Genomic DNA, 60,948 nt, shown 5'->3' with positions numbered 1-60,948 from the left:
AGTGATAATAATCATGATGTCAGATAAGACAATAACAAAATAAACTTAGAAAAAGACAAATGGGGAAAATATGTACTAAAAGCTAAGTACCATAGAAACCAAATTAATATTAATCCTTAATTTGCATATACCAATTGGAATGGCATTTAAATCCATTATTTTGAATTTAATTAGAGGGAGAAATAAATAGTAAATATATTAGCTGCTAAACAGCAGTTCCATTTCTGTTGGACCTGTTCTATCTGAGTAACTTATGAACTTTCCCTAAGAATAATGTGGATTTCTTTTCTTTATCCAGTAAGTGGGATGGCAATGGGGTTAAAAGACTTGCCCAAGGTCACAAAGCTGGGCAATTATCAAGTATCTTAGACCAGATTTGAACTCAGGCCCTCCTGACTCTAGGGCTGCTGCTCTATCCACTACATCACCTACCTAGCTACCCCCAGGAGGATATAGTCTAGATTCTAGAGTGTAATAGGTTTTATCCCAGAACTTTAAAAACTTCAGAACTCTAAAAATTGAAGTTATCTATGAAGCAACTTCCAAAGTTGTTGCTACCCAAGAAATTTTCCCATTTGGACTAGAAGGTTAGCCAGGACCTAGAGAATTAAAAATAATTTCTGTTTGACATTAGATGTTGAGGATCAGAAATAATCTTTTCAAATTTCTCAAACCAGTTGGAAATACTGTCTACCACACCAGGTATCTTCTGTAAGAACTTTATCAATGCTCCAGTAGTAATTATTCTTTTTTTCAGGAAAAGCAAAAAGACAACCAAGAAACTGAAATCTAATCATGTACCTATCAAACTACTTGCATTGGGTATAATATTGCTCTATTCTTCCTCTTCATATCATCATAAAATATAGGTTAACTCTGCTCTGTGTGAATGTGTATGAAAGAAAGAGGGCAGTTAGGTGGTAGTGTGCATGGATAGAGCACTGGTCTTGGTGTCAAGGGAATGGAGTTTGAATCCAGCCTCAGACACTTACTAACTGTGTGATCTTGGGCAAGTCACTTAGTCCTGATTGCCTTCCATCCAGGGCCATCTCCAATCATCCTAATTCATCCAGTCATTCAGATGCTTATGGAGGAGAAAATGAGGTTGGTGACTTAACACAGCACCTCCTTACTCATATCCAGTTCATGTGCTTGTCATGGCATCACCTCCCCTACTGTCATGGTCTTCTTAGTGAATGAGGACAAACATCATGAAAGAAAGAGAAGAAAGAGACAAAGACAGAGACAGAGAGACAGACATAGACAGCAGAATGGACAAATCAATCACAAGGTTAATTTTCATTTCTAAATTCTTCTTTTCTCTTCTTCTTCTTCCTTCCTCTTAAAACTTCCCATTCTGTGGCTACCAGTAAATAATGCTTTCATTTATCTCCGTAGGAACTAAAATTGGTGTTTTCTTGGTTAACTCCTTCTAATTGTTAGTAAAGCTAAATCCCTTGTTTGTGTCAATTAATTCCTCCTCTTAACTTTAACGGATTAATAAAAATGCTGACCATTTTGGAGGCAATCATATTTTCCAAAAAACAAAACAATACATGAACATGTTAGACATGATGATATCCTTTTAAATGCCTCTCAACGGCACATTATCTATAATCTTATCGAATGATTGGAGAATGCTTGAAATTGATTGATGACTGACATCAAACTTTCTCATAACTCTTTAAATCTGTCACTGGAATGTTTAATTCTTTTTGGTCTTGAAAATAGATTACAGTTTTTATCTAGAAAATTTTCTAGTTTTATGTGATCAACTCATTTTATGTGAGTATTTGTAGTGGCTATATCTGAGATGCATCCATTGAGAAATTTTCTTCTTAACAACTTTCATTAAATCAGATATGAAAAGATTGTGCTATACATTTGAAATAAAATAATCTGAACAGTTAATCACCGAAGTACACTTACATATCTTTTCAGAATACTTTATTTAAGGAAGAAGAGCAAAACTCCAACTTTATTTGGCAGAAATACTTAGTTCTTTCAGTTATTAGACAGAATAGTGAGAACATATAAGTATGCATACAATAGAGGTAAATAACATTTTTTAGAAATGAAAATTCACCTTCCTCTTGACTTCACTTGCATTTATCTTCTTTCTGTTCTGAGAAGCCAAATACCCTGAGAGTAAGAACATAAAAAGGAGGAAACAGATGTCAATCCAGTTTGTATTTTGAATGGTGAATATAATTTTATTTTCAAATGTAACTCTAGAAACATTTGAAATAATCCAATTACCATTGATATTATCATGTTGGAAGGAGGAAACTTGTTTCAGGAACATTTGACTTAAAACCAGAGTTTTGGCTTATTACATGTACTGTAGTTCCTCTAAAGAAATACAATCACATATATACAGACTCACATGCACAAGCAAATACACATAGATCCACCCTCAAGCATTTTCCTAATATGACTACACTCATCGTCAAGTCAACTTGAGGTATTAGACAGAGCACTCAGAACCAGAAAACCAGAGTTAGAATCCCAGTTCTTACACTTTCCCATGGCCTTTGCTAAGTCACTTAGACTTTCACTACCTCAGTTTTCTCATCTATAAAAATGGGTACAATACTTTTCCTACTTTATGATGCTTTTCCAGAGTAGTAAACCTGCTAAAATCCTGCCCATTTTTCAAGGCCAAAGCCAGTACTATGAAAGCAATTTTCCAAGATTTCCTCCTCTGCCACTTTTCCATATCACAGGAAGCAATATGTACAAAAATTATTGGTAACAAAGCTATCAACATTTTCTAAATGTTACTTTTATCATTAAATATTTCCAATTTTACTTCCTGTTGACTTTTTAAAAATCTAGCATTAACCAAAGCACCAATTTGCCACCAGTAAAAGTTATGCAAATCAGATAAATGCAAAAATTTATTAAGCATATATGAATTGCTCAATAATTGTTTATTGACTTTTACCTCTCAATGTAACTAAACATGTATTAATAAACATTTTATCTTAATATTCAGAATGTAGAATTAAACTAGAATTGGTCTAAGCAAAATTACAAAACAGAAAAAATATATCTTTCTCAATGCTCGATTTCATAGTTATTACATTTTTCCCTATTCAACCCCAACCTTATATCCTTCTTTTCTTTCTTACCTATTTTCTTCCTACAAAATAAAATACTACTTTAAGGGAAAAAGTGATAATCTCAAATATCTCAAGATCCAAATAAATCAGAAGTGCCACTTTTCCCCTCCCAAATATGATGTTTGAACATGTAGCAAAGGAATGGCTATAACTAACATTTAAGGAAACTGCAAAAAAACAGGTATCATTGGGGATGGTTGATAATCTGTTAGTTCTTGATTAAATCACCCTAGATGGGTACAATCTCCTCAGTTTCCTTGGAAAGACAGCCTAAAGCACTTGGCAGGAAGAGCTATCTTTGTACTTTATACTTGTTGATCTTATTTCACTGACAAATAGTGAAAGAACTCCATTCAAAATCTTTCTTTAGCTGTTGTGGTGTAGTAGTGCTTGAGGAGAGTATTTTACCATAAGATAATCAGAGATTTAGAATTGGAAGGATCTTAGAGATCTATCAGAGTCCCAGAATTATAGTTTATAGATTTGAATTACTATCTAATCAATGATGAAAGTAAATGATTAACAGCCAATACACACACACACACACACACACACACACACACACACACACACACACACACACACACACAGCAAAGTAAGCAAAGCAAACTTTAGAGCTTATTCTGCCTTATTAACATTTTCTCTATCACTTTCATAAGTAAAGACAGGAGGTGTCAAATAAGACCCACAACACTACTGACTGTAGCCTAAACCAGATTAAAAGTAATTGAGAAATATTTAACAAAATGGATACATTAATTTAAAAAGAAATATAAAAATACATATGATTTTCTACATCATTAAACAGCCCTAAGGATTCTTATCCTTTAGTGCCCTCCTTTTCTACTCTAGACCCTGCTAGGGACTATAAACAAAACAACACATTGAGTCATGATTTGTAGTACTTCAAGTCCTCACAGCAGTCAGATAATCCTTTCATACTTTACTAATCAATTTACTCTCTCTCTCTCTCTCTCTCTCTCTCTCTCTCTCTCTCTCTCTCTCTCTCCAACAGCCCCTTTTCCAAATTTTTCATCCCCTTTCAAGCTTCCCTTGGCATCCCCTCTCCACTGAGGATCTTTCACTGAAAAAATAGAGGCCATTCACCAAGAGCTATTCCCCCCCCACACTTCATGTAGTTAGATCCACATCACCCATGTTAAGGAAGATTATAAACTCTCTACATCTGATTCTAAACTACAGTACCCAAGTTCAGTATTCATAACATGATGATCAATTGATCTTTGACAGAATATCCAAACTATTATAACTCACATTTTGTGAGCTTTAAAGGTTGTAAAATAATTTCCCTAAAGGTTGCAAAATAGTTTCCCTATACCCATGAAGCAGGAATTACAAGTGCTCTTACCCCCATTTTACAGAGGAAGAAGCTGAGTTTAGTGAGCTGCCTGTGGTAGCAAAATTCAATCAACTGATTTGGGCTAAATGCCATCTCTGAAAAACTACTAAATAGAACCAACAACATATAAATGCTATCTATTATTGATGGTAGTGATAATAGTAGTAGTAGTGGTAGTAGTAGAAGGAGAAGTACTAATGGTGGTGGTGGTGGTAATGGTGGGAGGTGACAGATGCGGGGGAGGTGGTAGATGGTGGTGGTAAAAATCCTTCCTGATTCTCTCATCTAGTGTGCTCTTCCACCTAAGAAAACTTGTTTATTTACTTTTTGGTCAGTCAGTCAGTCAATAAGAATTTATTAAACTCTTATGTGCCAGACACTTCTGATCTGTATGTAGTTCCTAGAAGAATGTAAACTTCTTAGGGGCAAGGATTATTTGTTTTATCTTACCCTAAATTATGGGGACTTTATTATATCTTCTGAATTAAAATGAATGGTGACCCTGAGTTTTCTACTACAGAACAGAATATCTGAAAGACCCTATCTAAATAGAAAGATTTTTAAGTAGATAATAAAGACAGATTATGCCTTCCTCATTTAGAAACAAGACAAATTAAGTTTGAAGAGTATTCTCACTAGACAATGGACAACCTGAGAATTTTTTAAAAGACTATAGCAACATCTGAAGTCTGTCTACCAAGGCCCAAAGGCTAAAATCTGCATTTATGGAGGTTCTACCCATATCATTAATGAAATGATGGATTCTAGAAATAAATAAATAAATATTTCTGTATAAGTTTTAAAGCTTCTACTTGACTTGTAAGCTCCTTGAGGGCAGCTCTATCCTATTTATCCTCATATTTACAAATCCTAGCCTAATGTCTTATTAGTGCTTAATTATTTTTATGTCAAATTGAATCTTTCTATAGCCCTGGCAAGACTCTAAAAAAGATATTTAACCAAATCCTATATTACTGAAAAGAGGAGGCCTGTAAGAGGCCAGTTTTTAAAAAAGAAGGTAAAAATCCAATTGATTTCTGTTTACAGCCTAAGCCCTTCCCCCCATTCTCCTTTTACTTTCTCTCCAGTCTGGTTCTTTCCTCCAGGCTAGCCTTTATCTTTCCAATCCCTTCCTTAATAGCCCTTAATCTCATCACTCAACCACACTACTCCTAGCAGTATAACAGTAAGATACTAAATACTTTCAATTAGATATGGGTGGTGAACCTGCCCACATCTGGAGATTTGCTTGAAAGTCTCAAAGAACATTTTCTTTTCCTCATTAAACAATTCTAGATTCACTAAAACTTCAAATGCATTTTTCTCATGCACTGAAAACCCATGTGTAATTCAGGGGAAATTGCATCTAAGATTCTAATTCATTTATACTTTACTCACTCAAATGGTATGGATGTCCAATAACTAATGAGTATTATGGGAAAAGACCAGAGAGAGAAAACTCTGGTTTTTTTTAGCCTCAAATAATTATATTATTAATAGAAAAGTTATACTTATGCTTTATATAACCATAAATGGAAAAATATGCATTCAAATGCATGAATGTCAATTCCTCCTGAAAGTTCTATTGCATGGTCTGTTTTTTTTCCTCCATGTGCTCTCTCTCTCTCTCTCTCTCTCTCTCTCTCTTCCTCTCTCTCTGTCTCTGTCTCTCTCTCTGTCTCTGCCTCTGTCTCTGTCTCTCTCTCCCCTCTCTCTCCCTTTCTCTCTATCTCTTTCTCTCTATCTCTCTCTCTCTCTCTCTCTCTCACACACACACACACACACACACACACACACACAAATGTTAGAAATAAAAAAAAAACTTATAAGGACTGGTTTTGGTAGCTTGAATAAAGCAGAAATAGAATATTTTAACCAATAGAGACCAGATCTGTGTTTTTTACTGGTAAAAGGAAATTTCCTGGTAGTCATTCAGTCAACAATCAAGGAGTTATCAAGTATTTACTGCTAATCAGACAGTAAGAAATACAAATAAAGTAAAATTAGGTATATATATATGTATACATACACATATATAATAGGAATCATAGGAGATAGAGATATGTGATACTTTGTATGCCTCTAGAATATTTATACATGCATACATGTATAACATATTGTATGTATATTTGCATGTAAATATGCATGTGTATAAAATGTCCATGTATTCATATGTGTGTATATTACCATATTGGTGTTGTTGGGTTATTTCAGTTGTATCCAACTCATCATGACTTCATTTTGAGTTTTTCTTGGGAAAGATACTAGAGTGGTTTGCCATTTCCTTCTCCAGCTCATTTTACAAATGAAATAACTGAGACAGAGATAAGAGACTTGCCCAGAGGACTTTTAATGCTAAAATTGAGGAGTAAGGAAGCAATCCCCTGAAATCCTCCCAAATTTTCTCCCAAACAACTAGAACTTTTCAGGAAGTAGCTTCCTGGACCAGGTCTCCCTCAATGATGTGGGAAGGGAGTGAGGTCTAAGAGCAGCAGTAGCAGCAGCAATAGCAGCCAGCCTCTGCCAACCAGGAGCCCTCTAGGCATGTGAGCAGTCTGTGCAGCTCTGCAAGGTCCCAAACCAGTGACCCCACCCCCAATACAAGCCACCTTGTGAGACCTTGACTGCATTGCTGACCAGTATGAACCCCCTCCCCATAAAACTGGCCAACAGTAAGACTCCAATGATAGGGTCTAACAGTAGAGAGAAAGATCCTGTGTCCTTAGCAACCCAGGAGCAGGATCCCATCCTTAAGGCAAGTTCTTTCATTTAGGGTGAGCCACCAAACAGACTTTGTTACCTGAACAACCTAGCAGAAAGACTCACCCCTAGAACATGTCAGCAGCAGCAGTCAAACCCTGTGGCAGAGGAGGTAAATGAACAGTACAAGTCAATTCTACTCTCTTGAGAAAGGAAGCAGCTAAACCTTGAAACTCAGTGAAAGTCAGCAGTAAGAGTCCCAGCACAAAAAGTTTAAGCCAGAGCCCAACTCTCACAAAAAAGACCAACTGTCTTGTGGGCGACTAGGTGGCACAGTAGATAGAGCACCAGCCCTGGAGTCTGGAGTACCTGAGTTCAAATGCTGCCTTAGACACATAATAATTACCTAGCTGTGTGGCCTTGAGCAAGCCACTTAACCCCATTGCCTTACAAAAATAAAACACCAACTGTCAAAGAAGGCAGAAAAAATGAACAGAAAAATACAAACAAAAAAAAATTGATATAGAAAGTTACTATGATGTACGATCAAGTACAATCAAGGCATAAATTTGGAAGAAAACATTAGTGTCAAATTAGCTACATGTGAAGCCTCAAAGAAAAATGTAATTTAGTCTTGGGCCCCTAAAGGATTTTAAATAGCAAATTAGAGATGTAGAAGAAAAACTGGGAAAAGAAAAAACAGTGATGCAAGAGAACTATGGAAAAAAAAAGTCAATAGTATGGAAAAATACATATGAAAAATTTCCAGGCAAATAAATTTCTAAAAAAAAAAAATAGAATTGACCAGATGGAAAAGGAAGTGCAAAAGTGTGCTGAAGAAAATAATTCCTTAAAAGTAAAAACTGAACAAGTAAAAATAATCACTCTGAGACAACAGAATATGATAAAAAAAATGGAAGAAAATGTGAAATCTTTCTTTGCAAAAAACAACTGCCTTAGAAAATAGATTCAGGAGAAATAATATAAGACTTGTTAGATGAACTGAAATCATGATTGAAAAAAATAAGAATGAACAATATCTTTCAAGAAATTGTCAAAGGAAATTTTGACCTTGATTTATCAGAAGAGGGCAAATTAGAAATTGAAAGAATCTACTGATCATCACCTAGAATGGAAAACTCCCAGAAACTTCATAATCAGATTCCAGAGATCAAGGAGAAAGCATTGCAAGAAGAAACAATTCAAATATTGTGGAGCTACAGTAAGGAATATATAGTAGTCTACATCTTCCACATTAAATAACCAGAGGGCTTGGAATATGATATACCAGAAGGCAAAGGAGTTAGGTTACATCCAAGAATCACCTACTCAGATTGCTTTTATGACACAAATTTGATATACCTAAACCAGGAAGAGTCAAAATATAAAGAAAAAATTATAGAACAATTCCCTAATAAATATTAATGCAAAATTTTAAATAAAATACTAGCAAAGAGATTACAAAAATACATCAAAATACACTATGACCAGGTGGGACTAGTTCAATATTAGGAAAATTATCAGTATAATTGACTGAATCAATAACAAAATCAGAAGAAATTGTATGGTTATCTCAATAGATAAAGAAAAAGTCTTAAAATAAAATAGATAATAAAATACAATATCCATTTCTATTTAGAAACACTAGAGAGAATAGTAACATATGGAGTTTATCTTAAAATGATGTGTCTTTTTTTAAAATGGACTTTTCCTGAATAAACATTAGTCAGTTAGCATTTATTAAATATTTCTTATGTTCCAGGCACTCTGAAAAGTGCTGGAGATAAAAGGAAATGCAAAAAACCTAAAATCAACCAAAAAAAGTTAGTCCTTGCTTCAAGGAACTCACAGTCTAATGAATAAGAGGAAGCTAAATGTCTTTGAGAAAGAAATATCTTCTTGCCACCCAAGAAATAATAAAAGAGATTCAGTGAGAGCTCATCCAGTCAAAATTAGAGGAAGAGAAGAATAGAATTGGTTGATGACTTTGTTCAAGGGTATTGAAGCAATTATTTGTTGACCTGATAAAAACAATAGAGAGGTCTACTGACATCCTGATTCATGTATCTAACTCATAGTAGAGGGGGAAAAAATAACATTTGAGACACAAAAATTCAAGGATCAAAAAAATCCATTAAGGGAACCAATAACAAAACCCAATAGTCTCAAATGTCCATCTACACATACACAAAGTTTAGGCAATGAGCATGATAATCAAGAATTGCTAATCCAATGAAAATTCATTGGTATCATTAAGTCATGAATGAAACATGTAGAATGTGGAAAAGAAATGAAATATAAAAGTTATATGGTGGTATGTTTGGGGGCAACAAGGATAATATTTTACAATTACAAGTTATACCCATGTGAGGAAATAAATATGATGAAAAAAAATGGATGAAGATAAATTAAAGGAGAAACAGATGTCACTTTCTTATCAAATTATTCTACAATCTAATCAGAAACAAGCAGCTATTAGATGAAGAGTTTAAAGAATAAATCCCAAGTCTTTCACAGACTTGTATGTATGTATCACTACACGGGGAACTTGGATTATCTAAATGTTTCCTAGAGTCTCTCTCTGCTTGTTTCTTTCTATCTCTATATGACTGTCATTATCCCTCTATATGTCTCTCTCTGTGTTTGTCTCTCTGTCTTTCTGTGGCTCTGTTTTTTCTCTTTTTAAAATAGTAACTTTTTAAATTGGCCAAAATAAATTCATTTTTCAAATGGAATCCATCAGAAGAAATAATTATGATAATGTTTGTTCTTCTTTCTTGAAGACCATAACATGAGGGAAGTAATGCCATGACAAGCACTTAAATTGGATTTGAGTGAGGGAGGGCTAAGCTAAATTATCTAAGACCTCACTTTCTCCCCTGGAGCCATCTGGGTACAATGGCCAGATATGAATCAGGATGACTGAAGATGGTGTAGGATGCAAGGCAATCCAGGTTAAGTGACTTGCCCAAGGTCACACAGCTAAGTTAGAGTCAAGTGTTTGAGGTGGGATTCAAACTCCTGTCCTCCTGACTCCAAGGTCAGTGCTCTATCCACTGCACCACCTAGCTGCTGCAGAAATTATACTATTGCTCTGATTCTCACTAACAGGGAGCAACTAGTTTTAGTGGTAGACAATATAGGAACTAAGAGAAGAAGTGATAATATCACATTGAATTTGTGCTAAAGGAGAGAAAAGATGACTTGGAGTCTAGATTTTGGAACACTAGATCTGAAAGAGATGAATAAATATGCTCCCCTAAATTTCTCTAGGGAGAATTCAGCCTAGAAAACATGAAAAACACTGAAGTATGAAATGCCTTCAGTATTCTGCTTCCTGGCTTCCTTCATGTCATCACTTTTCCACCTTTTCCCACCCTCTCTAGAAAGATACCCTTAAGTATGAAACCCTGATCCACTCATAGGAATGGAAACATATGTACAGTTTGGAAATCTAAGAATTGGGTCAGAAGTGCTAAGGATCATAAAAAGCTATTGAGGAAAATGAAGGACAACAAAAAAAAGGTGGGATTCTTTTGTAAAAAAAATATATTAGTGGGTAAAGAACAAAGAAATGATAAGATGGATGAGGTAATGATAACTGACAATAGAATGCAGGCAATGCTCAATTCTTTTCAAATTTTCAGAGGTAGCAAAATGAAAATAGCACTACAAATGTTCAAATTTTGAATCAGTACATACTACCTACCTCTGTGAACTAGTGATGAAACTAGTTACTTCCTCTACCTTGACCTATTTACTCAACTGTAAGATTTATGATGTTTTCTATCCTTCCTTAAAATGTGGCAATCAAAACTGAACACAGAACTTCAGATATGGTCTGATCAGGACAAAATATAGCAGGCCTGTCCCCTCTTCATTAAAGACATTATGCCACTTTTAATAAAATTGAAGACAATATTAGGACTTATTTCTCCTCTTATGTTAGGCAGTTAGGCGGTACAGTGGAGAAGTACCAAGGCTAGGGTCAGGAAGATTTACTCTCCTGAGTTCAAATCTGGTCTCAGATATTTATTAATTGATTTAAAAAAAAAAGGCTAATCTATGAGATCTTCTCCATCTCTAAACATATTTTACAACATAAAACTAGAAAAGGTAGATAACTAAGTCAGAATTTAAAATATCTTAAATAATGCATTGAATCTAAAAGGTTAAAATTTAATAGAGATCAATTGTTCAGTGAATATGTATTTATTAAATGCCTGTCAGTGTCAGGTACTGTTCTAGGTGCTTAATATATATGTGTGTGTGTGTGTGTGTGTGTGTGTGTGTGTGTGTGTGTGTGTGTGTATGTGTGTATGTATATATATATGCATATATGCATATATACACATATACATATATATACATATAAATCCCATTGGTAAATGAAAAGTCTTTTTGCAAGAACCCTTAATGTGTAGGTTATTGCTAAAATTCTAAATGATTATATAGGTAACAAGAGTAGATAGGATCTCATGAGAAAGTAATTAGACTCTCTAACAACGCCAAGTGTGTCTCAGTTATGAAGGAGTCTCAGTTACTAGTCTGACTTCATAAAGAGAGAGTGGAACTTTGCTTTGATGATCCTATGAGCCCTTTGTAATTTTTACTATCTCTAAAATAATTTATACTATCTTGTATACAAACTATATCATTAGCTTAAGAACTTATCTAAATACTAAGGACTTTTTAACCCACTTCTCTAGAGTCCAAGAAATTAGATAGATAGATAGATAGATAGATAGATAGATAGATAGATAGATGGAGAAAGAGAGAGATTCTAATATTCCTAAAGAAAATTGAGTGGTTCATGAACCAGAGTCATTTACCATATTTCCCCATGTATAAGACTGACCCATTTTTTTTTAGGTGTTTTGCAAGGCAAATGGGGTTAAGTGGCTTGCCCAAGGCCACACAGCTATGTAATTATTAAGTGTCTGAGACCGGATTTGAATCCAGGTACTCCTGACTCCAGGGCCAGTGCTTTATCCACTGTGCCACCTAGCTGCCCCTAGACTGACCCTTTTTCAAAAAAATTTGTGGTCTACAAACTGGGAGCATCTTGTGCAGTGGTTGAAGGATTTTTTTATTTGCATTTCCTGCTTTTTTGTTTTTGTCTTTGCACTTATTGTTTCACATTTGTGGCCAGTATATTAGGTTATATTTTTCCATGTTCTGCCCAGAAATGGTTCAGAAAAGTTGTTTGTGGTTTTTTTTTTGGTTTTTGCAAGGCAGTGGGGTTAAGTGATTTGTCCAAGGTCATACAGCTAGGTAATTATTCAGTGTCTGAGGTCAGCTTTGAATTCAGGTCCTACTGACTCCAGGACCAGTGCTCTATCCACTAGGCCATCTAGCTGCCCCCAGAAAAGATTTTCATACAGTGCTGAATTCTAGTTCAAAGTAATCCAGTTTGCAAAATTGAATGGAAATCATGCTGCTGAACATAAGTTTTGTCCTCCCCCAACTGAGAAAACAATCTGAGAGTAGCTACAGGAAGAAGAAACCCTATTGAAAATGCCCCAGCAGAGGAAGGCCATGAGAGGCAAGTCAGCAAGATGGCCTAAGTTAGAGAGAGAATTGAAGATACAGATTGAAGAACAAAAGGCCATTGGAATTCCTGTGTCCACAAAGATGGTTCAGCAGGAGGCAAGAAGAATTGCTGATGAATAAGAATTGACTGATTTCAAAGGAAGACACAACTGTTGCTTCAGTTTTGAGAAATGGAATGGACTGAGCATGTGTCTGCAACCCAGACTTGCCCCCCAAATGCCTGAAAGCTATGAGCAAAAGGTCTTTGAATTTCATGATGAATAAAACTAGAGTTCAATAACTTTATGCAATAAATTTTTTCAAATTTCCAGCCCCCAAATTAAGATGTATTTTATATATAAGGAAATACAGTATTAAAAACTCCCAGTATTAAAACTAATATGCATATTATGATTTTGGAATTTCAAGATGCATGTTGTATTTAAGTTTTAAAAAACATATGTATGCAAGTAAAATACATATGAGTAGCTCAGCTAGAAAAGATCTGATGATTTAGACAATAATATAAAAATGTCAGTATGTTGATTTGTTGTTCAATCATATTTGACTTTGATCTCCATTTGGAGTTTTCTTGGCAAAGATAATGGAATGACTTACCTGTTTCTTCTTCAGCTTATTCTACAGATGAGGAAACTGAGGAAAACAAGGTGACTGCTCAGGTAAGTATCTGAGGCCAGATTTGAGCTCAGGAAGATGAGTCTTCCCAACTCCAGGGCTTACATTTCTCCACTTTGACACCTAGCTGCCCAACAGAAAAGAGGAAATAAGTCCTAATGTTATTTTCAGTCTTATTAAAAGAGTCATAGTGCCTATAATGAAGAAGAAACAGGCCTTCCCTAATCAGTCCACATCTAAGGTTCTATGTTCAGTTTTGATTGCCACATTTTATTTTTTATTTAATTTTGAAAAATATTTTATTTATTTTGAGTTTTACAGTTTTTCACCTGATCTTACTTCCCTCCTCCCACCTCCCACAGGAGGCAGTTTGTCAGTATTTACATTGTTTCCATGGTATACATTGATCCAAATTGAGTGTGATGAGAGAGAAATCATATCCTTAAGAAGAAACATAAAGTATAAGAGATAGCAAGATCAGACAATAAGACATCAGTTTATTTTTCTAAATTAAAAAATTCCACAGTTCTTTCTCTGGATACAGATGGTGTTCTCCATTGCAGACAGCCCCAAATTGTCCCTGATTGTTGCACTGATGGAATGAGCGAGTCCACCAAGGTTGATCATCACTCCCATGTTGCTGTTAAGGTGTATAGTGATTTCTGGTTCTGCTCATCTCACTCAGCATCAGTTCATGCAAATCCCTCCAGGCTTCCCTGAATTCCCATCCCTCCTGGTTTCTAATAGAGTAATAGTGTTCCATGACATACGTATATCACAGTTTGCTAAGCCATTCCCCAACTGAAGGACATTTATTTGATTTCCAATTCTTTGTCACCACAAACAGGGCTGCTATGAATATATTTATTCAAGTGATGTTTTTACCCTTTTTCATCATCTCTTCAAGGTATAGACCCATGATTGCCACATTTTAGAGAAGGATACAAAAGTTCATAAATTTAGAAATGTAAAGGACTTACTTTAGAGGTCATTGAGTTCAATCATCTAGTTTTACTTAGATGAGGAATATGAGTAACAAAGAAGTTAACTAAGTCACTGAGAGTCACATAATGGAACTGATAATCTAAAGACTATCCAGTGGAGGATAAACAAGATAAATGAAGATCATGACATTCAAAATCAGCTGACATAATTAAGGATGTTTAACTTGGAGAAAAGAAGGAGGATATCATATCTGTCATCAGGTATCTGATTTAGTATTCCAGTAAAATGGGATTAGACTTTTATTTGATCCTGAAAGGAAGAACTTGGAACAGTGGGTAGAAGCTGAATAGAGGCAGATAATGACTAGATATAAAGAAAGACTTTCTAACAATTGGAGTTGTCCAAAAAGTGGAATGGGATACATGGGTAGGTAGAGAGTTTTCCCTTACTTGATGTCTGCAAACAAAGGCTGGGTGATCATTTGTTAGGGGTATAGTAGAAGGGATTTGGGTTCATACAAAAGTTGGACTAGACAGTCTCTGAAGTCCCTTCCAACTCTGATTCTGAGATTCTTTAATCAGCACTAACCATAAGGAAATTATAATTTTCTACTATTGAAACTCCGAGCCAACATTTTTGGCTTTACTCCATCTAGTGGTTAAAAGCAGACATTTTTCATTTCAAATGCTTTCCCTGCTTCCTCCACTATTGTTATTGCTTCTTTCTTTAACCTCTTTTTCTTACATCTTATACCTAGTCCCCTATACCATTAACCCCTATACTTTCAGTTTTTAAGACAGTTATTTAATCTAAATATAGATGTGGAATATTTTTCTCTGACTCACCTCAGAGAAATAAATGGATATTCTTCAGAACTTGACTATAACATAGTGTTGAAGTAGAAAGTTATTCACTCACAATTCCATTTTGTTGTCATAAAGACAAGTTCAAAATCAGCCTCAGAAACTTGTTACCTATGTGAGTCTGGACAAGTCACTTAATCTGTGTGCCTCAATTGACTTATTTTTTAAAATAGGTGTAATGTTAGAATCCATTTCTGAGGGTGGTTGAGAGGATAAAATAAGGTGTTATTTATAAAATGTTTTACACTATATAATTTCTATCTGTTACTATTATTATTTTCAAAATATTACTAAGAACTGAACTCTGCCCTCCCCCTCCCCAATTAGATCACATTTTGTTTTTATGTTCAAAGAAACTGGAGATGTTTAACCTCCTGTCTCCCTTCATGTCACACACACACACACACACACACACACACACACACACACACATATATATATATATATACACATACATATATTTTTCCAAATCCTGCTTAATTCATTTACCCTATATAGCTATTTGGAAAATAGTCTCCAGCATTAGGTTATGAGTCCTGAAAGAGCAAGAACTGTCTTTTACTATTCTTTCTATCCCCATTATTTAGTACAGTGCCTGACAATAAATGATCGTTGGTAGTGGTGGTACTGGTCCTTAGTTCTTGAAGAGAATCATGACATCAGAGAGGTGATGCTGTAACATACTAGTGAATTGAATTTAAGTGAGGGGGTGCTGTGCAAAGTCACCAGTCTCACTTTCTCTCCCAGAGCCATCTGGGTCCAGTGGCCAGACATGGATCAGAAAGACTAGAGATGGCCTAGATTCAGTGAGAGGCTACCTTTCTAAACTAAGATCTTCAACAGGTCTCAGAGGCAGTGCCCATTTAGTAAGACAGATAAGAAAAAAAAATGAAGCAAAGAATTATCTCTTTTACTTATCAAAAAGGGAAAAAATCAATCTGAGAGGGGAAGAACCTCAGAATTTCTGGCTAAAATCAGAAAAAAAATTGCTATTTACATTTATTTTGAGCATGTCAGGGTCCAAACTATAACCAAATAGTGTTGGCCTGGAATCTATTGTAAACCCCAAGATATCTTGCCAGTTTTCTGTGATCAAGACATACTCATTGGAAGAAACAAGAGTTAGCTATCTTCGAGTATCTGCAGGATTATTCAAAGAAAGAAAGATTAGACTTTTCCTGCTAGGATTTAGAGGGAAGAACTAGGAAGAAAGGGTGAGACAGGAAGGAACCTAAAGGCTTCAATTAAATGCTGGTATCCTTTCCTTATAATGAATGATATCTAAAGTTTGGTTGTGGAGGTAGCTGCCAATGTCCCTTTAAGGAAGGTTTTTAAACAGAGGCTTGGTGAACTCTTGATGGAGATATTACAAAAAGGATTTATTTCCAGATAGGAGTTAAGACTTCTGAGATCCCTTCCAACTCTGGATTTCTGGGATTCTATACTAAGTTACTTTCTCTACATTTTCCCAGCAGATGATTCACAGTTCCTTCAAAAAAGAATACAAATTACATTACTAAATAGAGAGAGATGTTAAGATACTTAAATTTAATGGAGGAAAAATGGTGATGAGAAGAAAAAATGTCTTATAAATTTGAAATATTTTAGAAACATCTTGTTTTATACAATATTGACCTCCGTGATTAAAGCATAGGTTGGACCATATCACTCCACTGATTAAAAAGCTCCTTGTTTCCCATTGTCTGCAAGATAAAATGCAAACTCCTTTATGGCATGTAAAACCCTTTTATAGTCTGATTTCAGACCACCTTTATAGGTTTCTTATTCTTTACCCCATTTTGTACATACAATGTTCCAGACAGACTAGCCTTCTTTCTGTTCCTTTTATGTGTTATTCTATCTCCTGAAACAGTGCCTTTCAGTAGACTGTTTCTTATGCCTCAAATGAACTCTTTCCTTCATTTCACCTAGACCTCTTTTCAATCTTTTTTTTAAGTTGTTTTTTTTTTCAAGGCAATAGGGTTAAGTGGCTTGCCCAAGGCCACACAGCTAGGTAATTATTAAGTGTCTGAGGCCGTATTTGAACTCAGGTACTCCTGACTCCAGGGCTGGTGCTCTATCCACTGTGCCTCCTAGCTGCCGACTCTTTTCAGTCTTCAAAGTTCAGTTCAAATACCTACTTCCCTATGAAATTTTATTTTTTTAATGTATCTAGGCTCTAATGAATCATTTGATACCTCCCCTTTTGTGTTTATTTGACATATATGTCAAATAGGTTTAATTTTTTTCCTCTGATAGAGATAAGCTCCTTAAGGTAATTTTTATCTTCCTTTTTATCTTTGTATGCTTAGCACTTAGCACTAGAGCTGATACACAGTAGGAACTTGAATGCTTATTAAGTTAAAAAAAAAAGAGATGAGTATATCAGAGATGATATCTACTTCTTCTTGATCCCACATGATTTTGATCTCCTGTGCTGGGACTCTTAATGTGGAAAATTTTCCATGTTATATAGCTTGGAGATCATGATTCTTGGTGTGGTAATGCCAATTAAAAACAGGAGGACAGGAGTTCAAATCTGGTCTCAGACACTTGACCCTAGCTATGTGAGCTTGGACAAGTCATTTAACCCTGATTGCCTCCCATCCAGCACATCTCTGGTCTCCTGATTCCTATCTGATCACTGGATTCAGAGGGCTCTGAAGGAGCCTGGAGTCTGAGAAATCATGGATAACTTATGATAATGTTTCAATTTATTGATTGAACCTCTAGGAGAAATTTTGAAATGTATATTTGTAGTATGGAGTATTATTTTTATCTTTTATTTTGGAAAGATAGTGACTTCCTATTGTGCAATTATAGCCATCAGAAAATGAAAGAGGTTAAGGGAGATCTCTAGGTCAAATGGCTAAGGAAATGTCTGAGGCAGGATTTAAATTCAATTCTTCCTGATTCTAAGTCAAGCAATGTATCCACTTACTACCTAACTGCCTAAAAACCCATGTTTGAATGACTATATCAAAAATGAGAACTACCTATTTCTTTGAGGAATAAATTCTAAGTTTATATGACTGATCACCCACTGTCCCTATACCCACCCCCAAATAGCTTCCAAAAGGAAAACTATAGTATAGTCACAATGTCTTTAACTTAGGATATCTATTCAGGCCTATAGTATATAAGATATATCAGTAAAGTGGATAATATAGTCTACTCTTACTACTCAACCATTCATTTATGACTTTCCATAAATCTGAAGTATTTACTCAATCTTTGGCAGTCTTCTTCTAGGTCCTTTAATGTGGGTACTATTGAAACACTAGGGTTCTCCATCTGTTATCCTTTACCCTCATTACACTTCCTTTTTAAATTATATATTTCCTGGATAAGATCTTTTAAGTCACCTTCTCTCTGCAAGTCATCACTGATAAGTCATCACTGCCTAATTCATTCAAAACTATGTCTCTTAATTTTAGGTCACTTACAATTTTGATTCATGAGAGATCATAGTGATTCATGATTCACAACCATATAGAAAGATGGGAGTTTGTGAATACATTGTGAATTCTCCTTCTTCTTATAAAATTAAATATTTAATCAATACCACAAAATCATTTAGAGTTGCCTGGTACATTAAGAGGCTATCTCTCTCCCATGGACATATAGCTAGTCTGCTTCAGAGGTTATTATTAATGTTGATTAATTTACTATTAATGTTGATCTTTTGTTTGTGAAGAGGACCAATGACATTATAGATGGTGTCTTGACTTGGCCAAGAATTGGATTTCAATGAGGCAAATTGGGAAAAGTTATCAGTCTCACTCTTTCTTTATAGTGAATGAAATCCAGTGACAGGACCAAATCAAAAGGACTAGCAATGGACCAAGTATCTTAGAGGACCTTGACATGTTAGATATGTGATCAAACTCTAAGTGTTCTAGATTACCACAATTTAAAGAGGTGAACAAGCCTTGAAATTTTGTTCTCCTATTTTTATGTCTCACCCTCTTTATATGATGACAAATTCTTTTTACAGTGGGAGATTGGTATAGAAAAAGATAGGGTTTTGTTTTAGGGAGGATTTGGGTATTGTTGCACCCTGCAATTTCCCAAATACAATCTAGCATTTCTGGCTATGATGACTTCCTAAATGAATGTGTACTGCCCAGCTCTAATGTTTATATTGCCTCAAAAAGTTGAAACATACCAGTTCAAATAATGATCAAGAAATCTATTGAAAAAATAAAGTAAATAAATTCTTGAATCTCAGAACTGAAAAATAAAAGTCACCCAGAAACCTTTGGACAATAGGAAAGCAACCACAAGCAAATTCAGCAGACAAATTGGCAGCATTCAAATGTCACTAGAAATGGTACATAATGATATATAGCCTACAAAAATGTATTTTAGAGACAGCAAGAATAGAAGGTTCCCTCTCACAGTTCTCCAGGGTTTTCAGTCAATAAACAATATATTATGTCAATGTTTTTGTAATTATACTTGTAATTTAAAAAAAAATTTTTTTTGTTTTAGGTTTGCATTGGTTTTGACCTTTGATCCAATTTGTTGGAGATCTGATGGCCTTCATGTGGTTTATTCTGAAATAATTATCATTAGTGACTGGTAATTTTGTGTCTATTAAGATACAGTAACTTTGAATGCTTATGCTACTATTATAATACATACCATGTCCAATGCCCTTCAACTAGCATTAATTAAATATGTGTGATAAGTCAGGAACTATATTACATGCTGGAAAGGCAAAGAAAAGTAAGACAGTTCTTGTCTTCACAGAATTCTTAATTATGGAGGTTTGAGCCTTCTTAGTCTACAGGTTTTAATTATTTCAAATCTTATACCAACATATTTTTAGCTCTCCTTTCTTGGAGACTGCCTTTGAATAGAAGACACTGAGTATTAAGGTGTATGATGAAGTAGTTTGAAGAATATTTCAAGTTCTCTATGTAATTTCTCTATTTCCCATTTTCAATATATTTTAATGCACAAGGAAATTATCTTCACTGTGTTCTTTTGTCTTATAATGAGCACATCATGGAGAAATAACCATTTTTGTCAAGTGAAAAAATAAACATTTCATTAAATGATGCTATTCATTGTCCTTGAGTGGACCATGAATCCAGTCTATCAAATCAAATAGTCACTTATTTTATAAGAAACTGATTCAAAAAAATCTTTTCAAATAGAATAAGAAGAAATTTCAATTGATAAATTGCAAAGGAAGTGATGAACAAGCATTTTAAGGGAAGAAATTTAAGCTACAAGTATTCAAATTACTAATAATTTTTAAAAAATTATTTAAGGCAATGGAGCCCAAGGTCACACCACTAGGAAATTATTTTTTTTAGGTTTTTTTTGCAAGGTAAATGGGCTTAAGTGCCTTGCCCAAGGCCACACAGCTAGGTAATTATTAAGTGTCTGAGACCGGATTTGAACTCCTGGTTCTCCTGACTCCAGGGCCCATGCTTTATCTACTGCTCCACCTAGCTGCCCCACCACTAGGTAATTATTAAGTGTCTGAGGTTAGATTTGAACTCAGGTCCTCCTGACTCCAGGGTTGATGCTCTATCCACTGGCCACCTAGCTGCCCCCTAAGTTGCTATTAATTAAAGAAATGCATATTAAAACAACTTTGAGGTTCAGTGTCCATATGTCAAATTGGAAAAGTTTATTTTAAAAATCCAAAATGAAAAATATTAGAAGGGATGAGGGAAAATAGGCACATTGATGTACTGATGGTCTATTCACTCTGAAAAGTAATTTAGAACTATATTGAAAAATGTACTAAAATATGCATGCATTTTGTCCCAGTGAAACCTGTTTGTAAGCCAAGACACCCCCAAAGAAAACAAAAAAAGAAAATAAAGATCCAAATGAACAAAAAACCATTGTTATGCCATAAGAAATAGCATGAAAAGAATGAAAGGGATGATTTCGGATAGACCTGGGAAGACTTGTTTGAGCTGACACAATGAGGTGAACAGATGAGGAGAAAAATTATATACTAACAAAAACATTGAAAAGACAAACTTCTTTGAAAGACAACTCTGATGGATTGACCAGCCATGATTACAGAGGAAGAGTGAGAAAGCATGCTTTAGATATCCTGGGAAAAGGGGGATAAACTCAGGGTGCAAATTGAGATGTATTTTTTTTTAGATGGCCAATATGGAAATAAGTTTTGTTTGACTATGAATATTTGTTTCAAAGATTCTTTCCCTTTTTTTCTCTTCCAAAAGGGTAAAGGAAGAAAGGAAAAAATAGAATTTTATTAATTGAGGTAAAGAGTCAGAGAATTCCAAGTATAGGGGTTAGCCAGTAAAAAAAGCAAAGCATGGAGAGAAGAAATGGAGTATAATATTTGAGGAAGTGTAAATAGGACAATATTACTATGTTGTAGAATCAATGGAGAAGGATAAGAAATCTACAAAGGTAGGGAAGGGGTCAGATTATGAAGAGCTTTAAAAATTAAATTCAGGATTTTACATTTATCCTGGAGATACACAAAGTCACTGAAACTTCTGATGCAACATGATCAGATCTACAGTTCAGAAAAGTCGCATTGGAAATTGAATGGAAGATGTGTTGAACTAGGAAGTGACTGGACATGGGAAGATCAATTAGAAGGCTATTGTAATAGTTCTTTGAAGAAGTGATAAGGATATGAACTAGGGTTTTGGCTATGTGAATAGGGAAAAGGGGAAAACCCTCCCTCCCTCCTCCAAGATTTGGTAGTTGATTAAATATATGGAGCTAGTGAAAGTAAGCAGTCAAGAATGACATGTCCTTTGTAGGCCTGAATGCCAGGATAATGGTGTCCTGGACAGTAATGAGAAAGTTCAGAAAAATAGTGGATATTGAAACATATTGAATTAGACTACCTAAAGAACATTTACTTCTAGATGTCTAAAATGCAATTGGTTTTGTGAAACTGTACCTGAGGAAAGAGACTAAGGCTAGAAAAATAATTCCAAGGAAGCTGATGAGATCACTGAGTGCAATGGTACAAAGCAAAAAAACTTGTGACATTTGGGGGACATCATGCCTAACAGTCTTTACCTGACCAAAGAACTAGTGAAAGATATGGAGAAGAAGCAGGATAAATGGAAAGAGAATAGAGAGAGCAGTGTCATGAAAGGAAAATGTAACAATAGTTAAATGCTATAGAAAGGTCAAGAATACTGATTATTAAGAAAAATTATTATTAATACTGATTATTAAGAAAAAACTAATTAAAAGATCTCTTGTAACTTTGGAGAGAGCAGATTCAGTTAAATTAAGTCAGGTTATATTGAAGTGGTTTAGAAGAGAGTAAGAAGATATTTGGGTTATGCATCTCGCCTCACCTCAATATCTCAGAATTCTTAGTTTCTTCTAAGTTACATTTCATGTAGTATTTCATCTGAGAAGTCATTTCTAATCATGGTCACTTCCTGCCCCCAATTCCCAACCAATTATTTAATGCATTCTTAACTGTTAACTTATTGAATTCTCAGTGAAATATAAACTCCTAGAAAGCAAAGTCTTTTTTGTTTGTTTGTTTGTTTGTAGTATCAGTACATATAACAGTATGTAGATCATAAGGACAAAGAAAGGGATAGGACCTTTGATTTCATGATGTGAGAATACAACTAATGAGGAAACTCCCTCTGCCAGTACAGGTCCACACTCTTTCTTTGGGGTACTGGGGCAGATTGCTTGCCCAAAGTCTCACAGTCGGTATATGTCAGAGGAGGCATTTGTAAGACATTTTTACAAATAACACCTTGTTTTATCCTCACAACTACCTTGGGAGCTGGATGCTATTATTACCCCTATTTTAAAAAAATAAAGAAACTGAGGCAAACAGATTAAGTGACTTGTCCAGAGTCACATAGGTAGCAAGTTTCTAAGACTGAATATGAACTCAAGTCTTTGTGAGTGAAGAACTTCCTACTATCACCATTATGTTATTATTATTATTAATATTGTTTATTATTATTAAAAGAGTCAAGTTCTGAAGAATATTCATTTATTTCTCCGAGATGAACCAAAGAAAATTGTTCCACATGTATATTTAATTTAAATAACTGTCTTAATAGCTGGAGGTATAAAGGATAATGATATAGAGGATTAGTTATAAGACATAAGAAAAAAGAAACACTAGCAGGGAAAGCATTTGAAATAAAAAATGTCTACTTTTAGCCACTAGATGGAGTAAAGCCAAAACAAGGGTCATTTGAACTCAGGTCTTCCTGTTTCTGAGGCATTCTTTCCATCTGTCATTAAATAAATGTTTATTAGATGGAATTAATTTAGATAAATTAAGCTAGGCTCACAATAATCCACCCAGCACACACTTAGCATGATTTTTAGCATAAACACTACACTTGTTTCAGAAACAGATTCTATCTTACCTTCTCTTTAAATTAAAAAAAAATTTAAATAAATATTAAAAGAATTTTAAAAGAGCAAGTGGGCATAGGAGAGAGACAGAGACAGATATACACAAAAACAGAGAGAGATATAGAGACACACACAGAAACACAGAGAGTGAGAGAGAGACAGACAGACAGAAACAGAGAGAGACAGAGAAAGACAGAGACAGAGACAGACAGACAGACAGGGGGGGGGGAGAGAGAGAGAGAGGTGTAGAAACATTCACTGTGTGTAGATGATTTTTTCAAGGAGTCAAACCATGAAAAGAAAGAAACAGAGGATAGTTGAATCAAAAAAGGATGTCTTAAGAATTGAAAAGGCATGGACATGTTTGTATAAAGCAGGAAAGGAGTCAGTAAATGGGGGGGGGGATTGAAGATAAGGGAACTAAGCAGTGAAAATAATATTGTCCTAGTTTTATTGGGGAGATTTAATATGTGTAAATTCAGGGTATCCCAATTAACTTAATCTGTGTCAAGACTTTTGAGACAATTTGTACTTGCATTCATTTGCTTAGGGTTTTACTTAGTTTCTCATTTACTTAGACAGACAGTCCTTCAATAATAGACAATCCCCAGAATCATGTTTACAACATTTCAAGAGTAGTAGAACCTATAAAATTATGCTTCATTGAGGTAGAAGAGGAAGACATTTGGGTATTATCAAAGGATATCAGAAAACATTGAGTCTCTAAGAAGAAAATCTCTAAATCGAGAAATTGCTCTTGTTTCCTTAAGCTATTTTAAGAATTATTTCTGAAATTAACATGGTTAGTAAAACTCTGTCTTTTAGTGAGAAAAACATGTGTTTGAGTCCTAGTTCCATCCTTTACTAGCAATATGACCTAGGACATGTCATTTTACCTCTCAGGATCTCAGTTTTTCCATCTATTGGATGGGAGTAATATTGCTTGTATGACTTCTCAAGGTAGTTGTTAAAAATGCTTCTTAAATTGCTATATAAAAATCACTATATAAAGTACTATAAAATGTGAACTAATATTTAGAAATTTGCTTTTTTGATGATTGAAAATTTGTCATGGTAATTATCTAGTTTTTACTGTTTTCCCATCAAGTTAATAATACTATCTTAAAGCAAAATAAATAGAAAACTATGATGATTATCCATGGTTCTACCAATTCTATTATTTTCAGGGAAAATTTTAGGTCATTAACTTTCCCCAAAATTCATCCCTCCTTCTTTCTTGCATCTTTTGAATCTTTCCCTTTTATTCACATAATCACCAGAAGTCAGGCCCTGTCTTCTATTGCCTGGACTAGTAAAATAGTTCTCTAATGGATCTCTCTACATTTAGTCTCTCCTGTCTCTGGGCCTTTGTACAGACTTTTCTGCATACCTAGAATACCTCTCTTCTTCAATTATGTTTGTTGGAACCCCTACCTCTTTTCAAGAAATAGCACAAGTGCCAAATTATAGGGAATGAAAGTCTTCCCTTATTTGCTCAATTAGTCCCTTTACACCATTGCTTTGAACTAATTTTTTCTATATTCTCAGTGTGCTTATTATTTGTAGTATTTAAATATTTATTTCCCTGCTGCATTTGTGAATATTCCATATCCTTCTAGCAGATTGTAAGACCTTTGAAGACAGGGACTATCTTACTTTTGCATTTATACATGTAACATGTAGTGTCTGACATAAAATAGGTGGTAATAAATTTATTTTAATGTATTTTATCAAAGTATATTGATCATCAAGTAGTAATGAATACTAAGCATTCTGCATTTGCTTGTTATACTATCCATTCTCACCTGCATGTCTTATTAGCATCTGAAACTCAATGTGTCTGCCCTACCTTGCATTCTTTTCAACTACTCTGTTTCAACTGCCCACTGAAAATGCCAATATTTTCCTTGTCTCCTAGACTTCAAAACTCAAAATTAAATTATATTTTTCTCTATTGATTACCCCTCAAATCCAGTCAATAACCAAATCCTATTATTATTCTCTCAGTGAACAAATGTGTCCCTCTATTGCTGGGTTCTGTTGACAGTGAAATTTGCTAAGAATTGACTGTCACTCCCTGAAATCAAGTGAATATGATATATATTCCTGCTAACAATATTTAGCAGCTGATCTAATTACTTATTATCACATTTTCAGTCTATTTTTAGTCAATATCTTTGATGTGAATTTATGTATGTTCAGGTTTAGTCTGTATAAGAAAAATACATTGATGAGGTTTAGAACTGAATGTTTGAACTTGATCAGCCAGAAGAATACCATAAAGCTGAGTGTTCTCAAGCAAGGAACAAGTGAAGCGGTCTCTAGCTTGACATTTCTGTGTTTGTTTTCTGATAACTCAGCATAGTATCTCACTTGCAGAAGGCACATAATATATATTTATTGACTTAAATTGAAGCTGTAAATGGAAACTGTAGAGACCTAGTTATGGAGATATGAAGTGAATAATCTATGATTATTCAAACAATCTCTGGTGAGGTCAGGAACAAAATAACTATCTGGGAGTTTTATCCAAGGGTGCTATCTATCCAAGTGACTAGACAGCTTCTTAAAGCAAATAAATACAAATCCTCTGGTCTTCAAAGCATGCCCAATATTTCTCAGCCAGCTACTCTCTTTCCTATCAGCAGAATTTAGATCCCAGTTATTTCCAATCACATTTAGATTGTTCTACTGCTGTTAGAACAAGTGGTTTGGAGAGGGTAAGCTGCTGTTTTCCTTTGCTCTCCACTGAATGTTTGGATTACACAAGCCATTGTGCTTGCACCATTCTTTGCTCTTCACTTTGCTTATCCAGTCCCCAATGTGACACCACAATGTTTGCTTTTGTTCATTAAGTTGTTTGAATGTCAGAAAAAGCATTGCAACTAGAAGAGAATTAACAGAAGAATAGTAACCCAGTTAGAAGAGAAAGTGGAAAGTACAATGTCTAACTGGCAGGGTTCTTAAAGAATCCCAGGGGAAAATATATACTGACTGAGAAATCTTGATTTCTCATGAGAAGTTAAGCTTCTAATATGAATAAGGTGTCAATTATAGTCATAATAATATGACAATATCATATTATCATAGGGTTTCTATGCCAACACAGAGGCAGTATGATACAGTTGAAAGAACCTTGACAAAAAAATGACCAAAAAAGACACATGATATATGTTGGAGGGGTTGTAAGGAAACAGGTACATTGATGTATGGTTGGTAGAACTATAAATGAATAAAATGATTGCACTTTAATTTTTAATACATTTTAATTTAGGTTTTAAATCCAAGTTCCTTATTTTCCTATTAGAAAGAACCAAATATCCTAATTTTAAGACCTCCAAAACTGACCAAGTATAAAGTATCAAATCAGATGTATGAAATGAAGCCCAAGTAATATTGCTTAATGTATCCATTAGTTCTAGATCCCAGATCCTGTAGAAAGAAGGAGAATTCAATCCTACAAAATAATAAAATGGATTAGTAAGAAGTATTGAGGCAGTCCAGGAGAACTCAACCAGCTGAAATTCATTCCTTGGAATTTTCAGGATTGATCATAATAAAGGGTTCAAAAATCAAAATTGTAAAACCAATAAAGTTCAGCTCATATGATCTAGAATCCTTTGGTTACTAAATTTAGGAGGAGTCAGTCAGTCAATTAACATTTATTATGTTCCTACTGTATACCAGGCATCTAAGTGATGGGAATACAAAGAAAAGCTAAAGTACATGATCTCGAGGAAGTTATAGTCCAGTTTTAAATCTACTTACCCAACTACTCACCCACCCACCTGCCTATCTACCCATTCACCAACCCACCCACTCATCTACCTACCTACCCACTTTATCTATCTATCTATCTATCTATCTATCTATCTATCTATCTATCTATCTCTCCATCTCACTATCTCTCTGTTTATCTCAATCTATAATAAATAAGAGATAATTCATAGAGGGGTGACAATAGGTCCAAAGGTCATTGGGAAAATCTTCTTGCAGGAAGTGGATTGTTAGCTGAGTTTTAAAGGAAATCAGGGAAGGCAGAAGATAGAGATGAAGATGTAGGGAATCTCAGATGAACCCCTTTTGGAATAAAAACATTAATTTTGGAAATTAAGAAATTATTAGCAACTTTGGAGAGAGATTAATACAATTCAGTTTAATGAAGCATAGGATCTATGATTCTATTATCTTCAGCGTGCCCCAAATCCAAATCTTCATTATATGAGGATAAATAGCAATCATCCCACAACTTTGGATTATTTTCAAATCACACACGCACACATACAGGATTATTGGGCAGTAGGAAGAGAGGTTATTTTTATTTCCCTATATCCTGTGGTTTTGTCTATTGATATGGTTATGCAAAGAGGTGTAATATATAACCACTTTAAGAAGAAAAATGAGCAGATAACTGAATCTGTGTACCTTTCACCCTTGCAAGAAATTTTAAGAATTACTGAACTACCTGAAAACCATGGACCTCTCTAAAAATAAAACCTGTATAGCATATTATATTTCAAGAAATCATCAAAGAAACTGTAGATCTTTAGAACCAAAGGGCAAAGTACAAATAGAAAGAATCTGTCAGGTGTCTCCTGAAGGAAACTCCCAAAGGAAAATTCCTAGGAAAGTTGTAGTCAAAATTCAGGATGTCCATGTCAAACCAAATATATATTACATTGCCAGATATAAAAATATAAATACTGACAAGCCACAAGCATGATCATGCAAAATTTAGCAGCTACTGCTTTAAAATAATGGAAAGAATGGAACATGATATTCCAAAAGGCAAAAGATACTTACATAACCCTCACACACACTCATACACACACATATAGTCTACACTAACTCACCCAAAATAACTGAATATAATGCTTCAGTGGGAAATGAACCTTTAATTGAATGAAGGTTTTCAAGAATCCATTATGAAAAGATTGAAGGCTAATATAAGAAACCTTGAAATGTAAACAAAGCAGTAAGGAGAAACTTTTTCTAAAAAGTTAAATGCAAATTAACAATAGGGGAAAAAATGGACAAGCACAATATTTTTACATTCTCGTGAGAGGAGGTGATTCAATCATCACTTGAAAACAGTGATGTCAACAATATACACATCAACCCCAACATTGTTAGAAACAATGTACATATCATATCGACAACAACATTGTGAGATGAACAACCCTGATGGAAGCAGCTCCTCTCAGCAATCCAAAGAGTTAGGACAATTGTATTAGATTGACTATAGACTATATGATCCCCATCTAGAGGAAGAAAAACAAAACAAAACAAAACACACACACACACACAAAAACAATCCTTCAGAATCTGATGAACACTGTATAAAAATTACATTTTATGTATCTTTCCCTTAATCCTAATTCCTCATACCAAAAATAACTAATCTGTAAATATGTTTATCAAAATATGTATGTACAATGGTAACCCGACTGTTCACTGATGAGGAAAGGTGGGTAGGAAGGGAGGGTGGAAAGAAATTTTGTAACTTAAAAATATACATGTGCACATGTGTGAAAATAAATAAATTTAATAAAAATTTAAAAAAGAAAACATTGTCATCATGGGTCATAAAAGAAGTCAAATAAGATAAAAGTCTGGGAATGATTTTTTAATATTTTGATGTTTTGTAAAAGGGAAGGGAAAGATGGATTATACTAGAGAAGGAAGGAAGTTAAATTATGGATTATTTTATATCACATTATCAAGGGGCATTAGAGAAAGTCTACATAAATATGAAAGGATAAATGAGCAAGTATCACTTTATTATAATTTTAACCTAATGCAATCTGAAGTGCACAGTACCTGGGAAATTTTTTTTTGCTACATTATAAAAATGAACAATTTAAAAATATTTTTAAGACTTGATACCTTTTATGGAAAGATTAACCAGGAGTCCAGATCAACAATGAGTTAGAATATTGTCCAACAACTGGAGGTTTTGGACTACATATACAGAGTGAGACACATCTTTGGATATGGCCAATGTAGGAATATGTTTACTTTACTATGTTAATTCATTGCAGAGAATTTGTTTTTCTTTTTTTTTCTGGGGGTAGTGGGAGTGGGCAAGAGAGTAGCAGTTAAGAAATGTAAGTATTGTTATTTGAAAAAAATAATTTTAAATATAAAAATCCTTGGAAAATATGGATGAATATTTTTTAGAACTTAACAAAGGATAACCTCCTCAGCATGCTGCATTAGAAACTTGATGAGCTGGAAAATGTCTATATGAAGCTATGTACAGATTTTAACCTATTTCCTAACTAGCTGATCAGGTCTCCCAGTAGATTGAAATCAGACCTAGAATCAGGAAGACCTGAGTTCAAATCCAGTCTCAGATACCTACTTACAATGTGACCCTGGAGAAATCACTTAACTCTCTTTACCTCAATTTCCTCATCTGTAAAATGAGTTGGGGAAGCAAATGGTAAATCAACCCATTATCTTTGCCAAAAAAAAACCCCAAATAGAATGTCTGCTGAAACAACTCAACAAATTCCTAACTATCCGAGGGCTTTTGATTTTGAAAGGAACTTTCTTCTACTGAGAAGTATTATGGTTAGGGCATAAGTCACATGAACGAGATTCAGAAAAACTATATGGTAAAGATATAGGGGGGAAAAGTGTAGTTGAAATGCAAAGAAGCTACATGAAGAGATCAAGGAGTGAGAGGGCTGGACATTGCATTTGTGATAGAAAGTATGAGAAGACATAGGGAATTGGGACTTCACTGTATGTTAGAGCTTGGATGAAGATGAGAAAGGAAGTGATTTGAGTAAAAAGTCACCTATGGTTGGTGAAACCACCAGAATATAATCCTTATTATCTGTCTTCCTGTATTGCTGCTTCAGAAAAACTTATCTGTTGATCATTTCATATCCTATTTTCCTACTATTTGTGAGAGAAGAATTATGTTGGAGGGAAGAGATTTGGTCTCCTAGTTTCAGTCATCAGAGTCTAAAGTTGGAAGTTTATTCCTTTCAAGGGTGATTTGTATTTCTACATTGCTTGAAATTGCTACTGAAGTGTATGGCAGTTTAGAATGTGTTAAGTTCTGGTCTCCAAATGTGTTAATTCAAAAGAGGGAGATTTTCCTCAGCTTTGACTGAGGTAGTAGTGTGATGGGGAAGAGAGTTGGTAAGCCAAATAAAGGAATAAGCTCAGCAATATATTCCTGAGATATTCAAATCTCAGTTGTTTATTAAGGCTGAAGAATCAGAAGTCTGTTTTTCCAGATAGCCATTCAGTATGTAGCATTTAGATAATGATCCACCTCACTATGAAGAGATTTTAAAAAGAAAAGAAACCAACTCAACATTTCATTGTCTTCTAATCTAATTTCTAGAAAATCTCTGATGAATTTTAAGGGAAAGCCTAAAAAGGAGCAAGGCTTTACATATCCTTCATATCAAATACTGCCCAATAACACATCCTTGACCAATATAGTGGAGAAAAGGTAAAAGCTCTTAAGCCTATGGTGTATTTATAGCATACTCATGTCAATGTATATATTTTTGTAGGGGTTGATATGTGATACTCAGTGACAGAAAGCTATGAGAGTGCTTATATTCGGGCTGGCCAGAGACAAATGTCACCACTTTGCAACAATATACGTTTATCCTCATGTATTCATTTGCTCATTACATGTTCTTTCCATGATAAATTAAGATTTCTGATATATTGAAAAGAATAGTGATACCCTGGATTCAAATACTAGTTCTTACCACTTTCTACATATATGGGCAAATAATTCATCTTCTAAATCCTTAGTTTAATTATCTGTAAACAAACAGGGTCAGATTATTCAGCTTTCTCAGGTACCAACCTGCTCTCAGTCTTTTATTCTAGTTTCCTCCAGGTTGAAACATGAAGAGCATTCAGCTCAAAAAAAATTAGGAGATAATTATTAGAAGCTACAAAATAGTTTCTGTATTGTCCTAGGCTGTACTGAATCCATTTTTCAATCTCCCTTCTCTCAAGGACAACAATGAGGGAAGATACTATTATGATAATCCAAGGTTAGAAGTATCCTTGATCTGGCACTTAACTACCTGTGTGACCCTAGGAAAGTTAATCTCTCTAGGCCAGTTTTTCCCAGTTCCCCTTAATGTTAGTGCCTTTCATGCTGAGATTACCTTCAGTTTATCCTGTGTATATCTTGTTTGTACAAACTTTTAGGCATGTTTTCTTTCCCATTAGGATAGGAGTTCCTTGAGAGCAGATACTATTTTTTTTTTACATATTCTTAGGTTTTAGCACAATGCCTGGAATATAAATGACTATTTGCTTGATTTATAAAGTAAGGGGATTGGACAAAGTAACCTCTAGGATTCCTTGGATATATATGCTGCTATAGGTCTGTTATTCTATGATGTTAGGAACATTTGAAAGGGACACAATGTGTTAAATAATTGAACTATAGAAATTTGGTTTTGAGTTCTCTCTGTTTTCTTGCTAGATAAAACATTTGATTTTTACTTTTCATAATTTATTTTGATTATTAAATGTTGTAATAGTAATTTGTTTTCCATGGGTGTTGAATAATAAGAAATAGAAATCTATTAATGCAAAATGCTTTATGCTATTTAGTACCCCCCAAAATTTCAAATGAATTGATATTACATTAGTCTGAAATAGGTATTTTTGAAGGGGGGGGGACTCTTTGTTAGCATGCATTTTACTCCATTTCTCCATGAGATTGTTGCTTTGGGGAGTGTATGTAATGTGTTTGAAATCCCGTGCTTTGGCAAAATCATCAAATTCCTTTGTGGAATATTGAGGCCCATTGTCAGAGGTAATCTTTTTCAGGGATTCCGTGATTGGCATACACAACCTTCAATTTGTAGACTGTTGTGGTATTTGTGGTATTGTTCAGTCTTTCCAATTCAAAGACTCTCATAGAGTAAAGTTCAGTTATAATGTGGCCTTTGTTGTTTCACACAAACAGATTGGTGCCAATGGTCGGCCATGGTTCTATTGGCATATCATGATGCATTATTGGCTCTTTAGAATTTACTCTACACCTATTAGAACCGATTGAACATTTTGAGATGTCAGTCAATTTGCTGACACACAATAAACCACAAGAATACATCCAGATTGCTGGTTTGCATTTTTCCATGCCCATGGGCTGAGGGTGGATTTGTGCTAACATAGCTAATCTTGATGCATGTGTAATAACCATTTTCATACTGGCCTAGAACAATAGCTCATCTCATAGATTTAGAAGTTTGCATTGCTAAATATCTTTCTTGTATCATTATCTATATTAGTAATCTCCCACAACTAACCTTAATTCTCCTTCCTATAGAAAGAAGGGAAAGAGAAGATTTGTCAAATTACCTAGTACACTCATTTGTAAAGGAGTCAAAGCATACCTAGAAATAATAATGCCTCTTTAGCTACAAAGGGGAGAGTCTAGTCTAGTACCATGATTAGCTGATCTAAGAACACTATTTCTTTTCAAGAAGATTCAATTTTACTAAGTAATTTTTTTAAAAAAGAAGACAATATCAGAATATTAGAACTCAAGTCTCTTGAGTCTCAGGCCATGATTCTTGCATATATATTTCATGTCCTTCCCATTTCCCATTTTCTTGACCTTTTACTATTCTGTTTCAAGTATTCCCATCACTGTTTCACATTGGACTAAAGTAGTAAAGGATCCATCTCCTTTTAAAAGTCTGTATCTGTAGTTCCAAACTGAAATCTGTAAAAACTTTCTTGGCTTCTCCACCCAAACAGCTACATCTAGTACCTTCTCTCTAAGAATTTCTTCCATTTATTCTGTTTTGTATGTATATGGTTGATTGTATGCTTTCTTCTTTTTAGAGAGCAGGGAAAGCCTATTACCTGTCTTTGTATACTTTTAGTGAGAGTAGTGCTAGCTCAAAATAGATGCTTTGGAGTCAGAGTATATAGATTCAGATATCCCTTCTTATGTTTACCTCCATATGTGACCAAGGTTAAATAAATCATTTAGCCTTCTTCTGTTTCAGTTCCCTCATTTGAAAAATAAGGGAGTATTTGAATTCAATATGAAACTCTAGCCTCTGAAGTTCCTTCTCCCTGTTGCTCTATGAGCAGGATCCTTTAAAGTTGAGATTAAACCCGATTAATAGCCTACAGCACCAAATCTGCTTCTTTTTCCCCCTCCTCTATATGTTTGTGCAGTCATATATATATATATATATGTATGTATGTATGTATATACACACATGTACACATGCACATATGAAGTATTGTGATTGTGTGTGTATTTGTATGTATATATGCATGTATGACTACCAAGAAGTGCCACCTCTGAGAGGCAAAGCAGATATACACTATTCTGAGAATTATTCTCATCATCAAGTTGAACCAATGTGTGTGGTCCATCTCGCTGGCATTCTTTTGATCAACAGATACCAGGCTGATAGACTGTGTTGATTGATTTGCCTGAAATTTGTGGCCACCATTCACATAGAAACAACCCCTGCTGCTTTTAGTTTCAGTCTGAAATCCTTTCCCATGAGGTGCCCTTCCAATGGAAACTTATGTTGTGCCAATTGGTTTGGGATCCATTGCCAAATGCTGTAGAAAGGAATGGTTCGGGTTCACACTCTGCTGCATGCAATGGTTTCATCTCTACCATTCAGCTAACACTGAATTGTTGTTTCTTGTTCAGTCATTTTTTCAACTGTGTCTGACTTTTTGGGACCCCATTTGGTTTGTTCTTGGCAAAGATATTGGAGTGATTTTCCATTTCCTTCTCCAGGTCATTTTAGAGATGAAAAAACTGAGGCCCAAGAAGGTTAAATATGACTAGACTTGAACTCAGGAAGATGAATCTTTCTGACTCGTGTTCTATCCACTGTGTCACTGAGACTCCACAAGACTGAATTACACATCAGCTATTAGGCCACTATGGCAAGGCTGAAGTCACAGATAAGCTCTGGCATTTATCAATTTATATGTTTAGTGGCATTATGCAAAGTTACTTGGATAGTCAAGAAACCCCTCTTCCAAAAAGGTAGACAGAGATTGCAACAGGGGTGTCTGTCTTGTCTTTTCAATGAATCTCAGAATACCAATATAATCTATTCACATAATGGAATAAGTGCTTCAGTTCATAGACTCAAAGCCTTTCATGGTTGAAGTCAATTTGAATGCATTATTCTCTGGGGTTGTGAGGTCATGCTCAATATTTTGTTGTTGTTGTTGTTCTGAGGTTTGGGATGATACTAATGCCTTCATCTTCAGGATTAAGGAAAAAAAAAGGATGTGGCCTGTCAGAGAGGGAAAAAAAATATTTTTTGGTTTTAGTTTAGTTACTAGCTAAATGGTTCTACAGACCTTTGCTGACTTTTTCCATAAAATTTGCATCTAGCAAAAAAGAAAAAATTAAAAAAGGATTTGTGCTCAAGGCAGTAACATATGTTTCATATTTACCAAAGAAAGTTTTTAGTACCTTTGCATTTCTTTCCCTGTCTGATGTGCATCTCTTCCTTTTTCTATCTGAGCAGCAGTAGTAAGTAGCTGCACCCTGACCCTTCAGATTGTAATCTTCAAATGACCAGGAAATACTGACTTCAGAAGTTGTCTGAATTTTTCTATGCCTCAGGAGTCCCAGACCATTCTGAGTGCAAAAAGGCTAAAATAATAATAGCTATATTAAAAAAGTCTGGGGATTTAGTCTACCACTATGGCAACAGGTAACCTTTGGTGCTGTGTATTAATCAAATTCAACAACAGTAAACCTTGATTCCAACTCTTAGAGTTGCAAAAGAACATTTTAAATAGTGGTTGCAAAAGAAAAATGTCCATATATAATAATGGGTTTGAACTCACAAAGTCCTGGGTTCAAATCCTGTATCTAACACTATGACCTTGGTCTAATCACTTAATTTATTTGTACCTCAGTTTCCTTATTTGCAAAATAATGAGAAGGTTGGACCAAATATCCTCTGTTCCAGGTCTAAATTTTTGATCCTATGAATATACTAGTTAATCAATGCATATGCATCTTTGGTCAATTTATTCAAACTCTTTGACCAGAGTTTTGTCATTTGTAAAATGAAAGAGTTGTTGTAGATGAGATTTGAGGGGGTGTTTTTGTTTTTGTTTTAGTTTTTGCAAGGCAATGGGGTTAAGGGGCTTGCCCAAGGCCACACAGCTAGGTAATTAAGTGTCTGAGGCCAGATTTGAACTCAGGTACTCCACTGCTCCACCTAGCCGCCCAGAGATCTGAAGTTTTTTGCTTCTCTAAATCTATGTTCTTATGCCAACAAAAAACCCCCCAACCTATATTAATGACAGGAGCACAGATGTTTACAGCACTTCAAATATGAATATATTTTACTCACAATAACTCTGAGAGATAGGTTTCACCAAAGTAATTATTGTAATCATTTTGCAAATGAGGGGTTAGAGGCAAAGAAAGTTTAAATGTCTTGCCCAATGTCTCAAAACTAACAAACAGGAAAGCCAGGATACAAACCTATTCCTTCTGTATTCATGACTTGTACTCATTCTATTTCAACACTGTTTCTCTCCTGAATTATTAGCTCTCACCATGATTATATTAAGTTTTGGCATTTCTTATGTTTCTTCCTCTTCCATAATATGTCTTTTCAAAGGTCTTTCTTTGCATTGGTGATGATGAAATATCATCTTTTTAACACTTTCCATAGACCATAAGCTGTCTCAGTAAGAGTCTTCTTTCTCTATCTATTCCTGGTTTAGAATCAGGAAGACCTGAGGTCAAATCTGACCTCAGATTATATATATATATATATATATATATATATATATATATATATATATATATATATATATATATATATATTATATATATATAATATATATATATATATATTAATTAGATATGTGACTCTGGGCAATTCATTAACTTCTAGCATCCATATTGGGGCATCTAGGTGGTACAGTGAATAGAGTACTGTGAACAGAGAATCAGGAGGACCTGAGTTCAAATTTGATCTCAAAAACTTTGATACTTACTAGCTAGATGACCTTGGGCAAGTCACTTAACTCAGATTACCTAGCCAGTCAGGGCCCTCTTCAGTTGTCCTGATTCATTTCTGGTCACTAGATTCAGGTGACTTTGGAGGATGAGAGCACCCTCTCACTCAAATTCAATTCATGTGCTTCTCGGCATCACCTCCCTGATATAATGGTGTTCTTTGAAAGTAGAGGACAAAAGATAATAAACAATAACATCCATATCCCAGGACTGTAATGAGGATCAAAAGAGATAATAATCGTAAAGAACTTAATATAGTATTTTACAAATATAGTACATAGTGAGTAAAATATGTTATTACTATTATTATTATTACCACCTAAAGATACAGCTTCCTATGCATTCAGAAAGCAGCTTTTCTACTATAATCTTTCCTTCATCTGAAACAGAGGTCTGGCTTTTATCCCAACTATCAAAATTATTAGTCTTAGCTTCCTTTCTAGATGACCTTTATGCTCTCTTATCTTATAAAATGTCTAAAAGTAGATCCTACTACATTCCCTTTTAGGCTCCTTTTCCTGCCCACATTACTATTCTTCTTTCGTAAAACCAGAAACTCCTCAGTGACTGGAATTTCATCTTAATCTTTGAGGGCTGGCTGGAAAGTCTTTGCCCACCCCAGTTTGTTGTTATAGTTTCCTACTGTTATCCAGCTCTGGGTGGCTTTCTACTGGCTGGTCTTGCCTACCACTTTCATATATCTTCCAGCATCCTCAACTAAAAGGCATTTGTGTAAACAGCAACTTCTCCTGGGATTGCAGATGGGTAGGCTCTGGAAATCACATTTCTACTTTCATCTTATCCTTTATAAACATCCATTCTGATTTTCATCTAGATCAGGGACAAGAGTCTTCCACCTCAGAGGGAATTTTATATGCCAAGATATAGTAGAACCTGTAACTAGAACTTCACATGGGCATTAGGATTTTTGCAGATCGATCAGCTTTATTTTCTTGACCTTGAAGTCTGGATGACCAAGGAAGGACCCAGTCCCCTGACCTGTTTCCTAAATCTCCATAGACTATAGCCCACAAAGCCACCCAGGCAGTCTTCAGCAGGGCTATAGCCACCATAAACTTTGTTTAAACAAAGATTACAAGACTGGGGCCACACATGGTTTTCCCACCAGGCCTACTAAGAAGACAGTTTGTCAAGAATTTGGACAGAACAGATTGGTTCCTACTAAAATGCTGATGGGTACAGAGGTACAGGGTTGCTGTTGGATTTACACTATTCTTTTTAAAAAATGGTAAATTACCTGGAGTATTAGGATTTTTCTGAATAGCTCAAATTTTGAATTTGGTAAAAACAAAATTAGTCAGGAAAATATTGCTCTGTAATTCTATATTGTGGACTAGAGAAATAATACTTATTTAGCTAAGACCAATGCTCCACCTCAAGAAATCTTTTTCTCCATGTGTGAACAATATTCCAAAAATTGGATAAAGAGATATGATAATGTTCCCCCAATATACTTTATTCAAAATAGCTGACTAAAAGTTCTTTAACTATGTTAACTTGGAAAAATATTTGGTTTGCCTCCTGTTCCCAAAGTATTATTTTTCTAAATATTAAATTCTTGAAGATGACTTATAAACGGACAGAATATTCTCATAACAGAGTTCTATATAGAAGGAGCCCTTGCTTTTGAATCTGGGAACTTTATGTTCAGTTCTTGTCTTATTCTTGTCTTACCTTAGACAAAGATGAGTCAAGAAACATTTATTAAATGCTTCCTATGTGGCAGGAGATGTGCTAGAATCTTAGAATTCCTGGGGATATACTCAAGAAACTCAAATGGGAGAGATGACATGAAAAAAAGGTATTGTGTATATAAAATATATTATGAGATAAATTGGAAATAAGCTCAGAGGGAAGGCAAATTCATTGAATTTGAATCCTGACTCTCATAATATAGGAAAAATTGTCCAGTCTTCCAACATGAAGCTCCTGGAGTTCCTGGTATTGGACTGATGGTCACGGAATCTAAAGGATGAGTTTAAGTTCCAAAATACCAATACTCACTGTTAGAAGTTAAGGCTATTTTACTTTGAAAGAGATGAATAAACCCATTAACGTCAAAGGGAATTATGAGTGCCTGTCCAAAGAATATAAATTTGTATTTTAAATTATATTAGCCAATTTATTCTTCAGATAATAGCTGTTTAACCTTCCCAAATTCCAGGCATCTGATCTGATCTAAACAGGGCAAGTTTAAAGACAGAGGGCTCATTAAAGTTCATAGCCTTTTAACAGTTCTGATTTGGTCTACCAGAACTGAATTAGAAAGTCCAATCCTTTCTTTTGAAGATATAGACAGAGCTCCTGGAGCTACATAATATGGGTCCTCAGTTATTCTTTATTAACTGAAATTTTAGAACATCTAGATCCCAGGAAGCCTCTGCACTGATTTTGAGCACCATGGAATAGTTCTTCAAATCATATTGTTTGGTCAAAGATGAATGTTTGCAGATATGGCTCTAGTATATTGCTCAACTGCTCTCAAAGGCCAAAGCGTATCTGCCATGACATCAGCACAATGCCTGGATAAGTCATTTCAAGCTTAAGTCCAGTTCAATTTATATAGGAGTTTTCTATCATCTGAATGTTTCCAATTTGTTGTGCTTCTGTGAAAGAATTTCTTTATCACTAGGATAAGAAGTAAGGCAGGTTTAGAATTAGAATCAGAAATAGGCAGGCTATTTAACATATACAGTCTTAACTTTACCCCCAGTTCAACCACAGGTTTCCTGGCTTGCAAACAACTTGCTAATGGTCTTGTAATAAGTATCACAGCTGCATGCTGCCATCTGCTGTCCTCACGGCTTCTAACAAGCACCTGAGCCAAGGAGTGCCTCAAGGAAGAAAGAAGGGTAACACCATTGGACAAAGAGGGCTGCAATTAGCAACCTTGGCACCAAGAAGAAAAAGCTCACAAGAGATTTTCTATGGAACTATAACACCTTTTTCTACCCATGCTGGAGTTATTGTCCACACTTGACATTGGTGACATTGGTGCATTGGTTCTCTATAGAGCATCTACAGATGTAGAAAAATGTTTGCATGTGGAGAAAGAATTATATATATGATAAAGAATATATAAATATATTATACTTGCTTGAAGGGAAAGTTTCATGATCCCTTTGTTAAGGGACTGCTTCATTGCTTTTCCTCTCCATAGATGGAGGAGTGATTACTGCACAAAAAAAAAAAGGCTGCATTTAAGAGCAAAGACTAAGGAAGTTGAAAAGACTCCATTTTTGAAAAAAATATCTCTGACCACTGACCTTCCTTATTGTAACTCTGCCCTTTGTTCTCATTTATCACCAAATTTCCTTAATTATCTCCATTCCTATTGCAATGTAAATTCTATTGTCATGCTACAATTCATTATCAACCTTTTTGATTTTTCTACCTTTAGGTTCCTGTCTTGAGTCTGATCCTGTTGAGTTTGTCTCCTGTTGAGAATGTCTCTTAGACATTTTTCCATTTCATACATTGATTCAGGGGCATAAATAATACTCTCCATAATCTCTCCTTAATTCTGTGATTTTTCTATATGCTCTTTGTTTAGTTCTTTTCTTCATCTTTCCCTTCTTGTTAACTGTGTGAATTCCTCAAGATTATTTCTCAATTTGGTGTTAATTCCTCTGCTTTTCTGCCTTTCAGTTTACTTTCAGTTTACTTTTAAGAACTGGGTTCATTGAAGTGACTTCAATGATTGTGTTTTCAGATGATTTATCCTGAAGATTCATGATTCCTCATTGGTCCTATATTTTTCCACTGCGTTCAGGAGACAGTGAAATAAAATTTCCTAACTTTGTGCAGTTGTGTCAATATACCCTTTAAAAAAATTGACCCCAGTGTTTAATGAGTGCTATTTCCTTTAGAAAATTTAACTAAGAGTGAAGCAGATGTGGCCTTTGGAACTTCAGTACTATTCAGAGACAAGTAGATATTTTCCTGTCCCTATAAACCTGTAGAGATCTATCCTTTTCTGACTCATTTGAACATGATCTCTAATCTACACACAGAAGAAGAGATCACTGACTAAATTAAGTACTAGAAGGACAATGTCTTTATAAGGAACAGCTTTGATTTTAGATTCTTTTTTTTTTTAAGGTTTTTGCAAGGCAATGGGGTTAAGTGGCTTGCTCAAGGCCACAAAGCTAGGTAATTATGAAGTGTTTGAGAATGGATTTGAACCCAGGTAATCCTGACTCCAGGGCCGGTGCTGGTGCTTTATCCACTACACCACCTAGCCACCCTGATTTTAGATTCTAACAGATTCAGTTACGGAGTTGAAAAGAGAGAACTCATGATTATATTACTATATTTGCCAGGCTTATATTGGCACATGGAATGACTTTTCTTTTTAGATTTTATTTAAGGCAATGGGGTTAAGTGACTTGCCCAAGGTCATACAGCTAGGTAATTATTAAGTTCTGGGGTCAAATTTTAACTCAACTGACTCCAGGGTCAGTGCTCTATCCACTGTGCCACCTAGATGCCCCTGGAATGACTTTAAAAAGGAGACTCTTTGTCATATGCTTAAACCCCAACTGAGTGTAAATGTTCCTTCATTCATTCAATCAAGTGATATCCATTTTCATAACTTAAGAATTCATCTAATTAATTGCACATTCCATATATTAATGATTAAAGAACAAAAACATTTAGACACTGAAAATTTCATCCAAATGAAATATTTCTAAATTCATTAAACCCCAATATTAAGTATCTGAGATGTAAAGAACATGGATTGGTTTTCAGGAAATGGACCATACATAGTACTTATAATATAATATCATAATAATTGTGTACTCTTTAAACCCATACTCTAGGGTAAAAAAAAGTTCTTTTTGCCAGGGACACTGATTTCTACATCCTGAGTTCAAAATGAAGAGACAGGCTTTCCAAGTAGTTAAAGACATAGTATCCTTTTGGAATTTCACACAAGATCACAAAAGGAACATATAGGTTATTGAATTCAACTCCATTATTTTGCAAATTTGAAAGAAGTTGAAAGAGGATTTATAACAACCTTTTTTACCTTTCCAATTTTTCTTTCTGCCCCTTGAAATCCAAGCAGAGAGTAGTGGCAGGCCATGATACACTGCTATTTACTAAAAATGCAGTCATAGCTTCAAAGAAATGTCACGAATTTTGGAATCTGCATTTGGAGAGAATCTGAGCTCCTTCGCATGTAAAATCATGCTCACTAGTCTGTTACTCTGGCATTTGAAAAATAAGCAAGTGGAAAGTTCATTATTCTCATTCATCCTGACTTCCATCTATTTCTGAGTTCTCTACTCTTTGCTCTGCCCTTTTAAAAATTTCCAACATATCAGTACAGTTTAGAGGCTCTCTTGGTGTCATTTATCACCAAATTTCCTTAATTATCTCCATTCCTATTGCAATGTAAATTCTATTGTCATGCTACAATTCATTATCAACCTTTTTGATTTTTCTACCTTTAGGTTCCTGTCTTGAGTCTGATCCTGTTGAGTTTGTCTCCTGTTGAGAATGTCTCTTAGACATTCTTCCATTTCATATATTGATTCAGGAGCATAAATAATACTCTCCATAATCTCTCCTTAATGACTTATCCTTAATAATTATCACTCACAGGGAGTTTTGACCTAGTATTCAGTAAATTTAGCATCAATGCTAATTAAGTGCAGCATATCTCTTTAGATATAGTTTAGGACTTGGTTAAATATTTATCATAGGATTGATGTGAAATGTTTCCCAACAGACTGAGTTGTTGACCATTTATTCTTCACTTAATTACAGAGGTTGGAAACACTTACTTCCAGTGAAAATCTGAATCCCATTATCAAGCTTTCATATAATGATATAACCTCACCTGGGTGTTTACACAGTAAAGCCATACTGATGTAAGGGAGGAAAAAACATACATGCATGCTACTTTGATGTTCACCAGCCATGTATGGGAGTAGAGAAAGGCTAGAAACACAGAAGTAATTGTAGAGGTCAGACTGATGCAACATTTTACCTTAATGCATACTGAAATGGTGTCTAAGAATCAAACTATTTCAAAGCAATAATAGATGATTGTTACTTAGGTTGTGTTAGATCCATAATGACATTTATTGCCAAATATCAAAATGAAGTCATTCTACATATCTAATTGTGTGGTTTTGGGGGGGGGGGGAGTGAAATGGTAGAAAAAGTACAATGTTCAAGGAAACAAGAAGTCAAATTGATTCTAATATTAATTAGTGATATAACTTTGAATAATCTGATCAGCCTATCAGAGACTATATTTTCTTATCTTTAAAGTACATAATACTTAAATTTCCTTCCAGATTCAAAATCCTATGTTTTAAGTAATCCAGAATGTAGAGCTATTGTACAGAAAAATAGGGAAAAGTTAGTATTTTCATTTTATAAATAACCAAATCATTGATTCAGAAAGATATAGTAATGTTTTCTAATAGTTCAATGAAGCAGTGATGTAACTTTGCTTGAAATCTAGGTCTTTTGCTTCAGAGCAAGCATCCTAAATGATCTTTATGTTCTCTTCCAAATCTGAATCCTAGGACCATATTCCTTTTAATAATGTAGGAGGCATTTTAAGCAAAATTAATTTAACATTAATAATAATATCAAATAATAGCATTTATATCATGCTTTTAAAATTGCAAAACACTTTAAAATATTATTTCTCTTAATCCTTAAAACAACCCTTGGAGATAGGAGTTATCGGTATCCACATTTTAAAATGGATGAAACTAAATTAGATGTCATGACTTGCCCAAGGCTGCGTAGCTAGTAAGTTTATCTGAGTTCCGGTTTAAAATTGTCTTCTTGAATCCAGGTTCAGAACTTTATGCACTGTATTTATTAAACATCTACAATGGGCTAGGCACTGGGGCTCCAGCTACAAAACAAAAATGTCTCTTTCCTCAAGAAGCATATATTCAGAGTTTCTTTTTCACTGATTGAAAAATTCATTCACCAGTCAGCAGCCTAGTTGGCAGCAATGGCTGGTTAAACCAATCACCTGCAGCTCATCTTGCAATCAAGCTGCCTTTTAATGAGTTTGTTAAAAATTAAAGTTTAACTACTTGGAAAGAATACAAATTATGGATATGGTCCTTCTTCAGACACAAATCTAAACAAATAGGCAACAAATATGCAACCTTCAGACTTAAATTTAAACAAATATGAAACCTGTTAAAAAAGCTAGGCTTCCTGTGTTATTTCAAAAGTGTAAGAAAATCTCTAGACTATAGAAGAGTTTCTTCAAATTAAAATCCAAATCATAATCAAATGGTCTAAACTAAAGATATATAATTTTGAAAATGCTCACCTGAAGCTATGTGATTAAAAAAAGTTTTAGGGCTAAGTAGTAATAGACATACAGACATAGACAATACTTTGCTTAGTTTGAGAATCTACCTAATTAATTACATATTCTGCATTTTAACAAGAAATTTATTAGTTTAGACACTGAAAATGTCACCTGTCAAATAACATATCTTAGAACTTATATAACCCAAACCTTGGATGAATTAGATTTCCTGCAAAGTCTTTCTCTGCCAAGTTTGAGTATAAAGGAATCTTTTCTTTCAAACGTAGAGTTATAAACTTTTGAAAATGAGATTTGTTAAAGATAATGCCAAGGGTAGCTTTGGTACATTGTGAAGATATCCATGGAACTAATTAACATTATAATTGTTTACAAAATTCAGATCAGTTTTATATCATTATGATAATACCCTTCAGGAATTAAACTATGAAAGAGATTTTCATTTCAGCTAAAGCTACCTTCATGGTGAGTGACTCTTTCCAATGAAGCACAATAGCATGGCAAGGGCAGGTGACCTTAGGCCAAACATTTTAGCTCTCTAAGGTTCAGTTTCCTCATCTGTGAAATGAAGGGATCTCTGATTAGATAGTCTCTGAAGTTCCCTCCAATCCTGGCACTTATTTAATGCATATTGAGGTTATATCTGTTACCAATAAATACTCTTTGAAAAGTCCTCTATTTAGCTGACAAAATTCATAGTAGGCTGGTGGACTGCTTAAAGAATTTGAGTCTTTCTTTCCCAAATGGTCTTATTCAACCTATCACTCTACTATGATTCAAGCAATTCATGGGTTATATTCCCCAAAAAAGAGGGGTGCCAAATAAGCAATTCCTTTTCAATTAGACCTGGATCGTATAAATAAGTCACTGTAATAGTTAAGATGGTAGTACTAAGATCTTGATTTCTTTTTCTCCTTGACTATGACATGACTGAATATTTCAGCTGAAGGGACAAACCTCTTCTCTTGTTTCTTTAAGAGAAATGCTTTTATTTCACTAGAATTTTCTGTGACTGGTCTCTCAAATGTGTGTTCCTCCTTGAAGTAATCACCAAGTTAGGAGTTTCCTAAAAAGTGTACTTTTTTTTTTGTTTGGTTTTTTTAGGTTTTTGCAAGGCAAATGGGGTTAAGTGGCTTGCCCAAGGCCACACAACTAGGTAATTATTAAGTGTCTGAGACCGGATTTGAACCCAGGTACTCCTGATTCCAGGGCCGGTGCTTTATCCACTGCCGCCTAGCTGCCCCAAAAGTGTACTTTTGCGGAAAAGATCTTCCCTGGAAGATTAGATTAGATTAGATTACAGAATTACACTACCTAGGAAACTTCTCCCTCTTCTATGCTCACAAATATGTCCAAACACAATTATTCCAGGCCATATTTCTTCTGGCAAAGGGTTTCTATAGGAGCTCTATCAAAGAGAATATTCAAGATCTCAGGAGTAGTTAGTTGTGATATACAAACATAATGGAAAATTATTGTGACAAAAAGAAATATAAGAGCACTTAGATGACACAGTGGATAGAGTTACAGACATGGAGTCAGGAAGACTCTTTTTCCTGAGTTCAAATCTGACCTCAGATCATTACTAACTGCGTGAATCTAGGCAAGTCACTTAATGCTTTTTGCCTCAGTTTCCTTATCTGTCAAGTGAGCCAAGGTAGGAAATTGCAAACTATTCCAGTATCTTTGCCAAGAAAATCCCTAACAGGTCCAGGAAGAGTTAGACATGGTCTGATGCGTGGGTGCTGCCAGAGGTGCAGGAATTTTTCCTGGGCCACTGTGGGCCACAGTTGTACCCTGGCAGGGCCAAGGCAAGGTACAGATTGATAGGTCATGAATTGCCCAGCTGCCTGTCAGACTTCCAGGCCTATACTAGTGGCAAGAAGTATCAGCGGCTAGACTTTCAACTCTGAAGACTTTGAGCCACACATCGTTCCAAGCACCAAAAATCTGAACCAAATGTTCTGCAAACTCACCCTTTGGCATATCAATAGGCTTCCAGAACACATTGTACGTCAAGTCAGGGCTGGCGCTACCAAAAGGCTCTGCACAAATATGAGGAATGTCAGAAGCTGGGTGTGGAGTATGTTCCTGCCTGTTTGCTGCAAAAGAGGGGGAGACAGGAAGACTTGATTGATGGTGACCAGCAGCCCAGAAAATGAGGATTTCTGGAAGCCAGAGTCCAGTGATGAAAAAGACCAGAGTGATGATAGCATGACTGACTTATACCCACCTGAACTGTTCACTGAAAAGAACCTAGGTGAGAATAAGGAACTACTTAACAGACACTGAATTCAACAATACACAACTCTCAGGAGAGAATGGAATGAATAGAGGAGAGAAGATGGAGGTGGACAGACCAATGTGCACCAAGAGGACCTAGAAGTCTGCTTCAATGAAGAAGTTCAAGAACCATCACTGAAAACCTAAGCGCTTCAAAAGAGAAACAGAAACAAAATAACTTTTTGTATAATTGAATTAGTAAGGTTGATGAACGTAAAAAAAAGAGTTAGACATGACTGAAAAAAAACTGAACAATAAAGATGATTATGAAGAATGAAGAGAAACATATGAATATTTATGGGAAATAATGAAGAGGGAAGAAAGCAAAACTAAAAGAACAATGTATATAATGAGTATAATAATATAGATGAAAACAATACTAAAAGGTAAAAAAATCCATGTCAAAGTAAAGGACATTGATTGCAGATAAATGAGATTAAAACCAAAAGTATTCCTTTTTCTGAGGGAAAGGGATTAGATCTCTGATTTTATCACTCCTGGTGAGGACATTCTCTCCACTCCCCCTCTCTGCTCTCTTCATTAAGGCAGATTATGTACCCCCTCTGAAGTCACATAGGTGGTAAATGAGACAGGACTTGATGACAGATCTTTCTGACTTTGAGTCTAGTTCTACATTTACTATACCACAGCTTCCTCCATTTTGTTAAAAATGATAAATTTAAAAAGTAAAATATTTCATATCCTTTCCTTTACAATCAGTATTGTTAGATATTTTTGCTTAATATTTTTGAGTATAAAGATACTATTAAAAGGGAGCAGAGAAAAGGAATTAATATGTTAAAATGAAATATATAAATAAAAAAGATGGACTCCAAATAAAGAAGGATATTCCTTCCACATGACATAAATTATCTTCTTCAATTAATTAAGCATCAAAACTGTTCCTTCATGAATGCAATCTATGAATCTGTTTCCCCCCCTCTTTATTTCTGCAAATTTCCCAATTGTCCAATGACAAAAAGCCCTTCCATGTAATAATTTATAGATCATCTTCATTACTGCCTTTTAAGAATATATCTTGGGGAGCAGCTAGGTGGCACAGTGGATAGAGCACTGGCCCTGGAGTCAGGAGTACCTGAGTTCAAATCTAACCTCAGACACTTAATAATTAGCTAGCTGTGTGGCCTTGGGCAAGCCACTAAACACCATTGCTTTGCAAAAACTAAAAAAAAAAAATAAGAATATATCTTGGGAAATGTTCAGATAAATAGATTCTTCTAGCTCTCCCACTTAGGAGCACTGAACAAATATTCCCAGAGTTCTGAGTTCTGGCAGTCTGAGAGAAGCACCAAGCTTTAAATGAGGAATTTAAAAATGGACAAAGTAATTCCTTCCTTGTATCCTTTATGCAAGTAGTTTCTAAGAAGTGGTAGTTTATTCTTGGTCCTGCTCTTTAGATTTCTACCTGAAAAGTAGACAAGGGAAAGGAGAAAAAAAAATGTAGGTTTTTTTGATTAAAGGTTTTCTTCTTCCTGTTTATTCTTCCAGTTCTTTGAACTACTTCCCGACCCTTTTGTATCCACTGTCATTCCCTTCAGACAGAATACTAGATATTCATGTTATTATTTTAAAACTAAAGTGGTAAAAATACTAATTTTTTCAAAAAGTAAATAATTTCATGTTCACATATCTCCTCTTGCCATTAATCAAGTCCACAAAGACAAAGTATAGTTGATGCCACCAGAAACAATGCTACGTATAATTTAGATGGAGAAGTAAAGTCACATCATAGTGGGACTTGGAGAACTTTTACTAATATTATTGCATCGACAATGTGATTATTGTGGGGAAAAAAGTTGGTGTCAAATACACACACAAAAAATTAAATCTGTGTCAGGAGTTTACATTCTATTAGGAAAGACAGCATGCAAATATGTAAATATATATATATATATATATGTATATATATATATACAGTATAAACTCCAAATAATTATGAATATATATCCTGATTTTATCTGTACCAATCTACATTCAAATTTAAATGGATATGTATTCTTGAGAAACTGTGATGATTGCCAAGTTAAACAAATCATAGTATCATAATAGATTTAGAACTTTAAGGTATCTCAGAGACAATCAAATACAGCTTTATCAGTCAAGGAAACTAAGACTAATAAAAGAAAATATTAAAGGATGTCATCAGGAAAAAAATTGACTACTTACATAATGAGCTTGACAGATTTTAATTAGACAACCCATTTGTTCTTCTAATATAGAAGTAATGTCAAGAAATCTAGAGGGAACTTTGCAAGCATGCACTTAATTTCCTATGAAAGGTAAATATTTAGGAGAAGGAAGAGCTGTACAGAATAGGCAAGCATGGGCTACGATCTACATCATTAGAAGTAATCATTCAGATTAGACCACAAATTCATCAAAGTATTTCAGTATCAAGGTTTCAAAAACTTTTTGTAATGATTGTAAAGATCAAGATCTTAGCTAGTCTAAAAACACAGGTGGCATTGGGTTGCTAGATAGCCAGGCAGATAGGAAATATATCAAGTATTTTTTCCCCAAAGTATAGTTTAATTGTAATCAAACTAAATGATAGAAAGGTAAGCAAGTAGATAGATGATAGATAGATAGATAGATAGATAGATAGATAGATAGATAGATAGATAGATAGATGATTGATGACAGAGATGACAGAGAGACAGACAAAAGAAAGAGACAAAGAATTTGAACACAGAAAGAGGTGATAAAGGTCTGAGGAGAAAAAGTAAACTCTTTGGATATAAAGGTAGACAACTTTAAGGAATAAAGAAAGATAACTAAAATAGCTAAATAGAATTCTAAAATCTAAAAAATAAATTAGTGAAACATAAGAATATTGGTCACAAAGGAAATGCATATTGGAGAAAGTAAAGACCACAGAAAACTCAGCACAATGAGTAGGAAAAGCATGTCTAAGAGAGATGGAATGAAGCCAGTGAAAAAGAGACACATGAAAGAAAAAAATAACTGGAACAGAATAATTGGAAAAGAACAGGAAAACCAACAAGAAGTCTGGGACACAGTGAGAGCCAGCACACCACAAAGATTAGGAAAAAAACTTTTTTTTTTACATCTTTGTATGCAATTAACACAATGATTTGCCTTTTTAAATGGGAGTGGGGGAAGGGGAGACATTTTTTCATATTATATTGGCAGAGATTTTTGTTTCTCAGGATTCATCTAGGGCTCCATTGACCAATGACATCCTGGCAAAAAAGCTTGGACCATTTGGGAGTTCATCTTTAAACACTTCTCTGTTTGATGTCTGACTATCCAGAGGTCAGTGTTCCATACATGCATTAATTTATTTTGATAATTTGGATGTTACTGAAATTGTGTGAATTGATTCAGATTAACCAAGTCTGACTGCATGTTTGTATTTCACATATTTGTCAAAGTTTTCAGTAGTCCTTGACTGCCAGGAAGAAATACCAGAGCATTCTCCCTGGCTTGGCTCTTCTTTAGTTTCTCCTCCTTCATAGACACAAAGCTGGAAAAGAGCCAGACATGTCAGATATTTGCATCCTTTTCCTCTCAATTCTTGTTTTTCTAACAATCTGATGTCAGGGTTTCACAAACCTGACTCAATCTCTTTCTTGGTGTCATAATAAAGAAATAGATGCTGTCCCAAATGAATGGCCCATGTTGGAACATGTCCTTCTTTCCCTGATATCAGTTTTGTAAGATGAGTATTTGGTATCAGACACCCAATCTCTCTGCCTTTATGACTGACTAATAATTAGGTCATCACTATCACTTTTATATTTATATAATTTATGTGATTTTCAATTAGTTTTTACATTCAGTTTCTTATCTTATTCTCCTGTCAATATACTGTGAGAGGTAAGGGAAGGCATTATCATTGTTGTTTTTTTAAAATTACTCAATAGACATGTTGTAAAAGTAAACATAATCTGTACCCACCCCTCCAAAAGAGAGAAACCTCATGAAATATGAAGTTTAAAAAAGTGGCATTATCATTGTTATTCCAATTTTATAAAATAATTTTGAAAAATTTACTCCCATCACTTATTCCTTTTTTGTTGTTGTTCATTATATTGGAGTTTTCTCGCAATGTAAATGTATTTCCATCTCTCAAAAGTTTGTAGTTAGTTATTTATCTATCTAATAGACTCTTCTATTTTGTTTTTATTGATTTCAAAGATTCATTGGCCTTAGAACAAGGAAAGATCATAGAGATCATTTAGTTCAACCCTTCAGTTTACAAATACTAGAGCACCGTGAAGGAAAGTGATATGCCCGTAAGGTATCAAGGGGACCTTGAAGGTCATACAAGCAGCAAGTAGCAGAAATGGATTTGAACCCAGGTCCTCTGATATGACAAAGAAGAATCCTGGGATTGTAGAAAGATTATCGGACCTAGAGTCAGAACATTGGATTTGAATCCTGCCCCTAATACTCACTGTATGGCCCTGGACAAGTCATTTGACCCCTGAACCACCTATTTCATAAAATTATTGGGAAGAAAAATCTGCACAAGAGTGAGTGTTATTATCCTTATATAATCCCTTATCCTTAAATACTTTAGAATGACTTCCCTAACTTCACTTTGATGAATTAGCTAGTCCTTTGAGTCTACCAAAAGATTAACCACAGGAAAAACTATGGGAAGGACATAGGGTACTTAGTGGTCATTGTGCTTCCCTGAGATACTTGAAAAATAAGTAATTTACATTTATATAATAATTTCCAATCTCCAAATACTTTTCTCAGAACAATCCTGAGAGTTAAGTGGTAAAAATATTGTTATTTCCATACTATATATGAGAAAACTAAGAAATTAACTCCTTGCCTTAGATCACCTAACAAATGTATTAGAGTTGACTTAAGGATCCAGGCCTCCTAAATCCAAATCCAGCATCATATTTACTTTACCATGCTGCCACTTGTTTTTATGATGATGCAGACATTATAGTCTTTACAACCTTTCACAGAGGTATTTAAGAAGAAAGCAAGAGTTGAATTAGATATTAAGTGTTGGGAGTAGTGCCACTGAGTGGTGGAGGTGATGAAGAGCAATGTGATAGCACTCTATACTTTTCAGATTGGATATGTAAACTATTCCCTATATAATATTGACTATATAAGCATCAATAAGAATTTATTGAGCACCTAAAATTTTTAGAGGAAAGATAATGAAGAAATACAAGTCATTTTTCCTGTCATTGAAGATTTTCCAAGTCTAATCAAGTCAACAAGCATTTATTAAGAGTTTTGTTTGTCTTCAGCATTGTGCTAAGTACAAGAGAAACTAAGAAAGACAAAAATAGCCCCTACTCTCAATGACCTCAAAAACAAACAGTGCATTCATACATAACTTGCAACCAATTCAAGGGAAGATAGCCAAAATAAAATATCAATTAAAAAAAATAGGTATGGATAGCACAATGGATTAAAAAAAATAAAAATAGCCATAATGGCAAAATGAAATTATGCAAACTAATGTAACATGTATCTTCTGACATCCTGTCCCAGAACCAGTCTGCTACATTTCTCTACTTAGGGTAGTATGGTAAGGTGTTTCTTTTCTCTGTCATTTGCTTAAGCTCCCACCAACTGTTTTCTTTTCTTCCACATTGTTAGGGGTTAGTGGTTAGTACCTTAGTTACATTTAACTACTTAAAATGATTTTATAAAGAACAAGCATTCCTCATCCTAATACTTCAGGTGAGCATACTTTCCCCTATGCCACCTTGGTTTCTAGGGAGAGAAGTTTCCACTAAGCTCAGTTCCAACATGGTTCTGCTCCATAATTTTCATGCTTTGACATGGCATAACTGCCCCTTCTCAGTGAATGGAGCATTAGTCTTGGAATTAGGAGGATAGGAGCACAATTCCAGTTTTAGACAATTGACACTGTATAACCTAGAGCAAGTCATTTAACCCTGATTGCCTCACATTCAGTGCCATCTCCAATCATTCCGATGCATTTCTAGCTACTGGACCTAGATGGGTCCAGAGGAGAAAGTGAGACTGATGATTTGGCACAGTATCCCCTCACTCAAATTCACTTCATGTGCTTGTCATGCATCATCACCTCCCCTAATGTCATGGTCTTCAAGAATGAAGGACATCATCATCATCATCATCATCATCATCATATTCAACAACATCATCATCATCAATCATAATCATCATCATCATCATCATCATCCCAACTGTCTCTGCACTGGCTTTTAATATTACTCCCAAAGGTTTCCCCTTGCTCCTCAGTTTATCAATTCTGTAGTGGTCATAAAACCATGGGTGTTGGAATGGTGACATATAGAAGCAATTTCTGGACTTTGAATTCATAAGATCTCAGAAGCTCAAATCCTCTTGCCAAGAAGAAAAGAACAAATGCAAAATGGAAGGACATGGGCCCTTTCATTGAGGTCTTTCTCCTTATAAAGGGAATAATGTCATGAGTTAAAAAACCATTAAGATTTCCCAAGAGAGAATGAGAGAAAGGAGAAATGGGCTAAAACTGATAGAATATTTTGGTTTTGGTTGGTAATAAAAAAAAAATATTCAACACATGGGGTGGCTAACTGTAACTAGTTTGTTAATGTACATGCAAGCTCTCATCTCCCTAAGTTATTTCTATTTCTTATCATGATTTTCTATGCAAAAACCAAAATCTCCAGGTTCTCCATATGGAATTTCAGTTATACTAACTTCATGTACACTGAAGAGATAAGCATAAAGCTGAGAAAGGTATGGTAAGTAAATTGTGAACTGAACCATGAAGATTTTAGTTGTTAGAATGTACAAGAAGGGAAAAGCCAGTCTTTTTATCAGAGGATAAGATGGTTTTCTGCAAGGGAGTACATGGACAAAAGAAATAGGACAAAGATTGGATAAGCAGAAAAATGAAGTCTCTTTATCTCTCTGACTCTGTCTCTATCTCTGTTTCTCTGTCTCTGTCTCTGTCTGTCTGTCTCTCTCTCTCTCGCTCTCTCACACACACACACAAACACACACACACACACACACACACACGCACGCACACACACATACACACACAGACAAACTTTAACAGATGGTGCTAGACCACAAACAAATCTGTCTTACTATTCTGAAGGCTAGCATCTATGGAACTATGAAAACTCTGAGAGTTTCTGAGTTTAAAATTTCTCAATGAAATGAAAGAGGGTTGGGGTGAAGTGCCATTGGAACACTGACATTTTCTATTATGACCAAGGTAAATATAAATGCATAGAAACATAGTGTGAGGCAATATAGAATAGTATACAATGCTGAATTATGAGTCAGAGAAATTTGGTTCAAAATCTAGTTCTGTCATACACATTCTTTGTGATGGACAAGTCTCTAAACCTCTCTGGGTCTCAGCTTCTTCCTTGTTATGAGGATTAAATAAGATAATATGTAAAGTACTTTGTAAATCTAAAAGCAATGAATAAATTATCCTTATCATAACATATATTCAGATATTGGACTAAATTAACTCTAAAGTTTCTTCTGGCTGGAAATTCCATGATTCTATAATCCTAAATGAGTTCCAAAAGTTACATTAATCAAAGAATAAACAAACAATAAACTTTGTTCTAGTAAAGCAGATCTGCACAGTCTTCAGTGGCAAGACAAAAGTCAAGATGACTGATGAAAGTTCAGGATGCAGTCGATGACTTTGGTATTTATAGATTAAGGTCTTTCCCAGACCTCAGTTTATCTGAGTCAAAGCCCATTTAGTGACTAAAGGTTCATACTGGAATTCTAGAATGGCCTTTAATGTCCCATGAGTTAATAAGAGGTAGCTAAGTGGCATAGGGAATAGAACACCAGGTCTGGAGTCAGGAAGACCTGATTTCAACTCTTATCTCAGAACTCAGATTCTTACTAGTTGTGTGACTCTGGGAAAGTTGCTTAACCTCCTTTGCCTCAGTTTTCTCATCTGTACAGTGAGCTGCAGAAGGAATTGACAAACCACTCCAATAAATTTGCTAAGAAAACTGAGTCAGGAATGGCTGAAAATGGATTGATCAACAAGATGAGATAAGTCTTTAATTGTGACTTTGAGTTCTCATTTATAATATAGGTTGTCCCTAACTTTCAAATGTATGGACACTGCTCAAAAGTCCATATTTATGAATTGATGAGGCAATTTTCTGGAAGAATAAACTCCTGACTTCAGCAATATGAGGGTAGTTACATTTTTTCCTTGAAAGGGCCTAATTGAAGTTTTGTATGTCATGCATCCAGACATGATATGACATTTCTTTGGCAACACCCCATGTCTTTGGAATTGTTGAAAAAAAAAATGTACTTCCCCTATCATTTGAAAGTGACTTGAACAAATTGTCTAAAAGGCCAAGAAAAATGTGTTTTTTTTCTTTTAAAGACAAAATTTCCATTCCATTTCTTTCCAGAAAGGCTCTTACAGAAAACATTGATCATACTGCTTAAAAACTTAGGTCTTTTAGATTTCAGATTTAAAATAAACAACTGTCTCCTTTCCATCTCTCTCCCTTTATCCTTTCCATGAAAGAAAGTTAAATATTCTATTCTTTCCCTGTAAACCAGGAACAACAAAAACTCAGAAATGTTACCAACATCTTTAATAGAAATTATTGAAGCCAAAATAATAATAGTATATGCCCTCAACCAATAAATTGCCTTTTATTTTTAAAAATAGGCTTAGTGGGGCAGTTAGGTGGCACAGTGGATAGAGCACCTAGATAATCAGGAGGACTTGAGTTCAAATCTGACCTCAGACACTTCATAATTACCTAGCTGTGTGACCTTGGGCAAGTCATTTAACACCATTGCCTTGTAAAAACAAAAACAAAAAATATATAGGCTTAGCCTAACCCCCATTTTTAAAGGGAAAATTGCTTACATGTTATTAGAATCCTCATTTATGACATAAATCCAATGAATTCTCAATCTTTGTGTTAATTCCTTTCTATTGCTTCAGTCACTATCTTAGACCAGTCCTTCATCAACTTTTAGCTATATTTCTGTAATTATCTCCTAGTATATCTTCCTGCCTTGAGATTCCCCTTCCTACCTCTCAATCCATCCTGAAAAACCTCATCCAGAGTAATTCTTTTTAAGGATGCAAACTCCTTTGTATAGAATATGCAATGATTCACCATGGGGAACTCTACCATATCTAGATTCTAATCCTGGAATTAAAAACCCTTCATCATCTACTTCATTTTACCAATCTAATTATGTGTAGCTGGTCTCCAAGGTGAACAACCTCTGTGAACAAGCTTCCTACTTCTCTCAGTCATTTGCTTAATGATTTTTTTAAGATTCACTCATACCATTCTCCCTACAGAGAATGCCTTTATAGTTATCGTTATGATGCCAGCCAAGTTAATTCTTCTTTTAATTCTTAGGAATAGATGTTCAGATTGGAAGCAACTTCAGAAATCATACAAGCTAAGTCTTAATTGAAAGATGAATCAATAGCACCACTAAGTGGTGATCAGGACTCCATTTGAAGATCTCCAGCATTAAAGATCTGACAAGATTCCAAAGACAGCCAATTCCTTTTTTGATAATTGATAGCTTTAATTGCAATTAGTTATTACTTACTTTGAGTTTCTCTCTCTCTCTCTCTCTCTCTCTGAAATCTATGAGTTCTCTTTCTGTCATTTGAATTCATACAGAATAAATCTGAAACCTCTTCTAGATGACAGTTATTCCAATGACTAAAAAGAATTATTATCCCTATCCCTCAGATATTCTCTTCTTCACAATAAATATTTCCATTCCTTCAAACCAACTTTCTTATGGTATGATTCAAGTTTTTTTTTGTCAATCTGGTTTTATTCCTTTGGAAGTTTTTAATTTAAGCTTGTCAATGACCCTCTTAAAATGTATTTCCTGCAATTGAGAACAACATTGTTGATGGTAACTCAATAAGGGAAGATACAATGAAATTAGTAATTTATTTTCTTTTGAACAGTAAACTTTGATTTAAAATAACAATAATTTTTTTCCCACTTTTACTGTCAGGTCACAGTTTTATCTCATGTTGAGGAATTCGGGGGAAGGCCCTTACCATGAATCAATGTTCTCCATGACATTTCCAAGAATTGGGATTTTCCTGGTAGTGAGGGCACAAAGGAAAAAAGGGATCCATTGGTCAAACTCTACAAAAAAAATTAAGAAATTGCCAAGAGAGAAGATTCTAGAATGGATACTTTGGAAATATTGATTCCATAAGGAATACAGAGAATAAATAGGGATCATTGTTATGTGTTCTTACTGTTCATCTTTTGTTCTTTTTTTTTTTTGCTTTTTTGCAAAGCAGTGGGGTTGTGACTTGCCCAAGGTCACACAGCTAATAAATATCAAGTGTCTAAGGCCGGTGCTCTATGTACTGTACCATTTAGCTACCCCCTCATCTTTTGTCCTTGAAGAGGACCAAATACATCAGCCAGGTGAAATCTGGGCTTGCACATGAATTGAATCTAAATGATGCCGAGTTATGTGAAGTCATCAGCTCACTCTCTCTTCCAGTCATCAGAGTCTAGGGGTAAAAGATAGTCAGAATAACTGGGATGACCCAGGATATAGTAGGAGACCTCACCTTTTTAAAACTAAATTCTTTTAAGTTAGTTTGTCTGATAAGGCAGTACCCATTCAGTAGTTAAGGGCTAGGCAAGAAATGAAGTAAATAATGGCCCACTTTGCTTTCACAAAAGAATCATTCAGGAAAAGGAAGATCCTCAGTGTTTCTAGTCAAAAGAGAAACAACTTCTATTTACACTCACCCTGAGTCATCAAAACTCAAACAATGAACAGGTGAAGCTAAGAATGGGACTATTATATGAGAGCCAGAGTGATTTGGGTTTAAAGGTAAAACCAAATAGTTCCATTTTACTCCCAAAGGGCTTTATCAAAGTATATAATTTTTCAGAGTTTGACAAGGGCAGCTAGTTAGCTCAGTGCTAGAGTGCCAGTCCTGAAGTCAGCAGGAATTGAGTTCAAATCAGAACTCAGACACTCACTAGCTGTGTGACCTTGGACAAGTCACTCCAGTGAGCCACTGGATTCAGATGACTCTGAAGGAGAAACTGAAGGCTAATGAGTTAGCATAGCACCCCGCCTCCCCAAATCCAATTCATGTGCATGGCATGGTATTATTCTGTGAGGAAAAAAAGGATAAACCTGACCAAATGCTATTTTTTAAATGATAGAATAAATAATAAGGGAAGAAAAAAATCTAGCACTCCCCCAGACTGCAAGATATTTTGCAACATATAAGTGATCAAAATCAGATCAATAAATAACAGGTATAAAATCAGTACAAAAGACAAGATAACAAAAAATTAAAGTATCAATAGTTAAATTGGAAACAATATAGAAATGATTATAAATAAAATTATAGGCATGATTGTGTGGGACAAGTGCCACTTCAATAAATTTTGGAGATCTCTCAAGGTATGAAGAGTAAGTTTTATTCATCAGCCAAGTAGAGAGAGACTGAGGCAAAAGCAAAAGACCCAAGAATCACATTTATCCTAACTCTGTCGCCCCCCCCCCACAGGCTGACCCACCTTCATTAATGAGGAATGTGGTCTTCACAACTAGATACATAAATTAATCTAAGGAAAAGGGCATATAATTCAAACCAAAACCAAAATATCCCTTCAGCTCCAGGAATTAAATGGATATTCAGACTTCAACAGATCCCAGAAGTTGCTTTGTCAAGGGAGGAGGGGCACATAGTTAACTATTTTCCAATCTGTAATATTCTACTGAAGAAATCTGTCTTTATCCCAATCATGATGAATAATGATAAAAAATGTTTTCAGAAATAATTAATAAAACTAAAAGCTGGTTCTTTGAAAAAGAATAATAAAATTGATAAACTTTTCATTAATTTGATTAAAAAGAAGTCTGAAAATTGAATATTAAATAGAAAATAAGTAAGGGGACATAACGGAAAACCAGACGAAATAAGAACAATCACAACACATCTTATATAGTTATATATATATATATATATATATATATATATATATATACACACACACACTAATAAAACCAAGAACACACAAAAGAAGCAAGAATTACTTCGAAAGTAGAAAAATATGCAAACTATCAGAACAGTAGATGGGATTTTATAAAATAACAAGAGATAGTTTCAGAGAAATTGAGATTTATATGGATTGATGCAAAGAGAAAAGAGCAAAACAAGAATGTTTTACATACTGGTAGAAATGTTGCAGTGATAAACAAATGTCAAAGACTTAGCTACTCTGAACAATCATCAATGATCCAAAAATAAGTTTCGAAGGGTTCATAATGACAAATGCTATATGTCTATATGTTTGTAACAGAACTGACAACTGTTGAGTGCAGTAAAACATATTTTTCTTGCATTTGGGGGGTACAATGGCTGTTATAGAAATAATGTTTTGCATGGATTCACTTCTATGATTATCATTTTGCTTGACTTCTCAATGAATGAACATGAGAGGGGCTAGGACTCAAATTTAGGACTCAATTTAAAATGAAAATTTTTTAAAATTCCTAGGGAAGAAAGAATAACATCAGTTTTTGAATGTTGTCAAAATGAGGATTTGTTTTGCTTCATTATCCTCTTTTGTACAAAGTTTGCCTCATTCCTTCTAGAGGTGGAAGAATTTGGAAGGGAAAGGAGTGCTAGCAATAATGATGCTAAAAAAAGAAGAAAATAAAGAAAGGGGAGTACTTATAGCCTTTTTTAAGCACAGAAAAACAAAAGGAGAGAGTTCAGAAAGAGACAAACAAAACAATTTTGAAAATAATATGTTGACTTTATTGCATTCTTTTTAAAATGGATGTAATAAGGATTTGTGGTTTCTTGTACAACCCTGCTTTTTTGTTATTCTGTGTATATGGTAATTCTTGTGTTTGTTGATTGTCAAGGTCAGAATCACAAAATTGTTTTTCAATTAAAAAAATAGAAATCTAAAATAATTCAGTCTCAAAAAAGGAAATAGATCTATTTGTAAAAGAACTACTAAAGAGGAAAACTGTCGGTCCTCATGGATTCACAGGAGAATGTATCAAATATTTAAAGAAAAGATAGCATCCAGCCTTAACAAATTATTTTGTGAATTTGAGGTAGAAAGCACTCTAGCTAATTAGCAAAGCTTTCAACTTCTTGGTTATAAATGACTCTAGAATACTTAGTCCAGAGTGGTTCAAATGAATTTTATTAAGAAATCTTAACAAAGTGGCTCACCTACCTCATGGTGGGAGAGAGGGACAAGAAAATACCAAATTACAAGCTCTTTTATGCACTTTGAAAGGTTTTGTTACTGCCCCCTCAGGCCAATCATAGGCTGGGGTTATAAATCTAATTGATACATTGGTACTATACATTTCCTCTACCCTGCTCATTATATTAATTATACTAATGAGCAAGAGCAGTTAGCTCTCTTTGAACAAGCCAAGAGAAGGTCAAGACTCTAGGTTAAGTTAAAAGCAAGTGAGGCAATCTCATCAGTTTTTGATCAGATTTGATGTCACCTGCCCGCCCATAAGGCAACAATAGGCAGAGGCCAACCTTTGTAATGTAAATTTACAATCCTCCCTTTACATTTTTGTGGAGCCCAAACACCCACATTTTCCTCATATTTTGATAGGAGATCATCTAGCCCATTTTTGTTAATGTCCAAGTTCCTCTCATTAGATAATTGATTCAGGTTATCTTTTGGGAGTAATTTTATGTCTTTCCTTTCCAGGTACATCTCTATTCCTCCCTCATCTTCATTTCTCTAATTACTGGTATGCATTGACTCTGCTTTGGGGGGGGGCGGGTTGCATGAGAACTCTATTATGTTCTTATGTAATTTTTAAAAAATTAAAATAAGTCCATATTTACATAAAAACTTGAAATTTTGCTGTAGTTTGCCAGGTGTTTTAGCATTCTGATGATATTATCTAAAATATTTGTTGTTTCTCCCAGGTCCATGTGAAGTGCATATTTTTACTTCACAATTAATATCTTGTAAAATAACTTACTTTTCTCTTATAGTCTTAATGCATAATTTAGCATAAATAATACATATTTTACACATGCATATAAATAGATGGAAAATAATAAAATCAGAGCAACTTAGTGCATGAACAGATCTAAGAAATCCAGTCTAAATTCTTGAATGAATCATGATTTCTCTCTATTTGGACTACACACATACATACATGGGAGATTTTTCTAGAGATTAGGTTAGTTATAGGGGTCATGATTAGAAAATGGAGATCTAGAATACACAGAAAGAAGAGAGTGAGTGAAATTATTCTAGAAAAAGGGCACAAAAATAAAATTTATATTTATTACACATATACAATTTGGAGTCAGGATGAATTGGTTTAAAGAGCTTTCTCTGACATACATCAGTATGATGATCATGCTATAGTGATTTAAGGTTCTTATATAACAGGCACTATTCTCTATCAAATTACATGTTACAAACAAATCATTGACCTTGGAAAGAAGCATCTACCTGGAGGATGGAAGAAGCATTCACTCTGAAAATACTTTACATGGATCATCTTAGGCCTGGATCAAAAAACAAAATAAAATATTTGCATCTTCGTTTTCTTTTCTTCTCTCCTTTTTTTCAATCCTTTTCATTCCTAAGATAATCATAGATACACATAAATGAATAAATGATTGAAATTTTTTTCATTAATTGGGTTATAAGCTAATACTTCCTCACTTAATCCAGATAGTGTAGTATTCCCCCTGTGCTACTATGAAAAATTATAGA

The 60,948-nt window shown here is 34.7% G+C and overlaps 1 pseudogene; it reads left to right on the top strand.

The window, feature by feature from the left end:
• Nucleotides 1-7,320: 7,320 nt before the first annotated feature.
• On the top strand, nt 7,321-46,364 carry LOC141511963 (surfeit locus protein 2 pseudogene; annotated as a pseudogene).
• The last annotated feature ends 14,584 nt before the right edge of the window (nt 46,365-60,948 follow it).

This window comes from Macrotis lagotis, chromosome 2, assembly GCF_037893015.1.
Source record: "Macrotis lagotis isolate mMagLag1 chromosome 2, bilby.v1.9.chrom.fasta, whole genome shotgun sequence".
Lineage (NCBI taxonomy): Eukaryota > Metazoa > Chordata > Mammalia > Peramelemorphia > Peramelidae > Macrotis > Macrotis lagotis.
Note: the sequence above shows the minus strand (reverse complement) of the source record. Positions and strands in the feature narration are given on the sequence as shown.